The following is a 72,089-nucleotide window of genomic DNA, read 5'->3' as shown; positions in this document are numbered from 1 at the left end:
TGAGAGCGGGAAATTGTCTAATGTAAATAAGAAAAAGGGAGGGGTGAGTGAGGGATATAGTGGAGCTTGATGAGTTCTCAGTTAGTTGCAGCCCAGGAGAGGATGAGATAGCAGTGTGAGCTGAAGGCAGGGGCTGTCTACCTCAGAGATGGTACCTGACCTAGGGACAGTAATAGAGGACAAGTGCTGGAGTCCCATCTAACTAAGGAGGATCTGGAGACACCCCAAAGGATGAAAGGTACAGTGGAGAGACCCCATAGTGAGGTAGCCTGTCCCATCCAGCCCAGAGGGGAGAAGCAGCGATGCATTGGTTCTGTGTGTGTCTGTCCCTGTTAATAAACGCGCCGCTGTGGCTTGTCCCCTGTTAATCTGTGTCGCCTGAATCTATCGCCCACATTCTCTTGGCGTAAACCGACCCCCACTGACCCATTTTCGCCACAGTACTTTTCATTAAAAAGTATATTGGAGAGGGAAAAACAGAGAAGTGCAGTAAATTATAGTCTGCTCATCTAAAATGCCTTGAAGTGGCAACCAAAACATGAAAGACACGGAAGAAAGCAGGGAACTACTGTTCAAATAGATCGAAGAATAGCCAAAATGGCAAAGACTCAGCCAACGATCACCTCCAGAAACAAAGAAAATCTGGAGTTAACAGTGAGTACTGCTACAATCAGAAGACAATTAAGCAAAGCCAAGTTACCAGCAAGAACTCCCCACAAAGCCCAGTTGTTGAAAAAACAAAACAAAAAAAAAAAAAACAAAAAAAAAACGACATGTCCAGAATAGGTTAAAATTTGCCAAGGAACACATGGACTGGCCCAAAGAGAAATGGCACAACATTTTGTGGACTAATGAAAGCAAAACATTTTTATTTTAGGGTCTAGTGGACGGAGACAGTATGTCAGAGGACCACCAAGCTCTGAATTCAAGACACAGTACACTGTGAAGACAGTAAAGCATGGTGGAGCAAAAATCATAATATGGGAATGTTTCTCAGACCATGGTGTTGGGCCTATTTATTGCATACAAGCGATCATGGATCAGTTTGAATATCAAAATACTTGAGGAGATCATGTTTGCCTATGCCGAAGAAGACATGTCATTGAAATAGGTGTTTGAACATGACGATGACCCAGAACACACCAGTAACCGAACAATATCTTGGTCACAGACAAACAGGATTGAGGTAATGGAGTGGCCAGTCCAATCCCCTGACCACAATCCCATAGAGAACTTGTGGGGTGACATAAAAAAAATTTGGTTTATGAGGCAAAATCCAAAAACGCAGTCCAATATTCCTAGACTGGAATACCGGTTCAGACGTGCCAGACTGCATGCAAAACAGATGTCAAGCAGTTCTAAGGAACAATGGTTATGCCACTAAATATTAGTTCAGTAAAGTGAAATCTGAAGAAAAAAATTTCAGTTTATACATTAAATTTTTGAGTTTTTAAAGAAAAATGCTGGCACTGCTATATTTTTTTCCATCAGCCTAATATTCCCTTTTCTTTACTTTTCTGTAAAGGATTAACCCCTAGGCGCACCACGACGCAACTGTACGTCCGGGTGGCCAGTGTCTTAGCACACCAGGACGTAGTTACTGCGCGGTTCCCGATGCACACTCCTCGGCGAAAGTGCGCATCGGGAACTCAGAGGCCAGCTGTCCCCGACAGTTGACACCCCACTGTTGCCGATCAGCGGCTAATTTCCGCTGATTTCTGCAATTAAACCCTTAAATGCGGCGATCGATTGCAATCGCCGCATTTTAGGGGTTTCTAGCACATCGGCAGACCTCACAATCGTGAGGTATGCAGATGGCTAGCATGGCGACCGTAGGCCAAGTAACCAGCCTCTTGATAGACTTCCTGTCAGAGTGACAGGATATTACTGCGTCGTTCGCAATGCACATGGTCAATGATAGTGTGCATCGGGAACCGGGAGGTCAGCTGTCCCCAACAGCGGACACTCCACTGTTGCCTATCAGCGGCTCATCGCCGCTGATTTCGGCAATTAACGCGTTAAATGCAGCTCTCGATTGCGATCGCCACATTTAGGGGGTTTGTAGCACATCTTCAGCCCCCATGCAAACTTGGGGGATGCCGATACTTGTGATGGCACCCGGTGGCTGGTCCTCGTAGACTTACTGTCAGAGTGACTGTGACATCACACTATAAGGAAAGATAACCCCAGCACACACAAAAGTACAACGGAGGTCAAGATGCAGAATAAATGTAAGTTTTAGTGCAACTGCAACAATGATGGTATTGTGGTAGTAAGCGACTTGAAGTCGCTTACTACCACAATACCATCATTGTTGTTGCAGTTGCAATAAAACTTAAATTTATTCTGCATCTTGACCTCCGTTGTACTTTTGTGTGTACTGGGGTTATCTTTCCTTATATTGTGGGATTTTCATCTCCCTACCCTACTAGCACCACACCAACAAATTGAGGAGTGCATCCCAATATTTATTCTTGATTATTCTGTGACATCACACTGACAGCTAGAATACATTACACTACCTATGTAGTGTAATATATTCTAGCAAGCGATCAGAGCTGCAGGTAAAAAAATAAAGTGTAAAAAGTTAATGAAAATGTTTTACAAAAGTGTAAAAATAAAAGATTTTTTTTTTTTCCTACAATAAGTCTCTTATTATAGGAAAAAAAAGAAAACATTAAAAAACAGTACACATATTTGGTATCACCCCGTTCGTAACGACCCAATCTATAAAAATATGTTATTATTCCCGCACGGTGAACGCCGCAAAAAAAAAACCAACTAAAAACAATGCCAGAATCACTATTTTTTGGTCACCACCCCTCCCAAAATAGAGAATAAAAAGTGATCAAAAAGTCGCATGTACCCCAAAATAGTACCAATAAAAACTACAACCCGTCCCGCAAAAAACAAGCCCTTACACCGCTTTTTTGACTGAAAAATAAAAAAAAAAGTTATGGCTCTCAGAATTTGGTGACACAGAAAATTAATTATTTTATAAACAAGTGATTTTATTGTGTAAACGCTGCAAAACATAAAAATAACTATAGAAATATGGTATCGCCGTAATTGTACCGACCCGGAGAATAAAGTAAAACTGTCATTTTTAGCACATAATGAACGCCGTAAGAAATAAAGAATTTAAAATGCCAAAATCCCTGTTTTCTGGTCACCTTAGCGCTAAATAAAATGTAATAAAAAGTGATCAAAAAGCTGTATGCAAAACGGTACCAATAAAAACTACAGCTCGTCCCGTCAAAAATAAGCCCTCACACCGCTCAATCGACCAAAAAATGTAAAAGTTATGGCTCTCAGAATGTGTTGATACAAAACAATTTTTTTTTAACAAATAATCTTTTCTTTGTAAAAGTAGTAAAATATATAAAAAAAAAAACTATATACATTTGGTATCACCGTAATCGTATTGACCTGCAAAATAAAGTTAAGTTGTAGTTTTTACCGCATGCTGAAAGTGATAAAAAAAACGAAACCCAAAAAACAATGGAGGAATCACAGTTTTTTTCCAATTTCACCCCGCAAATAATTTTTTGTTTGGTTTCCCAGTACATTATATGGTACTTTAAATGGTGTCAATAGAAACTACGATTCTTCCCACAGAAAATAAACCCTCAGGGTATGTTCACACGCTGAGCCAAAAACGTCTGAAAATACGGAGCTGTTTTCAAGGGAAAACAGCACCTGATTTTCAGACGTTTTTTGAGCAACTCACGTTTTTCGCTGCGTTTTCGTGCCGTTTTTTGAGCTGTTTTCAATAGAGTCTGAGAAAACGGCTCCAAAAACGTCCCAAGAAGTGTCCTGCACTTCTTTTGACGAGGCTGTATTTTTACGCGTCGTCGTTTGACAGCTGTCAAACGACGACGCGTAAATGACAGGTTGTCTGCACAGTACGTCGGCAAACCCATTCAAATGAATGGGCAGATGTTTGCCGACGTATTGTAGCCTTATTTTCAGACGTAAAACAAGGCATAATACGCCTCGTTTACGTCTGAAAATAGGTCGTGTGAACCCAGCCTGACACAGCTCTATTGATGGAAAAATATAACAAGTTATGGCGTTTGAAAAACTAAAATGGAATAGCAAAAAAGGATCAGTCCTGCAAAGGTTAATTAATTTCTATTAAAAAAAAATCAATTACCACCACATGTGGGGTATTGTCATACTCGGGAGAGATTGCATTACAAATTTAGGGCGACTTTTTCTCCTTTATCCCTTGGAAAAATTAAAAAATTCAACATTTTAGGGGACAAAAATGTTGATATTAATTTTTACGGCCTAATTCCACTAAATTCTGCAAAAAACCTGTGTGGTATAAATGCTCACTATACCCCTAGAAAAATTCCTTGAGGGGTGTAGTTTCCCAAATGGGGTCACTTTTGCGGGGTTTCCACTGTTTTGGTCCCTCCAGGGCGTTGAAAACACGACATGGCACTGAAAACCAATCCAGCAAAATCTGCGCTCCAAAATCCAAATGGCGCTCCTTCCCTTCTGAGCTCTGCTGTGGGTCCAAACAGCAGTTTATTACCACATATGCGGTATTTCTGTTAGTGGGAGAAGATGCTTTACAAATGTTGGTATGCATTTTCTTCTTTATTGCTTGTAAAGATTACAAATTTATGTTTTTTCAGAAAAAAAAAGTAGTAGATTTTCATTTTCACAGACTAACTCCAATAAATATAGCAAAATACCTGTGGGGTAAAAATGCTAACTACACCCTTAGATAAATTCCTTGAGAGGTGTAGTTTCCAAAACGGCGTCACTTTTGGGGAGTTTCCACTGTTTTGGCACCACAAGACCTCTTCAAACCTGACATGGTGCCTAAAATATAATCTAAAAAAAAGGAGATGCCAAAATCCTGTAGGTGCTCTTTTGCTTCTGATCCATTAGGGCCACATGTGGGATATTTCTAAAAACTGCAGAACCTGGGCAATAAATACTTGAGTTGCGTTTTTCTGGTAAAACCTTGTGTGTTACAGAAATTTTTTTATTACTAATGAATTTCGGCAAAAAAAAATAAAATGAAATTTGTACATTTCCCCTCTAATTTGCTTTATTTCCTGTGAAACGCCTAATGGTTAAGAAACTTTCTGAATGCGGTTTTGAATACTTTGAGGGGTGCCATTTTTTAAATGTGGTAATTTATTGGGGGATTCTAATATATAAGGCCCTCAAAATCACTTCAGAACTGAACTGGCCCCTTTTAAAATAGCCTTTTGAAATTTTCTTGAAAATGTGAGAAATTGCTGCTAAAGTTCTAAGCCTTGTAACGTCCTAGAAAAATAAAAAGGACGTTAAAAAAAACTATGCAAACATAAAGACATATGGAAAATGGTAACTAGTGACTATTTTGTGTGGTATTACAATCTGTTTTACAAGCGGATACATTTAAATTTAGAAAAATGCAAATTCTCTAAATTTTGGTGTTTTTCACTAATAAATATTGAATTTATCGACCACATTTTTTCACTATCACAAAGTACAATATGTCACGAGAAAACAACCTCTGAATCGCTTGGATAGGTAAAAGCATTCCCAAGTTATTACCACATAAAGTGACGTGTCAGATTTGAAAAAAACCGGCTGTGCCACAAGGCCAAAACAGGCTCAGTCCTAAAGGGGTTAATACAAAGTGGATAAATGTTATAGTTTTGATTTTGAGTTGAATGTATCATATTTCCAGTGCATTTGCATTTAGGCAAATAAAAGTTATTATAATGATTTTGCGCCTTATTTGCTTTTTTTATACTCTGCTATTATTTTGAACACTACTGTATATGGCATTGATGTCAGTCCTGGAATAACTCAAATGTACAATGCATACAAACATGGTGAAGTGTGGGGAGTCTAGCATTGTGAATGATACAAACAAAAACAAATCCAGATCCCCAATTGGACTGTAGTGTCTTTGTACTTCTGTAACTTCTCTTTACCAGTACTGGCATGCAAACACTGCGCACCCCAATCCCCCTGCCCTTTTTGTATGACCACTCAAGTGAACGCTCATGCTCCATAGAGGAGTAATCCAATGCTTCCCCCCACATATCTCTAACACGAGGGAAGAATGCAGCAAACTGCAACATACACGATCATATAACCTAAACTTACGATTCCTTCTGATGGGATGCAAAGCATTGCAAATAAAAAAGTGTTACTGTTTTAACCTCATATAGTGTTGGTCAGGATATTAAAACCCCTTGGCGACATACGACGTACTATTACTGAAATGTTGCCAAGTGGAAGTATGGAGCGCGCTCGAGCACTGAGCGCGCTCCATACTCGGTGCGTGACGGCTGTGTTACACATCAGACACCTCACTCCAGCGGGCGGAATCAAAGTTCACTTTGATTCCGCCCATTTAACAGATTAAATGCTGCGGTCAATCGTGACCGCAGCATTTAAATTGTTAGAATCAGGGGGGTGCCCCCTCAAACACACCATCGCGGCGCAATCGGCCATTTACAATGGTTATGACAGCCTGCAGGCCTAATAAAGGCCCCCAGTGCTGCCATCTTTGTCCTCCTTTGAAGCTCTGCATCTGGCAGAGCTTCAAAGGAGACTGTACATATCATGATATATTCCAATACATTAGTATTGCAGTATGTCATGCAAGCGATCCAAGGATTGCTGGTTCAAGTCTCCTAGGGGGACTAACAAAAATTCAAAAAAGTTAATTTTTTTTTTTGTTTAAAAAAAATAAATAAAAAAAAAAAAGAAGTATTATGAGTTCGAAACCCCCCTTTTCCCATTTTTCCCCTAAGGTAGTGTTAAAAAATATATATATATAAAAAATAAAAAAAAGTTAACTGTCGATGTCGATAAAAGTCCGAACTATCACAATATAGCATTGTTAAAAGTCGTCCCAAAAAATTATAAAAACACGCAAATTGCTGTTTTTTGGTCACCTCAGCTCTCCAAAAAAATTAAATAAAGAGTGATCAAAAAGTTGCATATACCCCAAAATGGTATAGGTGAAAACTACAGCTCGCCTCGCTAAAATTAAGCCCTCACACCGCTAAGTTGACGGAAAAATAAAAAAGTTATGGCTCTCAGAACATGGCAACACCACATTTTTTTTAGCAAATAGTTTTTTTTTTAAAGTGGTAAAACCCAAAATAAAACATAAATTTGGTATCGCCGTAACGGTATCAACCTGTTGAATAAGGTGCACATGTAGTTTCTACCGCCTGATGGACAACGTAAAAACAGAACCCCCTAAAAATGGCATAATCGCTTTTTTCAGCTTCCCAGTACCTTATGCGGTACAATAAATGGCGCCATTACAAACTATAACTTGTCCTACAAAAAACAAGCCCTCATATGGCTATGTCGACAAAAAAAAAAAAAAAGAAGAAGTTATGGCTTTTGGAAGGCGTGCATTAAAAAACGAACATGAAAAAACTGAAATTGGCCGTGTCTCTAAGGAGTTAAATAGGTTTTCCAGCCATGTAATGGCATAGTGCTGAAATATGCCATCAGTTGCATATTATGGATTTGTACTGCAGGGATTCCCATTAATCACAAGAACAAAGGGGCAATGGTTTGGCCTTTTCCCTGCTCATTGCCACTCCTGTCCGCAGTTCAGGTACTGCAACACAGCCATGCGAATGTGAAAAACCCAGTGCCGCAGTTCCTTCATTCTAGCTCAGTGGGTGTCCTGGCATTTGGATTCTCATCAAACCCCAGCTGAGGGCGTATCCTAGCGATATGACTTGCTATGCCAGGAATACGCCCTTAAAAAAATTATTAAATAAAAACACTCCACAAACAATTTCTTGGCAAATGTGTATTTTATACTACTTAAAATAGAAACAATTTTTTTTTTATCCACACATTCCAAATAATGTACACGTTTATGTGTATATTAACCATACCATAGTATTGCTATTTTATTATACAATTCATAGATATATACAAACAAAGTAAAACAAATGAACGAAAATAATGTCCATAACGTTACATTAGAGGTAAAAGACAAAAGGAAAAATGGTGTATAAACAAGTGAAAGCAATGCTGCACCTTTGGAGTTGCTTTAGAGGATATATTAGGAACTGTAAAAACAGCAATGCCCTAATAAATTATTGAATATACTCCCATAGGCATGTGTAGTCTGTAGTCTAATCTGTCAATGGGCTACATACAACAGGCTGACATAAAACAGCCTGTGTGCTGCTGCTGATGGTTCTGCAAGGTAGCTCTAAAGGGTATGTTCACATGCACTAATTACGGACGTAATTCGGGCGTTTTTGCCCCGAATTACGTCCGAAAAATGCGTCTCGATAGCGTTACAAACATCTGCCCATTGAAAGCAATGGGCTGACGTTTGTCTGTTCACACGAGGCGTATCATTTGACAGCGGCGCGTAAATAGACGCCCGCGTCAAAGAAGTGACCTGTCACTTCTTTGGGCGTAATTGGAGCAGTTATTCATTGACTCCAATGGAAATCAGCGCCAATTACGTCCGTAATGGACGCGGCGTTCAAGCGCCTGCACATGCCGTTACGGCTGAAATTACGGGGATGTTTCCACCTGAAAACATCCCCGTAATTTCAGCCGTTACGGACGCTATCGTGTGAACATACCCCAAGTTATCCGAGACACTACTGCAGCGCTTGAGATATACTGGAGAACTGCTAAAGAGGCTCTGTCACTAGTTTAGTATGCCCTATCTCCTAGATAATCTAATAGGCGCTGCCACACTGATAATGGTAGTGAAAATTGTGTCCCAAAACTATTATTTTAAAAGTTATGAGCTTTTTTTCTAAATATGTAAATGAGCCTTTATTAGACAAGTGGGTGTGAAGAGCAGCGATTCTCCTGAGGTGGAGCTAAGTCACAGCCTCCGACCTGTCCTATCAGCATGAAGCTGCTTCACACAGTGTGAGAGACGGAGGCTGGAGGGAAGGGGGATCACTTCATATAGCCATATCTCGGGCTGTGGACCAACTAGAACAGTGCTCTGGTAGCATATGAAAGATGAGATCTTTCATAGGACACCAGGATCTCAGTTCTAGCTGTGAAACAACCGGAGAGATCATCAGTTGAAAACACAGTCAGGAATGGAAGCTATATACTATAAGATTACACTGTGTTTCTGGGCCGGGAAGGGGGAGAAGCTGCATGACAATTGGACAGCATCCTACAGAAAACATTACACCGCCCAGAGTGAAAGGAAAGAGTAACTTCCTATCTGGCTATTCGATCCACATTAGCAGATTTAGAAAAATGCTCATAACTTTGCAAATAAAACATTTTTTTAAAACAAATCACACTGTAGTTATCAGCATCATAGCGCCTATTAGATTAGTCAGGAGATTAATAAACTAGTGAAAAATCCTCTTTAAGCCTAAAATGTTTCATACAAAGAGGTTACACAGATAGAGCTTTGCTTTAATGCCAATTTCTATTTCTGTAAAAAGTCTGAAATACAACATATAAAAAGGTAGTAAAAGAGGAAAGTTTATAAAAGCAGCATTAATATCTGAAATATTTTACATAAAATTGTATGTTTTAAAAAGGAGAAAGGACTATAAATATGTTAAAGGGGGACTTTCAAAATAAACGTCTCATCTTTAAAATCTAAAATACTGATCTGCAGTGTATTGAAATATAAACCAAGAACACAAAGAAAGCAGGGAATGGTTGCAGAACCCAAGTAATATTTCCCTTCCCTTCCTCCATCTGCTTTAGATATCACACGGAGGCATATAGGTTTCTTTTATAAGGAACCGAACAGGAAAAATGTGACATGTTCCATGTTTTAAGTGAGGTATTATTTCTTACAAGCACGCCGTACGAAGTAATCAGGAGGTGCAGGGTCTGTGTGCCTCTGTACAGGTTCTGCCGTGTGCATGAGGCCTTATTCACACAAGCGGATTTCACGTCCGCGTTACGCGCGTTAAAACAATGGCGTCACACAAACCTATGCAATTCAATGGGGCCATTCAGACAGTGTTTTTCACGCGTGTGTCCGCTGCGTGAAACTCACTGCATGTCCTATTCGTGTGCGTTTTTTGCGCATAATGCACCCATTGAAGTCAATGGGTGCGTGAAAATCACGGACAGCACACCAGTGCGCTGTTTGTGATTCACGCAACAGTTGCTAAAGAAATGATGAAAGAAAAACACCTCCTTCAGTTTTTTTTTGTGGACGTAAAAAACACATGACATACGCGCATAAAAAAACGCAGACGCGCACCGTACATAGATGTCACACGGAACTGCAATGCAAGAAAAACTCTGCGTTTTTTTATGCACGCAAAACGGACACGTTCGTGTGAATAAGGGCTTAGACTAAGAAAACATCTTTTTCCTTGTTGGGCTACGTATGTAACAGATCCACAGTTGCATGATTCAAAGCATAGCTATACTTTCGAAGTACAAGAAGCAGATCTAGTCTATAAATGCCAAAGCAGTCATGACTCAAGATTACCAAATACTTCTATCATGAGAAGTCTCCAGAAAACACATACTGCTCACCCAAATATATATATAGTAGTACTCGTAAAAACATATCATTGTAATATCTGTGATTTATTCTCTGCTAGAAATTAGAAGCATGCCCACACCAGCATGGTCTTCTTTCCAAGAACTATGTAGTATATGCAGACATGGATAAGGGAGCTGGGAAGTTTACACAGCATATTTTTCTCACACTACTACTCACAATCTTACTGTATCAGTTTCATTGGACTCCGACCGTATCTTTAAATGCTGATGTCTCACCACAGAAACTCTTTAATATGGGAGTTTTTCCTGACACCCGCAGCCAGACAAACATTTGCCCTGCAGGGACAGCTACGGTAAAACGTAGTATTACATGGCAGCCATTAAAAGGGTATTCACAACTTACACATCTATGCATGTCTGATAGATGAAGGTCCCAATTTTGAAGGGACCTGCATCTATATAGAGGACGGAGGTCATCCGACCCCACTTCGCCCGATGCGGCACCTGAGAGCATTGGATTTCAGGTCAGGGACTAGTAGAGGGGCTACGCATGCGCGCGTCTCTCCATTCTGTTCTACAGGAGTTAAGGAAACAGCCAAGCAGAATGGAGGTTGAACAGAATGGAGAGACTAGTTCCTGCCTGGAATCAGCAGCTTGCGAGCGCCGCACACCAGATGAAACCGGGGTCGAGTGACCCCCAGTTCTTGACATAGGAGCTGGGACCCGCATCTATCAGACATTTATGGCATATCCTGTGGATATGCCATAAATATATAAGTTGGGAATAACCCTTTAGGCTGAATGTCAGTCCATGCAACATATGGACGTCTCTAGTCCACCAGAGTGGAGAGCCGCGGTTAGCTCTCCACTCTGGCTCATAAAAGGGAGGGTCTCAAACCGTAATAAGCCATATGAATGATATCCCTTATGGGACAATCCCTTTAAAATCTCACACGGTTGTGTAGATAAGGAAGCATATGACAAGGAGGATACCACAAACCAAGAGGGAAGAAGGCCCAACCTCAGGAAAAAAGAGCAAATGCATCTCCCAAAATCCGTTTTGATTATCTGAACTTATCGGAGGACTTTTAATCATTCAGTTTTAATACAGTGAAAGGCCTAGTCAAGACATATACGTACATTAAATATGTCTGATAAGATCAATGACGTTCCTAACTGAAGTAGGTGAACAGTAGTTGTGTGTTTAATACTTTTAAAACTATGACTGCATACTGTACAAATGAACGTGACCGTTCACAAGGAGGTACATAAGGAGAGCGTACAACTTCTCCTACCACTGAACATACAACTACACGAAAATAAATATGCAAAATATACACGCCTTGCCAGGTGCCTACACATCCAGTATAGAAATTACAAAAAATATACTTATTTACATGTAGAAGCCTAAGTGTTTCTATTTGTACAAACAAGGCCATTTTAAATTAAGCAAATGTCACGTTTATTTTACAGCTTTTTACTTCTTGTGAATATAAACAATGTAAATAATCCTAAAACACAAAAGGCCTATAAAAAGAATAAAACTGGAGATGCATGTATCGAACATACGCACATATAGATATTGGTCCTCTAGCTTTCATGGATGCAAACAGAAATCTTGCCAACTAGCATAACTAACAACAAATATGAAATAATCAGAAAAATTGCCATTTATAGAATGAGAAAACATAAGCTTCAGTATTTCTAAATGTCTAGCACGTAGAGCAGCAGTATCGCACTCATTTAAAGGAACACTAAACCTAGAAATGAATGTGAAAACTAAACAGGAGGTATATTTGATTCCACGGTTTCTAAACCTCAGGATCAAGTTCTTGGATATTTTTTTTTGCGCATTTTCTGTGTTTAGTGTTCCTTAAGGATAACTTGTATGGGTAGGTGCTGACCTAGATAGGAGGATAGACCTCCAGGGAAACCCGAGGTGGAGATATGAGAGAGAGAGAGAAGAGGCGCAATAGTGCAATATCCATGTATAATAGAAAAGGTGCAGAGACAGGCGAGTTCCTGCTCATCTTTTTGGGTTGTACTAGAAGTTCCTAACAACCTGTAATTATTTTTTCGCAGAGGGGTGCAAGCAGTCTGTAGCCAGGCAATCGGATCATCGGGCCCACGGTGCCAAGCGTCGTCTGCAGGGGTTTCTTTGAAGCATCAGTTGCCATCCTTGAAACAGGTTGCAGCACAGAAGGTATTATTCACGGAAGCATGCAAATAAGCTTCTGACGACAATGACCGACGGTGGTCCCCTGCCCTATCCCGAAGAGTTGTCCATCTGGATGACCGTGGATTCCCACTGAAGGTCTGGAAACCCTCCTGAGGGAGACTTCATTATGCTTACAACCAAGTGCTAACAAGATGAGCATATCACCAACACTAACGACTGAGTGACTGTCATTATGTTATCACACAAGGGAGTGCATCTGTGCCCTTCTTTCCCCCACCGTGCTTTCAGCACAGGAACCACTTAAGGATAATGTTACTGACATGCTGCAAACTTATGTAGAATTGAGGTTGAAGTAAAGAAAGTATTTATGTAAGCAAAGCAAGCTTGAAGTTTCCCTACCGTTAGATTTACTGTGCTATGGTTTCTTTAAATCTCATTCATTGCTATGGGAGTTACAGAAGCAGTGTATTCCTGTCCTGTTGTGAACTTATGCTCCACCTGGATGTGGCTGCCAGTGATCACCTCTTTAGGCGGGATCGGGGATCTCTTTACAGGAGATAGGTGCGGTTCCCAGGGGTGAGACCAGCATCTATCAGACATTTATGGCATATACTGTGAATATGCCATAAACATCTGTGGTGATATAACTCCTATAAGCCTCCAGGTATTGACTAGCATGCCATCAGACGCAAGGGAAAATAGGTGAACCTACATCTAATGGGTAACAGAAGAGAACTGCTGTCTCTAAAACCATCCATTAAGGGAAAAGTCTTTAAAAATTTCCAGTATGGTCACCAATTCAATGAATCTTTAACCAGAGGTATCACAGGAATATCACTGGGCTAGGTTACCTCAATAGAGAAAAAAATTAATATTTTTAACAGAAGGATGAATGATTATGAAAAGTAAAGTCCACCATCCAGACTTATTTTATAAGGTTCTCCGTAATATATATATAGAAAGAAAAGTAGATCCGGAGTTTTGTATATAAAATATAACTTTTACTTGTTTACTTGTTGATCAAGTCTACATTACGAGAGTTCAGAGGAGATCCTTTATATAAACCAAGTGAGGTTTCCTGATCCACTGGACACCAAGCTTAAAAGGTTGCCAAGGCATTGAGCCCGTACTCTTGCACCTATTGGTCACTTACAAGCACCTGTTGGTTACTTACAAGAAAGGATCTCTAGATATATAAAAATTGATGAACACTCTCTATTCATTACAAACACGCATGTACTGCTGTTCATATCGAATTACCTGACGATACTGGATACAGGCTATGAATGAGTACCAAAAATTCAGTACACCAGCTACCTTTTATATATATATATATTGTCTGTACATGTATGTTTTTTCTAGAGCAATTTTTTATGAAAAACAAGTAAAAGTTATATTTTATATACAAAACTCCGGATCTACTTTTCTAACAGAAGGATGAAAACAGAAAACGGAGGACAAGTCTGATTCACACAAATCCTTGCACATATCCCAGCTGAGCTGGGGTTGATGCAGAAATTTTGTTACGGATCAAATTTATTTTACTGCAGGATAGTTGTCCTGAGCAAGACCTGCTTCAGAGATACTGGATTTGAGGAACAGCGACTTATTCATACTTGCAATTGAACCATAAATCCATGACCGTAGCTGGTGAATTAGTATGATCCGTGCACTGGTCAAAAAAAAGCAATAAATGATGTACAGGTGAAAAGGACCTAAATAGAACCATAGTTAATTCTAAAATGATAAAAGTAAACATTTCATGACCAAATAATTTATCAATATATTATTTCAGGAAATGGTTTGCACTAATGACTACCCATAGAAAATTAACTAGTGTCCTGTTATGCTAGCTTTTAAATTGCATATACATTATTATAATAATCGGTCTATAATAGTCTATTCAATTGTAATGTTAACCTGGGTTGCCCTCAAACGTGCCACTGGATGTCAGTTAAAGAGATCTAAGGGCTGGTTCACATCAGCATTCGCTTTCCGTTCAGGGGTTCCGTCTGAGGTTTCCGTCGGGTGAACGCTGATGTGAACGGGCCGTAAGGGATATATTTTATCCATATGAAATGAATGCAAATCTCTGGAGAACACAAAAAAAAACCTGCACGAATAATTATGCAGCGGTCATTTTAGGCTTTTCTTCTGATAATAGTCCCTTCCTGTAGAATACTTATCACTGAGATTGTTCTTAGTTTTATTATTTTAAAAAAAAAAAAAAAAAAAAAAAAAACCTTCAAGGCTAGATTAAGCTCAGCAGGATGGCCAGTATTTATTCCTGTATGGTGTTCAGTTGTTGAGGCTGGACCAAAAGAAAATAGCTGGCCTCAAGAAGCTGCCATGGCAGTGCCCCCACTAAGCTTAACCATCATCTGCTGGCAATCTTGATATGAGCGTCTGTCGCCCACCTTCTCCAAAGTCCGTGCTGCTTCTGCCAACATAACTGCTCTCTGGCCAGGAGAAGATAAAAATGACAGGGGGAGGTGGCGGCATGCCAAAAGGATGGCTGTAGCTCTCTCCCTTTTTCCTGGTAATAATTCCAAGTCACCTAAGTGCAAAAGATTAAATCAATGCCGATTAGTGTATTACAAAATACAACATAAATGACAAGATGGAAATGATACATGAGTGGATTATTTTACCTTATTTATCAGGCCATAAAATAAAATAGGACAAATCCATTGGCCTACCGTACATTTAAAGCGAGAAAATCAAACCTGGCAGATTTACACCAAAGCCATTCTAAAACAAGACGTGATTTGATAAACTATATAGAATATTGCTAGTTAAGCAAACATAAGAGTGAACTACACTTACCTACAGAAATAGCAAAATGCGAACTCCCCGTTTCATTGTAATTTTTCCATCTGTTCACATAACTTACTAAATTGGCTCACATAAAGCCAACTGGAGAATGAAAGTTGGCCAATCCAGCATGGCTAGCTAAACCTTGTGTAAGTGTGTAGAGATGAATAAATACCTGGCTTACTGGTGTTTGGGGGGCGTTTCTGAAGACTGTGCTGCAACAACTGGTGTGTACGAGTAGGACTTGCTCCAGCCATAAGACGAACTGTGGCTTCATGCAGGAACAGCTAGGATTTAACGGATTTACAATAGTTACAAACTTTAGAATAGGTGCGTATTGGTTTTATTTTGATAAACACTATAACCATGCATACCTTGCATTGTGCAGGTTTAAAGGTGAGGGCCAACCTGCGAAGGCTGATCAGGTCCCTTTGAAATCCTGTCAGTACAGATGTGGAAGCATGAATTGCTTCTCCAGATGCTTGGGTGGAACAGGCCTGTTTCTGCCATAATGAAGTTCTCACAGATAGCAGGAGGTCACAGATCAGCAGCTGCTCTACCTGGTAATGTATGTATAGAAAAGAAACCCCATTAATCCTGTCATCACGATCTGTAGCATGGCATTTCGTCAATTTAACAGAAATGGCCTCTCTTGCTTACATTAGAGGGGTTGTTCTCATCTTGACAAGCCCTATTTATAAACCCACTTTGGACCCCCACTATGAGCCAGAGCGTAGAGATGCCAACAAGCAGCAGCTCTGGCGGACTTGGCTTGATCATGTATTACATGCAATACTACATTTCCGCTGTAGGGGAAATGAGCAGTTAACTGAAATTAACCCCCGTCCCCTGGAACACTGAAGTAATTTAAAAATTAATATTCCATCAATGTCAGATTGGTGGGAATCCATCTGCTGTAATCCCTGCTGGTTGTAGAACAAAGTGGCTTCGCCTTCCCCTAGCGGCCGCATGGTTGGCCATTGACTATACCAGGATTACCACGCAGTCTCTGAAGAATGCAGAGCCAACAGAACATGAAGTGGACCCGTTGATCCGACTACCTGGCCACAGGGGTCTGGTGATCGATTGGGTTCATGATAGTTTGACAAATGTCTATGCTGAAACAACCACTTTAAGTAACATCTAAAAAATCAAAATATATGTCTATATGTGTGTGTAAATGTAGTAGTTTATGCTCGGACTTTCATAGGAATATATCTTAGAGAGGAATTCCTTCCATTTTTTTTCTGAAATTCAAAACCAATTATTCAGGTTCAGGGTCTTCAGGTGCAGGAAAAACTAACTGTCCCTAACTTACAATATTTACAGTTTTACACTAAATGGCTTTTTAGAGATGGAGGTTTCTGAGCATTTACAGAGTGTCTGCAGGTAGCGTCAGAAGGACTACGATCCACAGGAAGGACAATGCTACTTTCCCTTTAGAAGATAGATTAGAAAGTGTCACATATTCACATAAGCTACAGACAAAATAAAAATCAGAACCATTAAGATCCCTATATAAATGTAGACATCCACACATACCGCATAGGCTGTAATACGGGGCTACATTTGAAGTTCCCATAATGTAGAAGGTTAATCCCCAGTTAGAACCGTCAAATAAAAACTAGAAAATGTTGAATTTTTTTTTTACTGTTCACACCGACTCTTGGTTCCCAGTCAGATTGTTATTTCGGTCTTTGATTCCAAGTTGTAATAATGTCCTGCATTTGCCACCTCCATACTACGTTGCAGGGGCAGATTTTGTCATTTTATTAAATAAAATAAACCTTTATAAACGTTATAGAAATCAGCCCAGTATAAAGCGACTATAACTTTGCAGTGCTGCAGACAGCTACCCTAAGAAATTGTAATAGCTCCCCCATCATACAGAAGCAATATGAGATACCCATCTTATTAACCCTGTACCGACAACCACCGTATATATACACGGCAGGTCAGGGAAAAGAAGTACGGGGTGGGTTCACAGACTGGGCACGTTCTATTAGAGAAGCGTGTCGACTGTATGATATATAGCCGACACTTCAGTGCAACGGGCGGGATCCCGTTCATTTAACCCCTAGGCGCACCACGACGTAACTGTACGTCCTGGTGGCCGGTGACTTAGCGCACGAGTAGGTACAGTTACCGTGCAGTTCCCGGTGGACACGGTCGGCGACTGTATGCATCGGGAGGCCAACTGTCCCTGACAGCTAACACTCCACTGTTGCTGATCAGTGGCTCATTGCTGCTGATTTCGGCATTAAACCCCTTAAACGCGGCGATCGATATGCGATCGCCGCATTTAGGGGGTTTGTAGCACATCGGCAGCCCCCATGCAATTGTGGGGGTTGCCGATGGCATCCGGAGGCCAGACAACAGCCTCCGGGTCTATTATGTATGTAAGCCTATGAGGACCAGCCTCTCAAAATATGGTGACACAGAAAATAAATTGTTTGTGATTTTATTGTGCAAACGATGCAAAATATAAAAAAAACGATATACATATGGTATTGCCATAATCGTACCGACCCGCAGAATAAAGTAAAACTATCATTTATAGCGCTTGATGAACGCCGTTTTTTGGTCACCTTAGCTCTAAATAAAACGTAACACAAAGTTGTATGTACCAAAAAATGTTACCTAAAAAAACTGCAGCTTGTCCCGCCAAAAAATAAGCCCTCACACCGCTCAATCGACCAAAAAATAAAAAAGTTGTGTTGTTACAAAAATTATTTTTTTAAACAAATAGTCTTTTCTTTGTAAAAGTAGTAAAATATATATATATATATATATATATATATATATATATATATAAATTTGGTATCACCGTAATCGTCTTGAGACGCAAAATAAGTTAAGTTGTCTTTTTACCGCACAGTGAAAGCGGTAAAAACAAAACCCCAAAAACAAATGGAGGAATCGCAGTTTTTTCCAATTTCACAACGCAAAGAATTGTATTTTCAGTTTCCCAATGCATTATATGGTACTTTAAATGGAGTCAATAGAAACTACAACTCCTCCCGCAAAAAATAAGCCCTCACACCGCTCTATTGATGGAAAAATATAAAAGTTATGGCGTTTGGAAGGTGGGGCGTGAAAAACTAAAATGGAAAATAAAAAAAGGATCAGTCCTGCAAAGGTTAATTAATTTCTATTAAAAAAAAAAATTATTACCACATGTGGGGTATTGTCATACTCGGGAGAGATTGCGTTACAAATTTAGGGCGACTTTCTCCTTTATCCCTTGTGAAAATGAAAAAATGCAACATTTAAGTGGACAAAAATGTTTATATTCATTTTTCACGGCCTAATTCCACTAAATTCTGCAAAAAACCTGTGGGGTTAAAATGCTAAAAAAAAATTCCTTGAGGGTTGTAGTTTACCAAATGGGGTCACTTTTGGGGAGTTTCCACTGTTTTGGTCCCTCCAGTGCATTGCAAACGAGACATGGCACCGAAAACCATTCAAGCAAAATCTGCGCTCCAAAATCCAAATGGTGCTCCTACTGTGGGTCCAAACAGCAGTTTATTACCACATATAGGGTATTTCCGTAATCGGGAGAAGATGCTTTATAGATGGTGAGGTACGTTTTCATCTTTATTCCTTGTAAATATTACATATTTTTCATTTTCACAGACTAACTCCAATAAATATAGCAAAATACCTGTGGGGTCAAAATGCTAACTACACCCCTAGATAAATTCCTTGGGGGGGGGGGTGTAGTTTCCAAAATTGGAACACTTTTGGGGGGTTTCCACTATTTAGGCACACACAAGAGCTCTTCATTCCTGATATAGTGCCTAAAATATAAAACCTAAAAAAAAAAAAAGAAGGCCCCAGAATCCTCTAGGTGCTCCATTGCTTCTGAGGCCGGTGTTTCAGTCCCTTAGGACACTAGGGCCACATGTGGGATATTTCTAAAAACTGCAGAATCTGGGTAATAATTATTGATTTGCATTTCCCTGGTAAAACCTTCAGTGTTACAGATTTTTTTTATTTTTTTTTATTACAAATGAATTTCAGCAAAAAAAAAAATTACAATTTGTAAATTTCTCCTATACTTTGCTTTATTTCCTGTGAAACGCCTAATGGCTGTTTTGAATACTTTGGAGGTGCAGTTTTTAAAATGGGGTGATTTATTGGGGGATTCTAATATATAAGGCCCTCAAAACCACTTCAGAACTAAACTGGTACCTGTAAAAATAGCCATTTGACATTTTCTTGAAAACGTGAGAAATTGCTGCTCAAGTTCTAAACCTTGTAACGTCCAAGAAAAATAAAAGGACGTTCAAAAACTAAAGCAAACATAAAAAATGTTAACTAGTGACTATTTTGTGTGGTATTACTATCTGTTCTACAAGCAGATCCATTTACAAAAATGCACATTTCTGCAAATTAATAATAAATATTGAATATATCGACCAAATTTTTCCACTAACCTAAAATACAATAGGTCATGAGAAAACAGTCTCAGAATAGTTTGGATAGGTAAAAGAATTCCCACGCTATTACCACATAAAATGACACATCAGATTTGAAAAAATTGGCTGTGCCACAAGGGGTTAACCCCTTAGAAGCCGCTGTCCATAATGACCGTGGCATCTAAGCCGTTAGAATGAGGGCGGGGCCCCCTCGGACGTCCCATCGCCACCTACATGACATGATTAGTATTGCGGTATATTGTGCAATCGATCCAACGATCGTGGGTTTAAATGAAAAACTTATAAAAAAAAAAAAGCCAAATAGTTAGTTTTTGGTTTATGTAAAAAAACAAAAACAAGAACCTTTTCAATTTCCCCCCAAAAGTAATGCAAAAAATAAATTCATGTAACTGGTATAGTCACGTTCGTAAAAGATCAAACTATTAAAATAAAAAACATTAATTTAACAGCATGGTGAAAGGCGTAGAAAAAAAAAATTAAAACACCAAAGTCGGTTTTTTGGTCACCTCATCTCCCATAAACATTTTTGTAAAAAAATAATCCAAAATTCATATGTTCCCCAAAACGGTACCAACCAAAACCACAGTTCACTCTAAAAAAAAAAATAAGCTATCACACCGCTCAAATCGATGATTAAAAAAAAAAAAAAAAAAAAGTTATGACTTTCGTAAAGCGGGGAGGAAAAAGCGAAAATAAAAATCCGAAAAATGGCTGCGGAGGGAAGGGATTAATGAATTCAGCCACATTCTCTGCTAAAAGGTGAAATAAATCAAGCATAGAGTCAAGAAATCCTTGGGTGTCATATGCACACGACCGTCATTTTGATCCACATTTATGGATCCGTAATTGCAGATCAAAATTCTGATCTATTCATTTCTTTGGCCCACGGACACCTTCCCGTATATATTAATGAGCAAGTGTCCGGGCTGTAGAAATTACCCGTAAAAAATAGGACACGTCCTATTTTTTGATTTTGCGGACCGTGCTACTATACTTTATAATGGGAGCACTGCCCGCAAATGCGGATGACAGTCCACGGCCGTCCATGCCTGTAATCACGGACCGTGCACACGGCTACGGCCGTGTGGAGGGGGCCTTAGACTGGGTTCACACGTTGCGGCAGTGTAATGCGTGGGAAAAACTGCACAATTTTACTATGGTTTTGCAATGCGGTTATTGGCCACACGTTTCTTACAGATCAAACAAGTTTCTCATGTAAAACCATGGCAATTTGAGGTAAAAGACGTGCGGTTTGTCGCACAGCACACTTCCGCAACATAAGACCCTAGCAGTGGAATAAATCATACATAGAATACAATTGAGTTGGTCAAATGTCTGCACAGCCAGAGTTGCCCCGGCTAACAATAGTCATCGTGAAGTGGAAAGCTTTAGGAACAACAACTACTCAGCTGAAATGTGGAAAGTGATCCCACAGAATATGACTGGCGAGTGCTGAAGTGCAGCATGTGTAAACATCTTATCTTAAGGAGCAGCACTCACTCCATGGATGTGAATCTATGAGGTTGTGTCTAGTGGAAACCTACCTATACAAAGGGGACAACCTTCCAGCAGCAAAGGGGACAAATATTCCATATCAATGCCCATGGTTCATAAATGAGGTGTTCAAGAAACGCATGTGGATGTGAGGTTTGGGGTCCTCGTGGTTTTGGCAATGTGATACATGTATGTAACTTCATAATGGATTCTATATTTGAGAACCTTTTGTATTCTATATTAACCAAATTCAAGAGGAAAAAAAGTAACAACAAAGCAAGCAATAGAGATGTTGATACACTGGTCAATAAGATGATACATCTGAAGCCTCCATACTGCACTGAAGAAACATTGCACAGACACCAGAGACACATGCAATGCAACAACAATGCACCATGGCGACGCCAATAAGATCTTACTCATCTTCCCTTACAGTTTAGAAGTAGAAGCGTTTCATGCTAAAAATTTATTTCTAAAACTGGGGACCTTATACATATAAAATGCAACTGAAATAAGCAAAACAAAATTTAAAAAACCTCTTAAAAAGGTAGCTGAATAACCAGTTTGTATCAGGTAATCACCTTAAGATTATTATTGCAGGTGCTGTTCATATTCAGACTATTCCACAAGAAGGCACTGGCTTTCTCACACTGACTGAATGAATGTTGTGCACTGTCATTTTTTCCAGACACAGACATATGCAACGCTCTGCACGTGTGAATGACAGCCTTCACTAAGGGGTTCCTGAATAAACAAAGAAGAGTCATACAATGGTTCAGGTGAGTAAAAAAACTAATATACCTTTACATATTGGAAATTTACAAGTTGCATTCTGGTTATGTGTAAACATGTTGTAACCAATAGCCATGCTTATCTGAAAATAGGCCAAATAGTTTACGGAATTTTGATATTGATGGCCTATCCTTAATCATCAATATCAGATCAGTGGAGGTCAAACTCCCGACACCCCCACCAATTAGCCTACTGAATGGGCCGCTGCACTCCGAGAAGCACCGCTGCCTCTTCTTAATTCACCAGGCACAGTACTACAGTACTTTGCAGCCTAGTCCCATTCAAGTGAATGGGACTGAGCTGCAGTACCAGGCACAGCCACTACCAAATGTACGGAGTTAGGAGTCGGAACCCCACCAGTCTACCATTGATGACCTATCCGAAGGATAGTTCATAAATATCAAAGTCCCAAATAATTTATTAAACACTATTAAATGGGATATTACTGAAGAGACTTACTCAGTGTCCAGCAGCTTGGGTATCCTCTCCACATCCAAATAATGAGATTTCACAACAGCATCATCACCCTGCAGCCAGCCAATAGCCATCGAGGCTACAAAGTACCACCAGCGACAGATGGGATCTGTACCTGAAAAATGAGAAATTATGCTATTAAAACATTAACCAATTAATTTTTCTTATGTAACTGCATACCAAAAATATTAGAAGACTGATGCATAAAACCCCTGTCATAAAGGTCTATAAAAACAAGATTTTGCACTCCCCATAAATATTTTTCTTGGGGGGGGGGGGGTGGGGGGGTGGGGGGAACACAGCACCAGGGGCATATACAACTGGCACTAGGAGGCGAAATTTGGTAGGAGAGAGTCCCGGATTTGTCCAGGCAGGCCATATCCATTCCACAGACACTGGCTAATTCAGAAGTGGCAGGAGAAAACAAACAAACCTCACAGTCCCGGTAGAAAACTAAACCAGTCAGAACAACAGGGCCCAGAAGAGGCACAAACAAAAATAAGTCGTCAGGATCTGGGAAGTCTTAACTTAGTTCCAGAGTGTAAGAGGAAAAAAGTAAAAGTACAACCAGGCAACACACAGCTGCCTGCAACACTCTGCGACCCAGACTGGCATCTGCACAGGCCAAAAAAAATGAATCTGGTAAAACGTAGTGAAGGTGTGCACCGAAGTCCAGGTAGCAGTCTTGCAGACTTGAGCAACTTAATCTTGATGCCTAACCGCCCAGGTGGCACCAACAAACCTTGTGAAATGGGCAGTAACCCAATGAAATACAAAACACCACCACACTTCAACCTCTGCTCACCCTTCCCCCTATCCCTCCCCTCCCTGAACCCTTAATATCCACCTATAGAATACAATTCCAATAAGTCCAGCATATCTGGACTACCTTGTTTGGTGAATCACAGAGAATAAAAGGAAGTACAAAAAAATACATGTACATCAAGGTTTTACAAAACCATTGCTAAAAAAAGCATACACTGGAATTCCACCAATGGCTAGTTAAACCCCACCACTACTATAATCTTGACCGCTTCCCGACCGCCCACAGTAAATTCACGTCGGCGCTTGCTGGGCTCTGTGCAGCGCCGACGTGAATTCACGGTGGGTGTTAAAAGCGTGATCCGGGTGTCTCAGAGTAGCGCTGGTAGTGCCTCTGGTCCCGGATACATGACCGGGACCTAATTGGTTCAGGTCCCGGTCATGTGATCGCAGGGAAAGTTTGTTGCAGCAACGAACTGGAAAGTTTGTTGCTACAACAAACTTTCCCGGGGACCGATTGTAGGTGCTGCAGTTGGTTATAAGGCAAAACCGGAGGCCAAACAACGGCCCCCGGGTCTGCCATGCACAGCAGCCTACGAGAACCAGCCGGAGGCCGGTCCTCATAAGCTTCCTGTCAGTGTGACTCTCAGCGTCACACTGACAGTTTATAATACGTTACACTACCTAGGTAGTGTAATGTGTTATAGCAGCGATCAGTGCTGCCAGGCTTCAAGTAAAACAAGTAAAAAATAAAGTAATAAAAATGTTTTATAAAAGTGTAAAAACCAAGTTATAAAAAAAGTTACAAAAACAAAAAATGCTTTCATTCCTATAAGTCTTTTATTATAGGAAAAAAATGAAAATGTTAAAAAAAAGTACACATATTTGGTATGACCGCGTTCACAACGACCCAAACTATAAAACTATAATATTATTTTTCCCGCACGGTGAACAGCGCAAAAAAGATAATTAAAAAACAATGTCAGAATCACTATTTTTTTGGTCATCAACCCTCCAAAAACATAGAATAAAAAGTGATCAAAAAGTCGCATGTACCCTAAAACAGTACCAATAAAAACGACAACCCGTCCCGCAAAAAACAAGCCCTTACACAGCTTTTTTGACTGAAAAATAAAAAAAAAAGTTATGGCTCTCAGAATATGGTGATACAAAAAATAAATAATTTTCTCGAAAAGTGATTTTATTGAGCAAATGCCACAAAACATAAAAAAAACTATATACATCTGGTATCGCCGTAATCGTATCGACCCGCAGAATAAAGTAAAATGTCATTTATAGCGCACGGTGAAAAGTGTAAAAAAAAAAAAGACAAAAACAGTGTCACAACTAGTTTTTTTGTCACTTTGCGTGCCAAAAAAATCTAATAAAAAGTGAAAAAAAATCACATGTACACTAAAATGGTACCAATGAAAACTACAGATTGTCTCGCAACAAACAAGTCCTCGCACGGCTCCAGTGAAGGAAAAAAAAAAAAAAGTTCTGGCTTTCAAAATATAGCGACAGAAATTGTGCAGTGTCCAAAAGCTGATAAGATCGGGCGCCATTTATCAGTGCGACATTGGCCACATATCTGCAGATTATTATTTATTTACCGAATTATTATACCCTCTTATTATGTCCTGAAGTACTCTGCCCAAATTACACATACCCCCACATCATAAACTGAAATACCAGCAAAACCCCAAACAGGACAGTTACCAAGCAAACTCTGCGCTCCAAAAGCCAAATGGCGCTCCCTCCCTTCTGAGCCCCACAGCATGCCCAAACACCAGCTTACGTCCACATATATGATATTTTATATCCGGGAGAACCCGCTCAACATTGTATGAGGTATTTGTCTTCAGTGGCACAAACTGGGCACAACATATTGTGCATTAAAATGGCATTTTAATTTTCACTTTGCACCATCCGCTGAGCATTAACGCCTTCGCGCACCACGACTTAATAGCATGACGTGGTGCGGGGGGTTATATATGGAGCGGGCTCATGCGCTGCGCCCGCGCCATATTCTGTGTATTACAGCTGACACCCGGGACTGTAAAAATGATATTATACTGCAATACATTAGTACTGCAGTGTATTGTACCAGCGACCTAATGGGACTTTTGGGAGGTTTTGGTACCTCAGGGGCATTGCAAATGCGACATGACACCCGAAAACCATTCAAGCTAAATTTGAGCTCCAAAAGCCAAATATTGTTCCTTCCCTTCTGAGTCTTGCCGTGGGTCCAAACAGCAGTTTATTACCACATATGGCGTATTGCTGTAATCAGGACAAATTGCTTTACAAATTTTGGGGTGATTTTTCTCCTTTATTCATTGTAAAAATTAAACATTTCTATATTTTTTCAGAAAAAAGTAGATCTTCATTTTCACGGCCTAATTCCACTAAATTCAGCAAACAAACTGTGGGGTCAAAATGCTAACTATACCCCTAGAAAAATTCCTTGAGGGGTGTAGTCTACAAAATGGGGTCACTTTTGGGATGTTTCCACCGTTTTGCTCCCTCCAGGGCGTTGCAAACGCGACATGGCACTGAAAACCAATCCAGCAAAATCTGCGCTTCAAAATCCAAATGGCGCTCCTTCCCTTCTGAGCTCTGCCGTGGGTCCAAACAGCAGTTTAGTACCACATATGGGGTATTGCTGTAATCGGGAGAAGTAGCTTTACAAGTTTTGGGGTGCTTTTTATTCTTTATTCCTTGCAAATATTTTTTTTCAGAAAAAAAGTAGATTTTCACTTTCACAGGCAAACTCCAATAAATATAGCAGAAGACATGTGGGGTCAAGATGCTAACTATATCCCTAGATAAATTACTTGAGGGGTGCAGTTTCCAAAACCGTGTCACTTTTGGGGGATTTCCACTGTTTTGGCACTACAAGACCTCTTCAAACCCGACATGGTGCCTAAAATATATTCTAAAAAAAGGAGGCCACAAAATCCACTAGGTGCTCCTTTGCTTCTGAGGCCAGTATTTCAGTCCATTATCACACTAGGGCCACATGTGGGATATTTCTAAAAACTGCAGAATCTGGGCAATAAATATTGGGTTGCGTTTCTCTGGTAAAACCTTCTGTGTTACAGAAAAAAAATGTATTACAAATGAATTGCAGCAAAAAAAATAAAATTTGACAATTTCCCCTCTACATTGCTTTAATTCCTGTGAAACGCCTAAAGGGTTAAGAAACTTTCTGAATGCGGTTTTGAATACTTTGAGGGATGCAGTTTTTAATATGGGGTGATTTATGGGGTCTATCTAGTACATAAGGCCTTCAAAGCCGCTTTAGAACTGAACTGGTCCCTGCAAAAAAAAAAAAAAAAAAAGCCTTTTGACATTTTCTTGAAAATGTGAGAAATTGCTGGTAAAGTACTAAGCCTTGTAACGTCCTAGAAAAATTAAAATAATGTTCAAAAAACGATGCAAATATAAAGTAGACATATGGAATATGTGAAATAGTGACTATTTTGTGTGGTATTACTATCTGTTTTACAAGTAGATACATTTAAAATGAGAAAAATCATAATTTTTGCAAATTTTCTCTAAATTTTGGTGTTTTTCACAAATAAGCAATGAATTTATTGACCAAATTTTTCCACTAATATAAAGTACAATATGTCACGAGAAAACAAGCTCAGAATCGCTTGGATAGGCAAAAGCATTCCAGAGTTATTACCGCATAAATTGACACGTCAGATTTGAAAAAATGGGGCTGGTGCTGAAGGCCAAAATGAGCTTGGTCTTGAAAGGGTTAATAAACTTAAGAGCGTATAGTTTTCAAGTATCTTAAATGTATCCTTCTTCTGAGTATCTTGAACAAAATCCAACAATCCATTCTCTGTAAATCTAATCTCTTAACCCTTTAGGACGTGGACTAGTTTGCAGCCCCATTTTTCAAATCTGTCACGTGTCACTTTACATGGTAATAACTTCGGAATGCTTTTACCTATCCAAGCGATTCTGAGACTGTTTTCTCGTGACACATTATACTTTAAGTTAGTGGTAAAATTTTGTTGATACATTCAGTATTTTATTGTGAAAAACACCAAAATGTAGCAAAAAATTTAAATGTATCTGCTTGTAAGACAGATAGTAATACCACACAAAATACTAATTAACATCCCCCACATGTCTACATTAGATTGACATAGTTTTTTGTGCATCCTTTTATTTTCTAGGATGTTACAAGGCTTAGAACTTTAGTAGAAATTTCTCAGTTTAAAGAAAATTTCGAAAGTCGATTTTTACAGGGACGAGTTCAGTTGTGAAGTGGTTTTGAGGACGTTATATATTAGAATCCCCCAATAAGTCACCCCATTTTAAAAACGTCACCCCTCAAAATATTCAAGACAGCATTCAGAAAGTTTAACCCTTTAGACATTTCACAGGAATTAAAGCAAAGTAGAGGTTAAATTCACAAATTTGTTTTTTTTGCAGAAAATCATTTTAATCCATTTTTTTGTAACACAGAAAGTTTAACCAGAGAAATACAACTTAATATTTATTGCCCAGGTTCTGCAGATTTAGGAAATATCCAACCTGTGTTAATATACTGAAGCACAGGTCTCAGAGGCAAAAGGAGTTACATAGAGGATTTTGGGACCTTATTTTTATTAGAATATATTTAAGGCACCATGTCAGGTTTGTAGGGCTCTTGTGGTGCCAAAACAGTGGAAATCCCCCAAAAGTGACCCCATTTGGGAAACTACACACCTCAAGGAGATTATCTAGAGGTATAGTGAGCATTTTGACCTCACTTGTTTTTTTGCAGAAATTATTGGAAGTAGGCCGTAAAAATTAAAATCTACATTTTTTTCAAAGAAAATGTAGGTTTAGCTAATTTTTTTTTTTTCCACTTACACAAGGACTAAAGGGGGAAAAGCACCACAAGATTTGTAAAGGAATTTCTCCCGAGTAAAACAATATCCCACATGTGGTCATAAACGGCTGTTTGAAAACACAGCAGGGTTTAGAAGGGAAATTGTGCAATTTGGCTTCTGGTGCTCAAATTTAGCAGGAATGGTTTGCGGACGCCATGTCGCATTTGCAAAGCCCCTGAGGGGACAAAACAATGAAAACTCCCAAAGAGTGACTCAATTTAGGAAACGACACCCCTTGAGGAGTGTAGTGAGCATTTTGACCCCACAGGTGTTTCATAAAGATTATTAGAATTGGGCAGTGAAAATAAAAAACAATCCCATTTCTTCAATAAGACGTAGCTTTAGCTAAAAAATTTTAGTATGGCAATAACCCAATAATATGTGGTCATAAACTGCTATTTGGGCACACAGAAGGGCTCAGAAGCTTCCGTAATGGCAAAGCAGGAGGCCATTGTTAGGCCTCCTGTTGCCATAGCAGCAGTTGGTAGCCCTGATTGCATGGCAGGGCTGCCGATCTGCTAGCAACCCGTAAGATGCAGCGATCGCTGCATCTAATGGGTTAATGGCAGGAATCGGAGCTATCTTGTTGCCGGCTAAGGAAGCTTCCGTGCTAGGCAGATCAGGAGGCCAGTATTAGGCCTCCGGTTGCCATTGCAGCCACCGGAACCCATGCAATTTCATTGCTGGGGTGCCGATGAGCTGCAAACTTCTTAAATGCAGAAATCGCTTTTCACCACAGCATTTAAGGGGTTAATGGCGGGGATCTAAGCTAATTTCGGTCCCCGCCATTACAGTCGGATGTCAGCTGTAATACACCGCTGACATCCAGCGATGATAGCACAGCCTTCGCTTCTGAGCCGGGCCATGCATTTGTCATATGGATACAGCAAAATGCGGGAAGCACTAGCTTTCCATGACATATCCATACGACTAATGTCGGGAAGAGGTTAAAGGTGTTTTCCGAGTGAACACTTTTATGTGTCAGTGCTTTTAACCACTGAATGTGATTACATTTGTAATGCACTTATCGTATCCAAATTAGCCCAGTTTCCCAATGATGCCATGGGGCACACGACTGGTGACGTCACTCTTTGCCCCCTCTGTTTACGAGCCGTATACCCAACACGGGGTCAAACTGTTAAAAAGTATATGCCCGATACATGACATTGATACAATAAGTGCATTACAAATGTAATCACATTCAAACACTGACACATAGAACGGTTAACTCTGAAAACCCCTTTAATGTATCGAGTACCTTCCCAACTGGAAGGTGGGACGCCAAGAATAGTAAAATATTGTCCGCATATATTTTCCTCCCGATCTAGAAATTTCAATCTCACAATCTCCGCATCTCCTCTAATTCAAACCGCCAAAGGTTCTACCCCTAGAGCGAATAATAATGGAAACAGGGAACACCTGGTTCCCCTGCCCATCGGGAACGCCTCTGACAATTTTTCATTCATTTCCAATCTGCGAGCGTAATCTCGCTGTAACGTGTCATTTACAGCGTGATCTTCATGATTACGCTTGCTGTGCTGTAACTACCACAGGAACAGTAACGAAGTGCAGAGATTGTGAATAGACATCCCGTGGAATGTCTATTCACTGTCTAAACACTTCAGTATCGTTAATGTGTTAGTATAAGACAGCACATAGTGATCTAAAAGGATCCCTTGGAGCTGACTAAATGAATGAAGAGAAGTCTATTTGACGCTGATTGGTCAGCGTCACACACTTCTCTGTACAACGCCCACTTGGTCAATAGTAAAACACGCCCAGTTGTCCATTGAGAAACTCATTAACATAAAGCTAAAATCACTAATAAAGTGGTGAAAATAGATCGTTCTTTGTTTTTTTAAATAAAAAGCATGGCTGTCAGCTACATTATAGCGCCCATCTCCTTATGTAGGAGATGGGCCACTTATAATGTGGTGACAGAGCCTCTTTAACCCCTTAAGGACGCAGCCTAGTTTGGGCCTTAAGGCTCAGAGCCCATTTTTCAAATCTGACATATTTCACTTTATATGGTAATAACGTCGGAATGCTTAAACCTATCCAAGCGATTCTGAGATTGTTTTCTCGTGACACTTTGGGCTTCATGTTTGTGGTAAAATTTGGTCGATATATTCAGTCTTTATTTGTGAAAAATTGCAAAATTTAGAGAAAATTTACAAAAAATAGCATTTTTCAGAATTTAAATGTATCTGCTTGAAAAACAGACGGTTATACCACCAAAAATAGTTACTAGTTCACATTTCCCATATGTCTACTTTAGATTGGCATCGTTTTTTGAACATTATTTTATTTTTCTTGGACGTTACAAGGCTTAGAACATAAACAGCAATTTCTCAAATTCTTAAGAAAATTTCAAAAGCCTTTTTTTGAAGGTGCCAGTTCAGTTCTGAAGTGGATTTGAGGGGCCTATGTATTAGAAACCCCCATAAAACACCCCATTTTAAAAACTAGACCCCTCAAAGTATTCAAAACAGCATATAGAAAGTTTTTTAACCCTTCAGGCATTTCACAGGAATTAAAGCAAAGTGGAAATGAAATTTGCAAATTTCATTTTTTCTGCTGAATTTCAATTTTATTCAATTTTTTTTTAGTAACAGAGAAGGTTTTACCAGAGAAATACTACTAAATATGTATTGTCCAGATTCTGCAGTTTTTAGAAATGTCCCACATGTGCCTCTAGTGCGCTCGTGGACTAAAACACAAGCCCTAGAAGCAAAGAAGCACCTAGTGCATTTTGAGGCCTCTTTTTTATTAGAATATATTTTAGGCAGCATGCCAGGTTTGAAGTGGTGTTGAGGTATCAAAACAATGGAAACCCACCAGAAGTGACCCCATTTTGGAAATTACACCCCTCAAGGAATTCATTTATGGTTTTTGTTATCATTTTGACCGCACAGTTTTTTCACAGCACCTATTTGAATTGGGCTGTGAAATGAAAAAAATGATATTTTTTCCAATAAGATGTCATTTTTGATCAAAATTTCTTATTTTCACAGGGAACAACATACCCCATTTTGTTGCCCAATTTGTCCTTAGTGCGGCAATACCCCATTTGTGGTGATAAACTGCCGTTTGGGCCCATGGGAGGGCTCAGACGGAAAGGAGCGCTATGTGTTTGTTGGAGTCCAGATTTTGCTGGATTGGTTTTCGGGTGCCATGTCGCATTTGCAGAGGCCCAGAGGTATCAAAGCAATGGAAACCAACCAGAAGTGACCCCATTTTGGAAACTACACCCCTCAAGGAATTCATTTATGGTTTTTGTTATCATTTTGACCGCACAGTTTTTTCACAGCATCTATTTGAATTGGGCTGTGAAATGAAAAAAATGATATTTTTTCCAATAAGATGTCATTTTTTATCAAAATTTCTTATTTTCACAGGGAACAACATACCCCATTTTGTTGCCCAATTTGTCCATAGTGCGGCAATACCCCATTTGTGGTGATAAACTGCCGTTTGGGCCCATGGGAGGGCTCAGACGGAAAGGAGCGCTATGTGTTTGTTGGAGTCCAGATTTTGCTGGATTGGTTTTCGGGTGCCATGTCGCATTTGCAGAGGCCCAGAGGTATCAAAGCAATGGAAACCAACCAGAAGTGACCCCATTTTGGAAACTACACCCCTCAAGGAATTCATTTATGGTTTTTGTTATCATTTTGACAGCACAGTTTTTTCAGAGCACCTATTTGAATTGGGCTGTGAAATTAAAAAAATGATATTTTTTCCAATAAGATGTCATTTTTGATCAAAATTTCTTATTTTCACAAGGAACAACATACCCCATTTTGTTGCCCAATTTGTCCTTAGTGCGGCAATACCCCATTTGTGGTGATAAACTGCCGTTTGGGCCCATGGGAGGGCTCAGAAGAAAAGGACCACCATTTGGCCTACTGGAGCTTTTCTGGTGCTAAGTCATGTATGCAGAAGCCCCTGAGGTACCAGTACAGTTGAAACCCCCGAGAAGTGACCCCATTTTAAAAACTACACCCCTTAAGACATTCATCTAGAGGTGTAGTAAGCATTTTGACCCCACAGGTACTGTGTAAAAGATAATGCGCAGCAGATGGTGCAGTGTGAGATTTGCAATTTTATATATATATATGCCATTTCAGTGTCCAATATAGTGTGCCCAGCATGCGCCACCGGAGATATACACCCCTTAAATTGTAATGTGGGTTCTCCTGGGTACGGCAATACCCTACATGTGGCTGTTATCAGCTGCCTGGGCATACGGCAGGGCTCAGAAGGGAAAGATGAGGGGGGTAAGCTGTGCGGAGTGCATCAGGGTAAATTAAAAATCAAGGGATGTATGATACATTTTAAAACAATCTTTTATACAGAGCCCTGGTTTTTCAGGACACGTGTCACATTGGTATATTGTGTTCTTCCTTATCCCCCTCTTATAGCAGACTCTGCACCTCTTTTGACTCTTTCCCTTTCCACCGGTTTGGGGAACTTCTCCTGGAAAGTGTTGCCCTGGTACGATGCGTGTGGCCTCGCTTCCAGAAGTACTGGGTGCCCCCCCTTCCTGGTCCCTAAAGATTAGATCTTGAAATTCCAGGAAAGTTCCCCTCTGGCCTGAACATCGACGTAGCACGTACACATTGTACAAAGCCATCTGTATGATGTGCCCGGCCAGCTTCTTATACCACACCGCATGGCGCTGTAGGGCTTCAGGACTTGATTTGACAAATCCATCCCTCCCATGTACCTATTGTAGTCCAGGATGCAGTCTGGTTTGCGGGTGGCCTTTCCTTCATATATCCTAAATCTGTAGGTATACCCTGATGCCCTCTCGCAGCTTATACATCTTCACGCCATACCTTGCCCTCTTACCTGGCAGGTACTGGCGGAATTGAACCCTCCCTTTAAAATGTACCAGGGACTCATCAATAGAAAAACACTTCTCGGGGGTGTATGCTTGGGAAAACCGGGCACTGAAACGGTCTAATAGGGGTCTCCGTTTATCCAAACGGTCAAAACTGGGGTCATCTCGGGGTGGGCACGGCTCATTATCAGTATAATGTAAGAAGCGAAGTATTGCCTCATTTATTTATTTTTTTAGGTTCCAGTTCATTTCTGAAGTTGCTTTGAGGGGCCCATATATTAGAAACCCCTATCAAACACCCCATTTTAGAAACTAGACCCCTCAAAGTTTTCACAACAGCATTTAGAAAGTTTATGAACCCTTTAGGTGTTTCACAGAAATTTAGAGCAAAGTAGAGGTGAAATTTACTCTTTTTATACCATTTTTTTTATAACACAAAAGGATTTATCAGAGAAACACAACTCAATACTTATTGCCCAGATTCTGCAGTTTTGAGAAATATCCCACATGTGGCCCTCGGGCGGTAATGGACTGAAGCACCGGCCTCCGAAGCAAAGGAGCACCTAGTGGATTTTGAGCCCTCTTTTTTATTAGGCACCATGTCCGGTTTGAAGAGGTCTTGTGGTGCCAAAACATTGGAAACCCCCCAAAAGTGACCCCAATTTGGAAACTAGACCCCTTGAGGAATCCATTGTAGTTTTCTTGGGGTGCATGCGGCTTTTTGATCAGTTTTTATTCTATTTTTAGGTGGCGTGGTGACTAATAAACAGCAATTCTACTATTGTTTTTGTATACTTTTTTTTTTACAGCGTTCACCGTGCACTATAAATGACATATTCACTTTATTCTGCGGGGCGATACGATCACGTCGATACCAGATGTTTATAGTTTTTTTTTATGTCTTATGGCGTTTGCACAATAAAATACGTTTTGTAAACAATCATTCACTTTTTGTGTTGCCTTATTCTAAGAGCCAGAACGTTTTTATTTTTCAATCAATAAAGCCGTGCGAGGACTTATTTTTTGCGTAACGAACTGTAGTTTCAATCAGGACCATTTTTCGGTACATGCGACTTTTTGATCTCTTTTTATTCCATTTTTTGGGAGGTGAAGTGACCAAACAATTGTGATTGTGGTACGGTTTATCAATATATTTTTTTACGGCGTTCACCGTGCGGGATAAATAACAAAATAATTTTGTAGTTCAGGCCGTTACGGACGCGGCGATACCAATTATGTATAGTTTATTTGTTTGTTTATATATTTAAATTAATTATAAATGACTGATAAGGGAAAAAGTGGGACTTTTACTTTTATTACTTTTAAAACTTTTATTTTCTTATTTTTACACATCTTTTTTTTACTTTTTTTTTACTTTATTACTTTGTCCCACTAGGGGACATGAGGGCAGGAGGCCCTGATCGCTATTCTAATACACTGCACTACATGCGTAGTGCAGTGTATTAGAACTGTCAGCTACTCACTGACAGCAAGCATAGTGGGTCCTGACGTTGTCAGGACCCACTAGGCTTCCGTCTATGGCATAGCCGGACGCCATTGTTTGGTGTCCGGTTGCCATAGTCACCATCGCCGGCCGCTATCGTGTAGCAGGCCGGCGATGGCGGATTAACCCCTAAGAAGCCGCGATCGCTATTGAACGCGGCTTCTGAGGGGTTAATCGGCGGGGGAGCTCCGCGATCGGTCCCGGCACATTGAGCAGTGATAGTCTGCTGTCGGAAACAGCAGCTATCACAGCTCATGAACGCGCCCCGCGCGAACGGCGCCGTGTTTACTCCATGACCTACTATTAGGTCACTGAGCGCGAACGCTACAGTTAGCATGACCTAATAGTAGGTCATGGAGCGTTAAGGGGTTAAAGAATACTGGCATATTTTGAGTAAAGCATACCCTCTAGTCGAGGCATTCCATCACTTACCACTTAGTCCTGAAGATTCCCTTTTTTTTTTTATTACAACTAATTAGAACAAGCGGATTTAGGTAGTGATTAAATATCTGTTCAAAATTTGAGTTCAACACTAATAGGTACCTTTCCATGTCTTAATAGTCATCAGTGTTCCAATGTAATTAAGGGATTTTGCATAGCTTTAATACGGTTTTAACATTGTTTTACAGTTCAATGGATTTTATTCTATTGATTACGATCGATTTGAACATTGACTAATTACCGGTAGTGGAACAGGAACTAACCACACCCATCACAAACTATCACCTGTACCTATGACCCAGAAGTGTTTTTTTTTCCCTCGGGTGAGTACTTAAAGAATGCTTTGATGTTTTTTCATAAGCCTGATGAAGACCTAAGTTCTAGGTTGAAACGCGTAGCTTCTAGATCTGCATGCTGTTTTCAAAGTACACGTCTTTTTAAGCAATAAAGCCATTTAACACTTAACGAGAGGCCTTTCCGTTATTTGGAAACGCAGAAGACTATCCACGCTTGTGCAGGAGTGCCTTCAGTAAGGAGTGAATCCCTTTTTTCGAGTATCTTTGGATGGTCTCTTACATCGGACAACGCTGACCCTTTGGCTACCGGTGCCCACTCCGAAGGCCAGCATACTGCCAATCTATGGAGCCTAAGGCTTCCACATTCCACATGCTAGAAGTTTTTGTGCCGACCATCTTGCACAACCGTAGAAGGGGAGTGTATCAAAACACCCCCTCTTTCACCTATGTTTGTGCCATTAGTTTTCGAACCTACGTTATCACCTTAGAGGAGCGCCCTGTGTCTCTCTTTTACCTGTATCGTTATCTATTTGATAAAACGTCTGTGTAGCCTTTTATACGTAGGTGAAACGACGCAAAGATTTAAAGATCGCATATGTAAAATACAAATCCACAATCAGACTAGAAAACCTTTTGCTTCCGATACTGCACCATTTTTTATTTTTAAAAGAAACATAAGATCTCCCAATTAAGAGTTCAAGTAATCGAAAATGTACAGCTACCAAGACGAGGGGGGGATATTAAAAAGTTATTACACCGAGAGGCGTATTGGATACACACAATACAAACATTGCACCCGAAGGGGTTAAATATGAGATCTCTGAGGCAATGTTTACACGCTTAACAAAAAATGGCTGTAAAATACGGAGCCATTTTTTATGCATCAGGCGTTTGAGCTGCTTTTCTATTGAGACAATGAAAAACGGCTACAAAAACGGCTCAAGAAGTGACATGCACTTTTTACACACCGTTTTTACAAACGGCGCATAAAAAAACGCCCTGTGGGAGGAACGAAACGCCGTTTTTACCATTGAAATCAATGGGCAGATCTTTGGAAGCATTTAGCCTCCGTATTTCGGGGCGCTTACAGGGCCGAAAATAGGCCGTGTGAACATACCCTAACATTCAATAATCTATTGCTGTATTTTTACAGGCTATTTAAATTCATGTTATCTATAGAATACACTTTGTGATAAATCGCTACTTCTATATATTTTCTTTCTACTACCATTTTAAATGGGAAGGCAATATTTAAAATGATAATGTAATGACGGGGTGGGGAGAAAGACAGGTGAGCCCTAATCTACCCGCCACTCAGTCCCTGCCTACTTGCGACGACCCGTCCTAGGCGACGGGGTACAACTGGGCGACGGTCCCTACGCTCAGTAAGTGCACGACAGACAAACAAGGGTACACAGAAGCTAGGGAAACGGGGCAGCTGCCCACGGAGACACCGTGAGCAACGAGAAGTAGTGAACGAGCCGAGTCTAACCAGGAGTGCACGAGGTACAAAACGCTGAGCAGGAGAATGGTCAGTAAGCCAAGGTCAATAACAAGCAGAGGATCAGTAGTTCAAGCAGCAGCAGAGCCAGGAAACAAGCAGAGCAGAATTACAGGCAAAAGGAGGAACAGGAAAGGCAGGTATAAATAGACAGTGGGCGGGAGCTAGCTCCGTCTGGCCAGGCTGTGATCGGCTCTCCCACTCCTAAGCCTGCCATCCTGAGTGGTGGAAGATGGAGTCAGTCTCATAGACATAGGAGCAGGTGCAGACGGATTACCCACGGGCGTCGACACAGAAGCTGTGTCTGGCAGATCCTTTACAGATAAATATATATTTTTTTCTTTTCCTTTTAGACCATGAGGACTGGCAAATAATAATGTTTCATAATACAGCTAAAAATTAGATTCAGTGTGAAAAAGACAAAATCGGGAGAACGACCATACCATAAAGTCTACAGTTTATTTAAAGACTATATGATTAAGATGTCCTACTTGGATAGAGAACATATCTAAAAAGTTAGCCCATGCTTCACGTTCTGTCCCACTCTCTATCTTCTAAATGAGTCTCATTATGTCAAGGAATTTTTATGAATGAACCCTCTGCTGGTTTTCTTTTTCCGAATGGATTCATTCATAAAAGTTTTCGCAGCAGTTGTGGATTTACTATGTGTTAATGATTTGACTTAATTGTGAATGTGATTCCAGTTTGTAGATATTTTAATTTAGTCATGTGATCGGAAACGACATGCTATAAAATGTTAATTTTTTTACCCATGTACACATAATTGAGAAAAGCTATTGAAAGCGTCTTTATTGAATAAAAAGAAAGATCAAGCATCAGATACAGAGATTTCCGGGATTTTGTTTGTTTGCCGTGCACAGAGGCGTGACGGCAGTGCTTCCAGTAGTGGATGTGGTAGCGTCTACTACGTCAGACGCTTCTCACGTGAAGGGGAGGAACCTTACCCTTGGACAAACAGGTTTTCAAAATCACAGACCGGATCTAACACGCAATGGTGGTCCTGGATGCTGCTAAACCCTTGCGTGGCCCTTCAGGAACAAAAAATAAATAAGAGCCTCAAACAACTTCGTTGCAGCCAGATAGACTTGGATTGCTTTAACCAAAGCAAGACAATGAGAAGCATGTTCCCTCAAATTAGATGGGGAGGGGCAAAAAGAAGGGAGACTTGCTCGACAAGGCAGCAAGTTCTGATACGTATCTGATGGAGGTGATATTCACCAGAAAAGGTACCTTCCACGAAAGAAGACGCAACAAAATATCTCTCAAAAAGGGTAGAAAGGAGTCACCTGAACAGCTCCTAAGGACCAAATTAAGATCCCAAAGCTCAATGGGATGTCTGAAATGGGGAACCACATAAGTCACCCCTTGCAAAAAAATCTTCACCTGAGAACGAAGACAGTTCTCTGAACAACAATGGACACGGTAGAGACCTGACCTCTAAGGGAAGATTAGACAAGATTCTGTTCAAGGCCTGATTGCAGGTAGGACAGGAACCAAGGTGTGGAGAATTTAATAGGGTGGAAATTACTCACACCATCGGAAGTAAAGCCTTCCACTTGCGATGGTACACCTTGGCTGACTGAGGTGTTCTGGCATTCAACATCATCTTGCGAACGTGTTCAGAGACTGCCTTTGCCCGCAAAACATCGGCTTCAACAGTCATGCCGTTAAACGTATCAGAGATAAAGTGCGGTGGAATAGCTGACCTTTGGAATGGAGGTTTGGAAAAAGCGGAAGACGCCAAGGCTCATCTGCAAGAAGGTTGATCAGGTCTGCGTAACAGGCCCAGCAGGCTAGTCCACTGCAACCAAAATTACTGGAACATCTCCACTTTTGAGTACTCTAGGCAAGAGTGAAAAGGGAAGATACAGGAGAGAGAGAACTCTTTCCACGGAGTGACCAGCGCATTGACTGCGCTGGCTCTGGGATCCCCTGCCCTGGCAATCTAGGTCCGAACCTTGTGCTTAAGACGGGGCACAAAGAAATCCACATCTGGGTAGACCCACTTCTGTCACAGTTGATGGAAAAAGTCTGGGTGAAGAGACCACTTTACAGAATCTAGTAGTTGGTCTCGGCTGGGAAAACCTGCGGCCCAATTGTTTGGTTTGTGGACCGCTGACAACGCTGGAATATGCTGCTTTACCCACAGTAGGATCTCCAATAGAGTCGTCCGACTCCTGGTACTGTGCTTGTAATTCAGATCAGCAACTGTTGTGGAGTTGTTGGTCTGGATCCTGACCCAGAAAAAGAAGAGAGTCGAATGGGAGAGGGGTATTAAGATTGCCCTCAATTTTAGAAGGTTGATTTGAAAGGACCAAGTGCCGTGAATCGTATCGGAGACCAAAAAATGCAGCCCACGCGGACCAGCCACTGGAGGAAGCTTCAAGAACTCCATCCAGTATGCGGTCGACGCCACCTCTCGAAACCTGGCATTGTCCATATGAGCAAGCCATGTCTCCTAAAAGGCAAGAAGTTGTCCCCGTTCAACACGAGTGGGGAGATACCTTTATGTTAAAGATGTCATAGCAGAGGAGTGCTTCTGGGCTTGAAAGACGGCACATCTGGAGCTGTTGGGATAGCTCTTCTGTCTGGTCTAAAAGAAAATGATCTCTAGAAGTAAACACTGAGGAGGGACATAAATGAAGAGACCTGATAAAAGGCAGCGGATACAGTGAGGGCAGTTCTGAGGCCAAAGAGAGCCCTTACTGACCGTAGCCTCAGAAATAACCTCATCCATACAAAAGGACAGCCACCAGGGCCCTCTTGGAAGCCCGATTAGACACAAGATTTCAGCTAAATAGACCCCCAAATGGAAGTTTATTTAACGGATGCCCAGGCATTAAAGGCAGACTCAAGAGAAGCCTCAAATTAAAATTTTGAAGTGTGGATCACCCGAGAAGCAAGTTTGGCTAAATTCTGCTACTGTGCTCCTGCCAGGATACTGCAGTGCAGCTGCTACACCACACCAAACAGGCCTACCTCACCTTAAGATCAACTCCACCTGAAAAGAAAACCGTATCTGAGCATTTTGAAACAGCAAGATGTCTGTCAGGATGTTTACACTCCTTGGAAAGAATCTCAAATTCGCTCGTTTTTTTTTACACCACTTACACCTATACCAAGAGGGGCTAGATTTTATTATTGACAATTTTTTTTCACTTGGCTGTACTACTGGGGCACATTTTTATGCTATAAAACGAGAAAGTTTTATTAACACCTTATCTAGGAATCCTGGATTTTAGCTGAAAATCTGTAGTCAGTCAAAATGTAAAAACATTTTGAAATGAGGCTTTCATCAATGGAATAAGTAGAGAATACACAAATTAGACGAAAGTTATTTCAGGTGTACACTTTTACTTACTAGTAGAGGTCAACATGCAGGATGAACCTCCAATAGGGAGAAAGCTGACACCGCTTACGGAATCCGCAAACACATTTAACAGTTTCAAATACTCTCGGGCTTTGGAAAACTCACTGCAAAACATAAAAGCATGTTAAATGTAGAAGGTCTTTAAACCGCCAAAAGTGAAAATGAAGTTTATTTCCATATTAATCTGGTTATACTTATAAAGGGTTAAAGGGGTATTCTGAAATGGGAAAAAATATGGCCAAGGATAGGATGCCATAAAACAATAAAACAGCCATTACTCACATTAAAAAAATGTCATGGTGTTCCAGCGCAGCCACTCTGGATTTTACAAGCAATTAATGGCTCTTTTGCTTTATGGCATTTTGGAGGCACTTTTAAACAAGCATCTATGTGTCATGAAAGAGGTGCTTTAAAGAGCAATTTAATTTAGCATAAATATAAGATAGTGATAATAACAATAATAATATTACAAATATTATGACCCCTTCCCGCAAATGGGCGTGACTGTACATCCAGATTGCAAGTGCTTTACCGCAATCAGGTGTACAGTCACGTCCTGGCTTTAAAGTGACACAGTGACAGTTTCCTGATTGCAACTATTACTGACAGTTGCCGGGCAGGACTCACTGGCACGGGACCAATTGGAATGGTCCCGTGTCGTCAAGCACGGTGATTGGCAGGTCAGTACGGACTGGCCAATCACAGCATAGGACGCAGGAGTACCAGGCATCGCTGGCTCTGACAAGCTCTGTTGTGAGTAAGAGCTTGTAGGAGTCGGTCGTAGGAAGTGAAGAGAAGTGGAGGAACTGATAAAACCAGCCCTAAGATCTTCCCAATTTCTGCCCACTGACAAGTGATCACCAACTTTGGTGCCCACTGGTCATCTGATTCATCCACCCAGCCATCAACTGTCACATCACCTGTCCCAGTACCCGGTCGCCATCGCCCCACTGTATCCCTAAGTGCCCATTGCCCGAGTTCCCTGTTAGGTAGCAATGACACCTCTTGTTCAGATTTTCCCCTGGTAGGCAAATAATGCAGGGTCGCTGGTCCATTCTCCTTACTCACTTGTGGCAAGGGACTCCTCTATTGCATTGTTCTTTTTGAAGGAGTATGATTATTCAAATGTGGTGCAAAAATTATCAATAACTGGCCTGATTTTGAATAGGCGGCCATATGTGGGGTCATCACGGGACTGGCAATGTGCATTATCATTATAATGCAAAAAGGTCAGAATTATTTCATAACGTGTCCGGGTCATTGCTATGCGGAAAAATGGGGTGCTGTATAAAAGATCTGTACTCCAGTATTGCCTAAAAGCTGGCTGTTTTACTAGGCCAATATGTAGCACAAGGCCCCAAAATATCATCATCTCCGCTCCATCTATGGGGGTCCACCTAGCAAATGACCTGGGAGTTTGGGCCAAAAATTGCTGAGTGTACAAATTTGTCTGGGCCACCATTAAATTTACAAAATCCTCAGAGAAAAAAAACCTTGCAAAAAAGTCAATTTCTGTGAGGCCTGCAGTCTTAAACCGAATTCCTGAGCTGCCTATGAAATCTGGAATGTGAGGCTCATAATTCTCAAGGGCGGGTTCCACATGGTATCACTCATTTGGCGGGGTTGGCTCAGATGTTCTGGGGCGCCTTTGCAGGAGTTCCTCATCACTGGATGAGGAGGAAGAGAAATGGTGCATATTCCTCTTCTTCCTCGCTGGCCATATCGGAAGCCAGGACGGCGTATGCCTCCTTGGCTGAATAGACCATTTTAGATGATTGGGACATTTTTATTTGGGGGGGGGTGTGAGGTGATTGAATACATGTAAAAACTGGATTATTTTTTTTACAGAGGGGGTTGTGTGTGTTGTGCTTTTACACGTGCATATCAAAATTTCAAAAGGAAAAAAAAAAAAAAAAAGAGAGAGAGAAAGACACAGAGAAAGAGAGAAAGACACAGAGAAAGAGAGAAAGACACAGAGAAAGAGAGAAAGACACAGAGAAAGAGAGAAAGACACAGAGAAAGAGAGAAAGACACAGAGAAAGAGAGAAAGACACAGAGAAAGAGAAAGAGAGAAAGACACAGAGAAAGAGAGAAAGAGAGAAAGAGAGAAAGAGAGAAAGAGAGAAAGAAAGAAAAATGCCCAAAAAAAGCCTGCGTCAACAAATTACCACTGAGCCAGATTATAGACTCAGTACTCAGTGGCCTCAGGGCGCACAAAAAAAAGATAGTGCAGTAAAAGTAGGCCAAAAAATAGAACTTGCACCAAAAAATTACCATAGCTGCTGATCAGTGATGGGGGTCACTGATCAGCACTCAGTGGCTGCAGGGCGCGCACAAGGAGACAGTGCAGAAAAAAACCCTAAAAAAAATAAATGTGCGAAAAATTGAGCACAGAGGCCGATCAGTAATGGTGGTCACTGTGCAGCACTCATCGGCCGCAGGACGTACACAGGGGGGTGGAGGTACTGTATCTGTAGCAGAACAGTAGATGATGAATAAATGATCACACAGCAGGATGCACAAGACTCTGTAGAATGTAGAAGAGGATCGCAAGGCCAGAAGGCTACAGAAAAGGTCAGTATGGAAAAGACAGGGTCACACACCAGCTCTGCTCACCATTCCTAACCGGAATGAGGCGGGCAGAGCTGGTGCAGGGTGCCATAGCTGCAATTGGTCAGTCTATGCAGACCGACCAATCGTAGCGATCAGGGAGAATGCGCTACCGCCAGCTCCCCATGAATATATGGTATGGATTTGGTGCTGTCCTAGCGATTCAGTAAAACCGCAAAAGTCCACAATTAGCCGTTCTGAATTGACCTGCCTGGCGCCGATATGGGGGGGGGGGGGTATTCAGGAAAACAGCAGCACAGCCACAAATAATTCTTCAGTGTGAAAGCACAACTCCCCAAACATGGGTTGAAACTTTGCAAGTGTTTTTATGCTTCGTGAATAAATCAAATACACTTTTGGATTATCTTGAGTGCTGCAGTTTCTTTCTTCAATTGGATATGGGGGAGGGGCACGACGGCCCCTGGGAATTGTGTAAAGATCCCATGGCATTGCTGAAGTCTCCTCAAAGATATTTTTCATGTTGTGTGTGAATAGAAGAACCCTAACCACAGATGTCCCTACAGCGTTTAGAAGTAGGTTAAGGAGAAGCGGAGAATACATGACTGCAGGATGAGGGTGGTTTATAACAACTGCATCAATCTGGTATACATATGTCTGCATGGGAGCTGTATATTTTTAGTTGCTTCATTTTTTAAATTTAGCTGAATTGAACCAAACAAAAAATGGTTGCAGAGGTTAAAGAGCCTCGGTCACCAGATTATAAGTGCCCTATCTCCTACATAATCTGATTAGCGCTGTAATGTTGAGAACAATACAGTTCTGTATTTTGAAAAACGATAATTTTTCAGCAATTTTAGATTTATGCTAATTAGTTTCTTAATAACCAAATGGGCGTGTTTTTACTTTTGACCAACTGGGTGTTGTGAAGAGAAGTGTATGATGCGGACCAATCAGTGTCATACACTTCTCATTGTTCCAGCCCAGCTTCTTTCACTGCACAATCACACTGTAACAATGGGCTGGAACAATGAGAAGTGTATGACGCTGATTGGTCACCGATTGATTGGTCAGCGTCATACACTCTTCTGTACAATGTCCAGTTGGTCAAAAGTAAAAACACGCCCAGTTGGTCATTAAGAAACTAATTAGCATAAATCTAAAATTGCTCATAACTTGCTCAAAAATGATCGTTTTTCAAAATACAGAACTGTATGGTTATCAACATTACAGCGCTAATCAGATTATGTAGGAGACAGGGCACTTATAATCTGGTGACAGAGTCTCTTTAACATAATTTGATATACCGGTTTTATGATCAATATACTACCTAGCATGTACAAAAATACTCTGAATGATTCATACCAGCTTTCTTCTTCCTGTGACAATTTGCTAACTTCCGGCTTTGCCAGGGCGTACAATGCTTTTTCCAGCAAAGATTCACAAAATGCTCGATGGATTTGAGCAATGGGGTCAGCTGCAAGAGGAAATTAAACATTTTTATTATGTGGCTTTATAATGGCTCACTGTTAAAACACAAACTCTAACTTGCATACCTGGGTTTCTTGAAGAGCTGTAAATAGACTCTTTTGATGCAATCTTCACAGTCCAATTAGAATTGATGAAGAAGTGTTTTCCCAAAGGGTGTGTGAGCCACCGTAATGATTCTGGTAGAGTATCCGTGTCATTAGAAGAGCTTCTACTTTGGGCACACCCCAAGAAATATGCCTTAAACGGGAAAATCACAGGAGCCATAATTTTCCATGAAACTATTTCAGTTACGGATTTGAATCTTTGATATTTGTGAAAATTAATGGGGTTCTACAATAATCAAAAACACATTGTATGTGAAAATGGGGTGCTCACACTAATATATATGGAACATATACCTTGTTCAATTTTTGCAGCTCAAAAACAAGAATTGATGTTTTGGTGGAACTTACAGGCAGGAGAGAGAACCTCCCTGAGAAGGTGATCTTCATCTGCACAGCTGTGGTTAGATGGATTTCTGTTAGTAAGCTTTGTGAGATCTTGTCACCAGCACACTCCGCTAGATTTACTGCACACAGTGAGAGATTTAAGCCTGAACAGTGCCAACTTGATGGCAGCTTTCCTAAAGGCAAGTAATGAAACGGTCAATATGGAGGCTGTTGTCTAACATATAAGCAAGTTAAGGAGAACCTTTCAGCTGCCCATTCATGTGCAGCGGAGTTCAGCATGTAATAGGCAGGGCTTCACACACACTGTCTCACTTTACACTTTTTTCCTATCTTCCTCCATGATTTACAGATCGGTGCCGTTATATTTGGCGCCCGATATGTAAATAAGCCAATGAACGGTCAATGGGGCGTTTCTATCTAACTAAATGACATGGGGACGTGATCTCTTCGCTCTGACACTGTCCAATCAGTTACGGACAGTGTCAGGGCGGCTTGCGCTGTGTTCCCTCCCGCGAGAACACACACAGACAGAGAGCGCTCTCTGCAGAACCACCAGTCTGTGTGTGTTCTCACAGGAGGGAACACAGCGCAAGCAGCCCTGACACTGTCCGTAGCTGATTGGACAGTGTCAGAGCGAAGAGATCACACCCCCTTGCCATTTAGATAGAAACGCCCCATTGATGTTTGAGGGGCTTATTTACATATCAGGCGCCAAATATAACGGCACCGATATGTAAATAATGGAGGAAGATAGGAAAAAAGTGTAACGTAAGAGTGTTTGTGAAGCCCTGCCTATTACATGCTGCACATGTATGGGCAGGTGAAAGGTTCTCTTTAACCTGAAATCTATCCATGAGAGTACCTGTCAAATGTAGCTGGTGTAACTTGTGATACACGAGAGCAGCATCCCGAGCACTGGTTGTGGCTTCATCCTGGAATTCTGCTTTCTTACAGTGGCCTGGGGTACGTTTGAGTAACCAACGTACCAGACTGATCTTCTGAAGACTACAACGAATAATGTTCCAGGATAGGCTACATGCAAGGTCAAACCGCGAAGAAGGGAGAGAGCGACCCAATAGACATAGGCATGTCTGTAAATTCACTGCTGCTGCTCCGAAATCTCCCTGTGTGTTGAAGAAAACACGATTTTTATTTGTGTTATCCACATTTGCAAAGACGATCATCATAGAAGGGTTTCTTTCTGTAAGAGCAGGGAACCTAGGGGACTCAGGAGGTTTTAATGGATTCATTTGTTAAAAGCTATATGCAGCTTACATGAGAGGAGAGAGGATGGAGAATGAGCTGACAGGGAAATTGTCTGTTGGATTTGATAGTGAATGGCATTGAGCAGCTTGAAATGTACTGGAATACATGCAAGTTATAGAAGCCAGGCCATGCTCAAAATTTGTAACTAAAAAAAAAAACCAAAAAAAACACAAAAACAACAACAACAACAACAACAACAACAACAACGATCGAACATATACTCTTTGGATGTATGCCACTGTCGCCATCGGCCAGATTGGGCTTGTGGTTGTGGGCATGCACCAAATAAACTGCAAATATTGTTGCTTAAAGAAAAAAAACAATAGGCAATATCTACATATTTAACTTGGGCCTTATTCACATGAGCGTGTCCAGTTTGCGTACACAAAAAAAGGAAACGTTTTAATGCATGTTTGTGTTGCATTCGTACAGTCGCCGTGTGTCCCGTTTTATTTGTCCGCTTTTCTCCTCTGCAAGCTCTTCCTGGTTTCACTTTTCTTTTCACTTCTTAGCAACCAATCAGTGCAAAACACACAGCTCAAAGATGTTGTGTGCGGTCCGTTTCTTTTCCCGCATACATAGATTTCAAAGGGAGAATCTGCTCAGCAAAAACGGATTAAAATAGGACATGCTGAGAGTTTCTCACAAAGGACACAGCAGATACCTTCGTGTGAATAAGGCCTTAACCATATTAAAACACCCAAAAAAAATTACAAATGTACCCGAGCAAGATCAATATCAGCCTGCTTGCGGTGCCTCCAGAACTTTACAGAAGAATGTGAGTGCAAGCGTGTCACCGGCTCTCCATGGATCAACAGTTTCATGAAGACGCTGAGAACAATCACCCCATTTACCAGCCAAAGAATTAACGTAGGGATAAGCCAGTCAAGCCAGCTCCCAGAAAGACCTGCATTAGAATTAGAAATGTGATTTTTATTATTGATATACAGTACAAAATTACAAGGCGGGTCCACAAAATAACTCTCAACATTACTCAAATGTCTTGCAATGTACATTTATAGCTTACCCCACTAGATCATACGAACCTAACCCTGTCCATCATTAGATGTAGAACGGAGCTGCATTGAATGTTGTTACATCCCTCTATTGTATAGGTATAGATTTTTATTCTCTTTTTTTTTTCCCCAAAACTAAGCATAAATATTGCAGTTTATAAGCCAGGTAAAAATACTGGCCAATGGTGAGGAACCAAACAAAAGCTTGTTGCTTGGTTAAGGACGGGTCTACTTACAGAATTACATCTATTATCCATAGAAATAAATTGCTGGCCGACAGTTGCTATTCCACGATAGGTGGAAGGCTAGTGATAGGTGGAAGGCTAGTGATCTAGTGTAGGCTCAGCGTTAGGCAGCGCACTTACCCATGGTAAACTATAGCAGACATTCTTTCATAAGAAGTTTACTTTGAAGAAGAGATTCAAAGTACCTGAAACTTCAATACCCAGCATAGTTCTACTCGTGCCATGCTGTATTGTTCTGTCTGAATGCTGGTCGCTTTCCGAGTGCAGCAATGATGTCAGAGGATTAAACGTCAAGCAAAGGAATGTCATAGCACAGAGAAGCATCCGTGATCGATCCATCATTCCAAGTCCTGTTGGAGAGTCAGGCTCATCCTTCACCTTCAAAACAGAGAAGACTTTTGTTGACATTGCCTAGTGCAGCTCTGTGCCATGTATAAGACTGCAGGGTAGGGCTGGGCAATTATGACCCAAATCAAAATCAGGATTAATTGAACATGTAACCTCGATTACGATTAACAAACTATTTGGGCCACACCCCCCTTTGCAAGCCACATCATTGAATTTATATTTATTCCAAGCCTGCTGTATACTACTGTATATAATATACCCCGACAATGCCCCCACACAGTATAATGCCCCCATAGCTGCCTCCACAGCTGCCCCCATACCTGCCCCCACAGTATAATGCCCCCAAATAGTATAATGCTCCCCATAGCTGCCACCACACCGTATAATTCCCCCATAGCTGACCTCCCAACAGTATAATGCACCCATAACTGCCCCTACATAGTATAAAGCCCACATAACTGACTTCCACGCAGTAGAATACCCCTATAGCTGCCCTCACACAGTATAATGCCCCCATAGTATAAAGTCCCCCTTAGCTGCCCCCAATAGTGCCTGATAAAAATAATAGTATACATAGCCACCTAACCCCGTTCCAATGACGAGTGGAGGAGATCCCTCTGCTCACTCTGGTCTGTGCAGCTCGGAGCAGACAGGCGCGATTACGTCACTGCCGCGCGTCCAGCGATACATAGTGAATGGTAGAGCAGGGAACCTGCTCTACCTTGTATTCAATTGTATCTGCATCCTGAAGATGCAGATACAGTTTAAACCAGGAGAAAATAATTGATAAAACCGAAATTCGCAAGACGTCGATTAATTGTGCTGAATTTCGATTAATTGCCCAGCCCCACTGTACGTACTTAGTTATCAGCTACTAGATGGTCATAGCATGGGTGCATTTAACCAACCTTATAAAAAGATATAGAATAAAACTAAACACCAAATTACAGATTATATACCTTCTACCTAAAGAGAGTTGGGTAGATAAGTAAATACATTGTATTACACATCGTGTACTGATCCTGAATTCCCGTTTGTAACAACACTAGAGACAACTTAAAAAAATTGGTCTTGGCAGAGCTGCAAGGCACGGCAAGCTTGGAGGGGTATGGGGATAAGATCCTAGATTGCCAGGGCCCAGCGTTATTACTAGAATTTTTTTGTACAGCAGGAAAGTGATGGTATGGTATGAAAAGAAACTGGTCCCAGGGAAAAGCAGAGAGGGATTTGGAGGTATGGGGTAAAGATACAGACTAAAGATATGTAAAAAAGCTCTGTACACATTTCGGCTGGTTGCAGGCCGATTACAACTTCGTCAAGCTCCCATTATGCAATCTGCTGAACTGGCTTGAATAATTTATTCTTTGAATACTAGTCACTGTATCTACACTGAAACTATATTTCCCATAATGCAAGACACTAGAGCAGGCCCTGTATGGACACATAGGAAAAGCGAGAAAATACCATGGTGCCACATAGTGCAGATCACAAGCGAAAATGAGGAAACAAACAATGGTGAAACTGTTGCTCACCTTTGGGAGTTGTGCAAGTAGTAGGCACAACTCTACTGTAAGCAGGTAGTAATGTAAACGGGTGATGTAGCTGCAGCTAGGTCCAAACCGGTGGTCCACAGACAACCGCACAAAGAGACATTTAAGGAGAAAAATTGAGGACCAAAGTACAGCGCTGCTAACATCAAACTGGAGTCCTGACAGAAAGGTGATAAATGGGATTTATTGGGTTTAAAAACAATAAATAGGCAATTATAGATAGGCTACGCGTTTCGACGCTGGACTAGCGTCTTCATCAGGCTAGTCCAGCGTCGAAACGCGTAGCCTAATTATTATTTTTAAACCCAATAAATCCCATTTATCACCTTTCTGTCTGGACTCCAATTTGATGTTAGCAGCGCTGTACGTTGGTCCTCAATTTGTCTCCTTAAATGTCTGTATGGACACATACTATAGCATACTATAGCAGAAAATGTTAAGAGGGATCTGCTTAGAGGCCAGAAGTATTGTCAATGCATCTTTTGGATGAGGATGGGCTATAAACACTAACTCAATACAGAAAACAATGCAAATGCAACATTGCTCATATCTGTATGTAGAATATATTCATATGTAAACTGTAAAACGTGGTGAAGCTTCGCTTTCATAACCGATTAAATTAAAACCAGAGACATGTCTTAACTTTGTCTTGTTGCAGAAAATCCCACACAGCTTCAGCTTAACTTCACGTAAAGCATATTATGCAAACACCACAAGGATTTCACCTTTTCGTCATCTAGGAGAGGACTGCCTGGTTCTGAATCCACAGAATATGGAGAGAAGACAGCAGGAGATCCGGAGTCTGATGCTGGTGGAGACATCATTAGAATGTTTTGGTTGAATTCATCCATCTTCATTTCTATGCTGGTGTCCACCAAACTGCTCAGATCAATACCTTTCAGATATTCTGTAAAATAACAATACAGAATCACAAAGAAATACAAACATGTTAAACTTTAACCCCTTCCCGCCACAGCCATTTTTCGGATTTTCAATTTAATTTTTTCCTCCCCATCTTCCAAAAGCCATAAACTTTTTTTCTCTTTTTTTCCGCCGATATAGCCCTATGTGGGCTTCATTTTTGCAGGATGAGTTTCAGTTTTTCATGGCATCATTTATTGTACCATATAACTGTGAAAAATAAGATTTATTTTGTGTCGCCAAATTCTGAGAGAAATAACTTTTTAATTTTTCAGTCGACTAAGTGGCATGAGGGCATATTTTTTGCAGGATAAGTTGTAGTTTCAATTTTGGAGTACATGCAAGGTTTTCATCACTTTTATTCTATGTTTTGTGGGAGATGTGGTGACCATATATTGTAATAGTTCATATATCAATTAAGTTTATTTACTTACAATGCTTTAGGGGGGGAAATGGGAAGAGGGGGGTTTTATCTTTATTTTTTGTACATAAAAAAAAAAAAACAAGAAAAAATAAATAAATGTAACAGATTTTTTTTGTTTTTTTAGACTTAAACCAGCAATCGTTGGACCGCTTGTACTTTATACTACAATACTAATGTAGATAGTCTTTCTGACCGGCCTCTATTAAGCCTTGCCAGAGGCAGGGCTTAGCAGGAGCACAAAGATGGCAGACCTGGGAACCTTCACTCCCCTCTAACGATTTAAATACCATGGTCGCTATTGATCGTGGCATTTAATGGGTTAAACTGTGAAGTGTCGGCTGTAACAAAGCCGACAGCCGCATTGTATGGAGTGGGCTCAGCCAGTGAGCCCGCTCCATACTTCCCCCTACCTGGCTATGACGTAGGCATACGTCACTTGTCGGGAAGAGGTTAAATCCTGTACTTCTTGGCAAGCCTGTTTAGTGACCGAGAATCTAGGATAAAATATGTGAAAACTGAAGAGTAAGGGAAAAAAACCCGGCTCCATGGCATGTGTTTCACATGGCTGGAGATTTATTATCAGTGTTCGCTCTTCTGTATAGAAATTTTAGCTTGTGAGTATTCAGATTACTTATGATGTAAACTATATAACTTACTATGGCAGAGAACAATAAGCAAACCATGACCATTTTCACTTTTAAGAATAAATATTACTACAAAGCTAGAAAACCATTCGAAATTAATGACCGTAAAAAACAAAAAGCTTTTTTTGCAATTTGCTAATACAATTCACTTATTTTGCAGATTTGCTGAGCGGCCTAGTGTTCCCAGATATATTGCGGTCAGGAGAAATGACGATTTGGCATGTTCAACTCCAACATAGGTAGCTCCTTCGTTCCCTGCAAGATCCTGTAAGTAACATGCAAAAACTGCAACAAAAATGTTGCGTGTGTACACGTAGCTTCAGCACGACTGCGGTATATACAAGCATTAGAAGGGTTTTAAACAGAGCTTACTGTTTTTTTGATTGGCCAGTTTGAGCGCCATATTTTCTTGACGAAGTTTTTGATTGGTTTGTTGCAAGTACTTTATGTAGTCAATGGCTTTTTTCAGGACCCCTGACTTGTGCATCTGAAAAAAAAAAAAAAATACATATACATCTCTCTCTCTCTCTCTCTCTCACTACCACACTCGTTGAAGGTTATATTTTTCAGGAATAGCACCATGTATGTAGATTGTCAGTCATATGTGCATATAGATATAACCTATCACATAGCAGCAAGAATAACACAATGACATAATTCACACATCACTAAACTATGCACATCTATGGACGCCGCAAATATGCATAGAAATACCATTCCACGTCAACCATTTATAAATGGTCTTTTAAGAAGTCTATGCAAAGTGCAATTGTGTAGTTGTCACACGATACCAGATGCTAAAGCGTACCGGTCATTTCATAAAAAACCATAGCAAGAGCATATAAAGACAGAAAATGCGCTGATTTTCTTGCTCTCCTATCCTGTGCAGAGCGGATAAATGTTTTTAGTGGGACAATCTCTTTAAAAGAAATAGTAGATATTGACCATTTAGAAAATATAATTTGAAGGCACTAAAAAGTTGAAATTTGGGCAATGAAATTCTTAAAAGCCCCAAGGATATATGACGCTCACCTTGGCATCCGTTCCCATAACCAAGTCCTTTAGTTCGAGGATTTTATCATTGATTGATGAGCGATACCTTTTCTCAATGATGTTATGTGTTGTTCTCCTCTCACCCTCCTTGGGCACCTCTAGCTGTTTCAGGGTGCCAGGCACCTGCTTAATTGCCATCTTTTCTTGCCCCATCATGACTGGCATAGTTGTTAAAATAGTTCCATTGCTACCAACCAACGTCTAAGACAATTAAAAGGAAAAAAAAGGCATGTATGGGTAAACTCACACGGAGGAATTTTGCAGTGGATTCTGCCACAAAATTCTGCCTCCCATTCATTTCAATGGGAGTCAGACGCTTCCTTTTTCCGCTAGCTGATTATATCAGCTAGCTGGAAAAAGAAGTGTACTGCTCCATCTTCGGGCGGATTCTGCCTGAACCTCCCATTGATGTCAATGGGAGGGAGAAATCTTCCTGCCATCAGCAGGAATAGTTCCACGGTAGATTTTGCTGCGGGACCCGCCACGCAAAATCCAACGTATGAACTAGCCCTTCGATTACTAGTTCAAGTCAGCAAGAAAATAATAATCTTAGAAACTAGACAATAGGTTGCAGCAGAGTTCTCCTCCCCAATACAGTCCAGACTACACAAACTACACAGAATAATAACCATTGGTTTCTAATGGTGTGCTGTGTCTAGTGTAGAATCAGCCTCACCAGAACCAGTGCCAGATGAGATTATACACAATGGGATTATGCTGATCCTGAATGCAGGGGTCCATGGTTATGTTGCTTGGTGCAAGTCATGTTGATACAAATGTACAAATATGGAGTTAAGATTTTTAACGGGGTTGTTCCAAGATTAACATTTATTACCCATCTCCAGGATAGGTGAAAAATGTCTGATCGCTGGAGGCCCCACTGCTGAGATCCCCACCGATCACTAGACCAGGGGTCCAATATTATCCATTACTTGTCACTGAACGATCAGAGTGAGGAGCAGCTTGAATGGAGCGGAGGCGAGCATGAACCCTGCCGCTTCAATCAAAGCCTATGGGACTGACAGACAGACGAATATAGCACCCGCAGATAGGTTATAAATGTTAATCTTGGGACAACGCCATTAAAGATAACTGCTGATCTCACAAACCGCTTCTAGATGAAGGTAGAACCTCTCCATTATCGTGTGCTGTGGTCTTTTCCACAATCACATATGTTAGTGTAGACTATCTCACATGGGGGGGGCTGTGACAACACTTAGTGAAGTCAGTTACCAGAGATATGCAAGGCAACAATAGAAGAGTATATTATAAAAAAAACATTCTGTACACTGGTCTGCATAATAAACTAATGTTATGTCAAAGTTAAACTTACGTTTAAAGAGGCTCTGTCACCAGATTCTCAAATCCCTATCTCCTATTGCATGTGATCGGCGCTGCAATGTAGAGAACAGTAACGTTTTGTTTTTTTTACAAAATGTTCATTTTTGGCCAAGTTATGAGCTATTATATATATATATATATATATATGCAAATGAGGTTTTAAATGGACAACTGGGCGTGTTTTTTTTCGTATGTCCAACTGGGCGTGTATTGTGTTTTTAACTGGGCGTGTTTACTTGTTTTACTAACTGGGCGTTGTGAATAGAAGTGTATGATGACGACGAATCAGTGACCAGTCAGCATCATGCACTCCTCTCCATTCATTTACACAGCACATAGTGTTCTTACTAGAACGATGTGCAGCCACATACACAGACATTAACGTTAATCAAGTGTCCTGATAATGAATATATATGACATCCAGCCTGGACGTCATGTGTATTCAGAATCCTGACACTCCTGAATCTTTTCTGTGAGATTCCAGCAAGCAACGCATAATCACGCGAGATTACGAGGTAAACAAGATTTTGTTTCCCTTGCTGGAAATCTCACAGAAAAGATTCAGAAGTGTCAGGATTCTGACTACACGACGACCAGGCTGGAGGTCATGTGTATTCATTATCAGGACACTTGATTAACGTTAATGTCTGTGTATGTGGCTGCACATCGTGTTCTAGTAAGAACGCGATGCTGCTGTGTAAATGAATGGAGGAGTGCATGATGCTGACTGGTCACTGATTGGTCAGCATCATACACTTCTATTCACAACGCCCAGTTAATAAAACAAGTAAACACGACCAAGTTAAAAACACAATACACGCCCAGTTGTCCATTTAAAACCTCATTTGCATATATATAAAATAGCTCATAACTTGGCCAAAAATGAACGTTTTGCAAAAAAAACAAAACATTACTGTTATCTACATTGCAGCGCCGATCACATGCAATAGGAGATAGGGATTTGAGAATCTGGTGACAGAGCCTCTTTAAAGAGTTAGTTATGGTGCCAACTACTTTGGTTGGCACTTGGAGTATTTTCTTTACAATCTGTAGCCTAGAAGTGGACTGTGGGGAATCGTTGAAATAGGGTAAAACTTTGCAGGGATTCAGAGCTCCATAACTCTGGTCAGAATCTGGTAATGCAGAGTTTGGCCAGAGTTGGAATGTTGCATAAAATGATGAAATCTCTTATCTGGATCTGTATATCTACACTTCATGTACGTTATCGCTGCAGCGAATGGTAACCTTTGCAGCACCTTGACCCATTTCATCAGGACTAGGCCTCAAGGCATTTCCATCAATCATTCATTTCATTCTATACACTAGCTGGTAACTGATAACCAGAGCATTTCCGCTCAATGTGTGCAGACTGAAGAGAAGCAATGGAAAAAAACAGGTTCCACAAGAAAGAACTGGGAATCACAAGCGGATATAATATCGCACAACATTATAGTAATAACTTCAAAATGAATAGTATTACCAATGAGCATCATAAAAAAAAAGTTCTACAACTTTCTAATATGTACGTATTTGCGGTCACTGAATGAGAACATTGGTATCTACATTTAGAGACTGAAAACCCACACATATGCCTAGTCCTTCTGTCGGCTGAGAAGGGGATACCAGTGTAGGCAATGATCTGTCAGCTAAACAGCTTGGATTCCAAGCTGATACATTGTAGCAAACTAGACAAGAGGTTGGTGCAGCTGTTTTTCCTAGAATATCACTATAAAAGATAATGGCTATTTATGCTATTCTCGAATATATTCTGCTGAGATGTTCCAAAGGAGTAGAAATTAACACTTTAACAAAAAAAGACTTCCAGGTACCTGCAGAGCAGTGGTCTGTAGAGGAGCAGCGAGTGTTGCGATTGAGGGATTCTGTACAGCCGTCATGACTGGGCTGCCATCAGCTTTCAGTGCCGTGAGGACCAGGGATTCTGTCTTAATGATCTGAGGTTGTACCAGTAACTAAATGGAAAATCCAAGCAAAGATCATTTCAAGCAGATTTAGGTAATGCCAATCCTATTGTTGCATATTATACGAAGGGCATTTTATATGTCTTCTTGCATACTAACAAATAGCCTGCCAGACTTACACAAAAGCACAGCTCCATATAATGCACCAAACACATCCCATGTATCTATGTTCCCGTACTGCACTCTGGTAAAATGTCCATCCCTGAACATCCCATTTCAAAATGCCCTATATCGCCAGAGTTAAAGGGAACCAGTCACTAGATTTTGGGGCATTAAACCACCAGTGTATGTTGTCATACTACTGGGGTTTAGCCTCCTAAACATGCCACCCTCAAACTGCCCGTTGTAGCAATTTGTCTATAAAGTAGTAATAATACAGAATGCTCTGTATGTATATGACCAGAGAAGGGTCTTGCGGAGCCTAGGTGTACTGGCCTCTGCTTCATCTGAGCATGTGCAGGATGCGGCTGGACTTATCGCACGCCTCTTCCTTCTCTGGTAAATGACATACAGCGCACACAAAATGTTAAAATGGACATGTTAAGGATGCTAAACCTTAGTATAACATGGGGTCGGTTTAGTGCCCTAATTCACATTGATTTAATTGCCGAGGTATATGCCCGGGGGACATCACTGGAGCTTTCCAATGTATACATTTAACATATACCTGTGACAGATGCCATACAGTGGCATTGGTCACCCATTGCCGTCGATGTTAAAAAAAAACGTATATCACAACGTTTTTTGCGGGATCCCTCAGGATAGAATAGCGTAGTCTACAGCTTTGACAACCACAAAGGTAAATTAGGAAATAAGTGTGTTCTCAGCAAAGCCACACTCATGAAAGCCAGTTTTCCAGTAGAAACAGGAACTCATTGTTCTCAAGACAGGGAAGGGGCTTCTAGCTGCCACACCCCAACTGATTGGACACTTATGACAGGTCAGCGTGTCAAATTAGAGGGAACTTCTTTTATCACTCCTGCTGCATACTTTACTTAAAAGGGGTTGTCCCAACTGGACAACCCAGTCCTTTTTCAATACTAAAGGTTTATGGACATCATTGAGGGGGCTTCCCAACTGGGAACACCTATTAGGCCGAGTGGAAATACATTACAAACAGCGGGTACTGCTCTGGCAGACCCGATGCCACCATTTATTATTGCATGTAACGCTTCATTTGCTTTACAAGGTTTTAGCATCCTGTCCCACGACAATCAGCCGATAGTCAGGGCAACTTGGTTTAGGGAAGCGTTGTCTAGTTAGAACAACCCCTTTAAAATATACATCAAGTTTTGAAAATTTCTGACAGGTCATGCATTAGTTGGATGGTGCCAGAGCTCCAACATCAGTTCAGGAATCTTCAGCAACGTGGAGATGTCCAAACTAAAGATGATGGGGAAGTGACCGTGTGACATATCCGAGGTAAACTTTAATGTAACGTGACAGGTTTCCACTCTCCATTGTTTCTTGTTCCCTTAGAATAGTCTTCAGCTTTTAAAAGGCATATATTGTAAAGTATGCTGCACATAAATGCTATGCATTAACTATTCCTAACAAATATACTAGAGAGCGGAGAGGCTTACTGGAACTTGCTGCACTTGTGGTGTAACAGCTTGAACAGTAGCTGGAGTCAGCGTTTGGATTGTGCCCTGTGTGGCAGGACTAAGGGTTTGGATGGTTCCATTGGCGGTTTGTGTGAGTACCCTTTGGGCTTGGACAGTTTGTACCTGCTGCTGGATGGTCACCGGTTGCATCTGCTGTGTTGCCATCAAACCTGAAAATTGGGGCTGCAGCACTGAGATCAACAACAAAAACACGGAGATGGTTATCAACGTTTACGTAGTTCTCATACAGCACAACACACCTGACGCATTAATATAGTTTAACAGCTAGTGAAAAAAAAACATTTTTTTTTTATTTTATCATCTTTTTGGGACTGCCCACTTTGTGTATAGTGCCGACTCTGAGTTAATGTGTTTTCCCATCTAGTATATGCCATAAATATCTGATACACGTAGGTTCCAGAGCTGGGACCCACATCTATCTCGAGGTCGAGGGTCCCTCAGTCCTGTCTGGTGAGATAGCCACCGCATCCAGAGAGGGAGTTGGTGCAGAGGTGGTAGTGGTTCTGGAGACCGCCTAACTCACTTAGGTACACTCTTTCTGCAAATCCTATAGAAGATAATGGGGGTTACGGAAACAGCGTAGCGCAGTCTGCTACAAGATTTTCGTAACCCCCGAGTTCTGGAGAAAGTGTAGCTAGTTGTGCTATGCTGTATCCGTAACCCCCATTCACACCTAAGGCAGTTACAGAAACTGTGTAGCTCAGATGTTTCCAGAACCCCAACCACCTCTACACAGATTGACCGCCTGGATGTGGCGATCAGCGGCCATCACATAAGGAAGGGACGGGCACCTGCATCTAGCAGATATTTATGGCATATCCTATGGATATGTCATAAATGCCTGAGATAGCAATACCCCTTTAATATAATGCAGCTTTTACCTGTGTACTACGTAATTCGTGCCAAATAACAATATATATCACACATCTCACCTTGAAAACTAGTAGTGGCGGCGTTCTGGTAGATGAGTGGTTGCTGTATAAATCGAGTCTGGGGGGCCGTGCTAAAAGTTGGGGTCAGCATCACGGTCTGCTGCTGCAGTTGATGCTGTGGATGGGACTGTATCAAAGGGCGAGGTTGAAGAGCAGGTGTGGTCCTCTGAGGGGTGTTCTGGACTGCACTTTTGGCAGACACGACTACCGGTGGCATCTGAGGTTGTGGTGTTGGGGACTGGTAACTCTGAGGCAGGGCCTGGCTATAAGCCTTGGGTAAAACCGTGTCAATGCTGGCAATTCCTTGGTAGCTGGAACATAACGGCTCTTCAAACAGGTCTGGAAATTCTCCCACCTGATTACTAACAAACTGAAGCATTTCTACAAGGAAAAAGAGAAGGGTTTTGTGTTATTGTACACAAGGAGATGAACAGAAAACAACCACATACCGCAGAATTAACCCCTTCCCCCTGCCTGCATTCTCAGCCCTAATGACCAAGCAATTTGCTCAGTTTATAAACTATTAAAAGTAGTAACTCACACACATCACTTAGGCCTCATGCACACAACCGTGCAGTATTTTGTCATATTCTAAGAGCCATAACCTTTTTATTTTTCCATCTAGAAAGCGGTGTGAGGCCTTGTTTTTTGCGTAACGAACGCTCTGATCAATACCATTTTTGGGTACTTTTTGATCTCTTTTTTGGGAGGTGAAGCGACCAAAAAAACAAAAACTAGTGATGTTGGTATGGTTTATTTTTTTTACGGCATTCACCGTGTTGTTAGTCAGGCCATTACAGACGCAGCAATACCAAATTATGTATAGTTTATTTATTTATTTTTTTAATAATAAAAGGACTTGATAAAAGTAAAAATCGCCCTTTTTCCCTTATTACTTTAAAACTTAGTTATTTTATTTTTATAGAACTGTTTTTTTTTTTTGTCCCATTAGAGGACTTGAAGGCATGAAGCCCTGATCTTTCCATTGCATACGTAGTGCAGTGTATTAGAGATGTCAGCTACTCACTGACAACAAGCATAGTGGGTCCTGCCTTTGTCAGGACCTACTGGGCTTCCGTAGATGGCATAGCCAGAGGCCAATGTTAGGCCTCCGGTTGCCATAGCAACCATCGCGGGGCGTCCAAGGTTTTGTAACACCTTAGAAGCCGCAATCGCTATTGAACGTAGTTTCTAAGGGACTAATCACCGGAAACCATTCAAATAGGGAAGGAGCTGTGGCAGCTCCCGTATGTGCCGGGAGGGGGGCCGGAACGGCGGTTACTCCCACAATGTACAGTTCCATCACTGAGCGCAAACAATGCGCTCAGCATGACGGAATAGTACATTGTGGAGCGGGAAGGGGTAAAAGAAGGGCAAACCCCTTTAACTGTCCACTGAGCTCCACTCCAAACATTTTCTACAGACAGAGCAGCAATCACTACCGCCTAGTTCTTTTTATTTTCAGTTAGACCACATTCTGAGAGCCAGAACTTATATTTTTCCATTGTTTGAGCTGTGTGAGGGCTTATTTTATGTGGGACGAGATTTAGTTTTTATCACTTTTATTTCATTCTTTTTTGCGCTATGGTGACTGAAAGACAACGATTCTGGGGTTTTACATTTATTTATTTTTTACACCATTCACTGTGTGAGTCAAATAATGTTATATTGTAATAGTTTTGGAATTTTACGGATGCAGCGATACCAATTTTTTTATTGTGCTTGAGGAAAAATGGGAAAACTTTTTTTTTTTTTTTTACTTTTAACATTTTACACACTCCTGAAAATGTATCTAACATTAGATCGCTGGTACAATACACTGCAATACATGGATGAGTTACAGAAACAACATAACTCGCTGAGCTACGCGGTTTCCGTAACTGCCATTCAGTTCTATGGGAGTTACGGAAACTGCGTAGCTCAGCGAGTTACGCTGTTTCCGTAACTCGACCATGTAACCAGGAAGTGGCCGGAAGACAGCGGAGCCGGGTAAGATAGAACGGGGTTTAGGGGGCTCTGTTCTAGAGATAGATGCGGGTCCCAGCGGTGAGACCTGCATCTATCGGACATATCCTGTGGATGTCTCATAAATGTCCTTCATGGGAAAACCACTATAAATGACGCGGTCGCTATTGACCGTGGCATTTAACTAGTTAAACGCCCAGGAACAGCGCCATCGCTGTTCCTGGCCGTTAGAGCAGCGTGTCAGAAGCTGACACCTGCAGTGTATGGAGCGGGCTCAGCGCGTGAGCCCGCTCCATACAACATCCCTTCCTCATGATGTGCCGGCACATCACGGGACGGGAAGTGGTTAAGTAAGGAGCGGTCAGGGGGCACGGCGCCGCAAGGTTCCTTGACTGCCGACTAGAAGACGCAGGGACTTTTTTAGCAAGATTTTTTCTTGCTAAAAACTGCGTCTTAGGGTCTGAAAAATACGGTATGTGAAGGAAGGGAGCCTGATCTGGGAGTTGTCGAACCCTCCGTCTGCCAAACGGCCGTGCCAATCTATGCGCCAACCTATGCGCACAGTGTTATGGGCAGCTGAGCGGGCCCCCACCCCCTCCAGGCCCCTGTGCAGTTGAACCGGCGATATGACCGCCCCTGGTGCTTATAGTAATAACTATAGGAGCATGGTATGTAAATGCGAAAAATAAGACACGTGCTATTTTTTACAAGTCATTTCTACGGCCCAGACACACATCCGTAAATATACGAGAAAGTATCCGTGGCTGATAGAAATTAACGGGTCAGTATTTTATCCACAATAACGGATCCGTAATTTCGTGTGAATGAGGCCTTCCTCCTAAACTTTATTAAGAAGGAAGACTGCTGGATTATAATAGTTCGATACGACATTGAACCAGCAGCAAGATATAAGATGTCAAGCAGGATTATATATTATAAAATACTGTATCTAATAAAGATATTCCAATTGTAGACTCTTGTGCTGTAAACAAATAACAGAAGAATGAATTATGCATTAAAAATTATATGTACGGTATCTTTCTGATGTAACCGAGAGAGAACAATACTTCCCAGAGTAACCCAGGGGTTACGTAACAGCTTAAAATAGCACGCAACTTCTATTATTCTGTGTGAGGGGGAGGGGTCTCATGCCACTTGTCACCATCTCAGAAATGTATATCCTTAATAGAAATAATAGCAATGACATCTCGTAAGTGACTTTGTTCAGACAGGGAACGGTCGCAGACAATTGTATAAGTGTGAATTCACACGCGGCAGATTTGTTTCAGAAATGTTTTCAACTGTCTCATTCGTCTGAATGGGGTCTCCAGAAATCCATATGCTTGCTGAAGAAACAACCCCATTCCCATGTCTGTGTGAACCAAGCCTTAGGGCTTATTCAGATGAAAGAGTCTGTTTTGCATCCGCAAACAACAGACCTTCCGTTTTTCTCATCTATAAAAAAAAAAACAGAAGAAGGGTAACTCCTTTTTTCAGCAGATACGTGTTTTCACGGCGGCCATTAAGGGTACTTATGCGAGAGCGCCGCCTTTTCACACCGGCGCTTTGGCATAAGATAGCACCCCTGAGAGGCGCTTAAACTCTGTGTACTCCGCTATGGAGGTAGCCGAGGCCTCGGAGCACAGGCCGAGGACCGTTTCGATCCGGTCTGTGGAGGCATATGGCAAAGAGTAACAGGCAGGGACCAATCTGAGTGGTCCCTGCTGACATAGTCACTGTGATAGACCCATCACCGTGATCTAGGTTATTAGATTTATAAAATACAGCCAGGAATTGGGCTGTGTCTTCCTCTCCCCTCACTGTAGTTGATCTGTGAGAGGAAAGAGACACTATAACCAAATCTTGAGCTGTAGAAGTGAAGTGAAATTGAAAAAAAAACACACAAACTTCAAGTCTGTGCCCCCTGATCACCCAGTTTGTGCCCCCTGATCCCCAGTGTGAGCACAAGTGATCTGTACGTTTTCTGGCAGCGCCAGGTTATTTACCTGTAAGTTATTTTCTTAGTTTGAAAAAAATATATAAAAATACAAAAAAAAAAAAAGTTAGTAGCCTAAGGGTATGTGCACACGACAACGCCAAATACGTCAAATTACGGAGCTGTTTTCAGAAGAAAACAGCTCCAGAATATCAGACGTTTTTACAAGTGCACGCGTTTTTCGCTGCGTCTTTTACGGACGTAAGTGGAGCTGGTTTTCATTGGAGTCAATGAAATACGGCTCCAATTACGTCCCAAGAAGTGTCCTGCACTTCTTTGACGCGGTCGTAATTTTACACGCCGTCTTTTGACAGCGACGCGTAAAATGACAGCTCGTCTGCACAGAACATCGTAAGACCCATTGCAAGTGTGAAGGATGGTTTATTTGCTTATATTCCCTGTATGAAATTACATTGTGAATTATCAAGCAGGATGCCGAATTACTAAAATATGTATTATGTGAAAGTGATTATAATAATGTTTAAATTATTTAGTTTCGTGCAGCGGCCATCTTGTCTGGAGTTCCCATCTTGGTTCTTTTGTAGTGAATAGGAAAGTCATTGTTCCTTTAATATAAGTAATGTTGATTTCGTATGTTTTATCTTTGACCTTGGTTCCCATGCGAAGCTTGCAAAGAAAGAACAGAGGGAGATGGGAGGGTGGCAAGTATGCGTGAGGGAAGGTCTCCCCCCATCTCCACGAGAATATTCTGTCCAAAAGAGATAAGGCCACCTGCAAACCTAACGTGTGAAGAATTATAATGATGTATCTGGGATGTATTTTATTGTATGCTTTTTACTGAACAACAAATATTGTCACATTGTCTCTGATTGGTTTACCTCAAGCCGACACCCCTTCTGAATTTCAGTATTACAGTTTGAACTTGGAAATAAATCCTTCAGAGGAGCATTTTGAGCATATCAGCAGCGTCTGTGTGTTTTCTTCTCCTCTCTCGAAATATATCGGTGAAATATCCTAACTAGGATACTGAATATTGGGGTCTGGCCTAAGAGTCTGTTTGGACTCGTATAAATTTCAGTCTAATATATTTTGAGCCATTGATTTCCACGACACAAGCAATGGGCAGATGTTTGCCGACATATTGGAGCCGTCTTTTCAAGCGTAATTCGAGGTGTAAACCGCCTCCATTACGTCTGAAAAGAGGTCGTGTGCACATACCCTAACAGTTACAGTTCAACCTAAAGAATTGCTCGGAGAATGTCTACTGCGGAGCAAGCGTACACCTTGCTATGCTCCTGCAGTTCAGGTAGTGACACCGACTCTGCTTCAGAGGTAGTTTATTTTTTCCTCTCTGACTGATTTTATATTAGAACAGAATTCTGTCCACAATGACATCATAATGGCACAGATGCAGGACAACTGCTTCTTCAGCAAGACATAGTCATAAGTACAGGCAAATACGTCTATAGCAACATGTATCCGTTATGACTACACGGCTTCACTTCTCTTCTGTATGCCGCACAGATTTATTAATGTGGCATATTTCTAACAAAATAACCTTCTACCACATGTCTCCCCTATTTCATGTGGAAATGTAAGAAGAAAAAGAAATACCATAGTGTCTGAAATAATACCCATTGTTTCCTCCTTTAAAAAAATGTTTGGTCAGCATGCTCACTACACCACTAGATGAATACCTTTAGGGGTCTGGTTTTTAAAATGGGGTCATTTATGGGTATTTATTTTTTTTCGTTCATGCAGCTCAATGCCTCTAAATGCATGATATGGGGCCTAGAATTTATTCAATTGCGCCCTGAAAGCCAAAGGGTGCTCCCTCTCTTTTTGGCCCAGCCACACGTCTAATAAGATCAAGGCCACAATGGGAGTATTTTTTAACACAGGCGAAAACGGGTGATAGATTTTGGGGTGTGTTTCTTCATTCTTATGTTCGCTTTACAAAGAAATCGGTCTTTACAATGATACATTTGTGAAAAAAGTGGAATTTTATTTTTTTCCACCTGCTTTGCATTAAATTTAGCAAAAAACTGTGGGGTCAAAATACTCACTACATCCCTAGATAAATACCTTAAGGGGTCTAGTTTTCAAAACAGGGTCACTTGTGGGGAGTTTCTATCGTTCTGGCAGATCAAAGCCTCTCAAGATGTACAGTGGGGCCTAAAACATTTTCAAGCAAAATATGTGTCCTGAAAGCCACCGGGTGCTCCCTCCCTTTTGGGCCCTGCCGTGTGTCCAGGCAACGCATTAGGGCCACAATGGGGGTATTTTTGAAAACAGGGTGATAGATTTTGGGGTGTGTTTCTTCATTCTCATGTTTGCTTTACAAAGAAATCTGCCTTTACAACGACACATTTGTGAAAAAAGTGAAATTTTATTTTTTTCCACCTGCTTTGCATGAATCCTTACAAAAAAACTGTGGGGTGAAAATACTCAATACACTCCTAGATAAATACCTTAAAGAGAACCTTTCACCTCCCCATTCATGTGCAGCCGAGTGCAGAATTTAATGGGGAGGGTTGCACAAACCCTGGGGCACATTACATTTTTTTTCTACCTCCCACCGTTATTTAGATATCGGTGCCGTTATATTTGGCGCCCGATATTTAAATAACCCCCTGAACAGTCAATGAGGGGCGTGTACTGTCAAGGGGGCGTGTAACTATGGCTGTGACACTGTCCAATCAAATATGGACAGTGCCGCAGCATGAGAGAGTGTGCAATTGCAGTCTCTTCATCCGGACAGGCAAGGGGGCGTGTCAGTGATACGGACAGTGTGAGCTGGAGAGGGGAGCGCTCTCACCTCTTGTATTGTCTGGCGTGTCACTGCTACAGACAGTGGAAGCGCTCCCTGGCTCATACACTAAAGTTCCAGTTCACTACCAGTTAGTCTGACAAAGTACAAGACTGATCTCTCACAAGAGCTGAAGAGATGAGAGAGCGCTCTGGTCTCTCCAGCTCACACTGTCCGCAGTGACAGTAGCAGTCAGACGTACCAGATTTGACAAATCTGGCTTAGTCAAGAAGGTCCAAACAAGCTTGGTTATTAAGGGGTTAAAACCAGATTGCACATGGATGGTGTTAAAGTGGCGTTTTTTGTTTTTTTAGCGTCCCCATTGTGCATGCTGCAATTTGTTTTCACAAGGTCCACCACATGTCCTATTCTGGTCTGGTATTCAATAGACTCGTCCATTGAAGTCTACAGAGGTGTGGGAAAAAAAAAAAACGGACAACACATGGATGACATCCGTGCATTGTCCGTCTTTCATGGATCTCTTACGCAGAAAAAAAAATAAAAAGTTAAGGCGGGATTCACACGACCGGGTCGTTCCCGAGCGTCGGCCGGTAAAATCGGCCATTTTGCCCGGCCGGTTTGCATTCACTTTTGCGTCCGTGCCGGGCCGGGCAGATCCGGACAGTGACATCAGCGGAAACTCCTGAAGGGGAATCCCCATGTGTTCGGGGATTCCGCTTCAGGAGTTTCCCCTGATGTCACTGCCCAGATATGGACAGAGACATCAAGCGCTCTGTCCGGGAGCGGAATCCCCGAAAACATGGGTATTCCGCTCCTTCAAGGAGCTAACGTGCGGCTAGCACATAGCAGAGCGGGGAGATACCTCCCTGCTCTGCTATAGTGGCGTCGCTGCACTAGTAGCAGCCGCAGCAGCTGCTAGCGGCGCCATCGAAGGTGTCGCCGGGCCAGGGTGCTTTTCAAGCAGGGGAAGGGAGCCAGCGCAGCGCTCCCTTCCACCTGCTGTACACCCCGGCCCTGCCACACCGTGTACAGCGATGCCATTCGTCAGAATGGCATCAACTCCTCCTCCTCACATGCACTCTGCGCTGTGAGGAGGAGGAGATAGAGCGCAGGCTCCGGAAAACCCGGTCATCACTCGGGACACATCCCGGTGATGGCCGTGTATTACCCGGCCCCATAGACTTCTATGGGGGCCGGGTACCCGGGCGAAGATAGAGCATGTCCTATTTTTTGACGGCCGGTTTTTCCGGCCGTCAAAAAAAAATCGGTCGTGTCAATAGCCCTATTAGGGGTCTATTATTCCTAATGCAGCCGGGTGCCGGCCGATTTATGAACGGCCGGCACCCGGCCGGGAAAACCTGCCGTGTGAATGAGACCTAAGCCAGGAGGTGCTTTCAGAGGACAAAAACGGACGACACTCAGAAGCCACAGGGACGCAACATGAACATTCATATTGTGGATGCAAATCGGACATGTGTGAATAAAGCTTTAGAGCCAGACAAACCAGGGGTGCAGTCTTGTGGCAGAATTTCCATTCATCTGAATGGAACTTGCAGAAATCCTTGCGCTCACTGCAGAAACACCACCATTCAGGTGACATTTCCGGGATCTTCTCCGTGTGACTGCCCAGCCCAATGACTCTACCTCATACGTAGAAATCAGATCACTGTGTAGCTTCTATTTCTTGTCATACATCACAATAAAACTTCTATGTCAATTCTTATAGACATTGCTGCTTCACTAGCCAAGTTTTTAGAACAAAACCGAGATCAGATCCCAAATGGGCGCAGTCACACGTGGCAGATTTTTTTGCATTTAGAAGAATGGAACTGATTTTTAGTCACAGAAATTTCTGCAACAAAACCTGCCGCGTGTGAACTTACCCTAAGGGAGCAGAGGGCTTCTATCCTTTGAATGCCGCACACGCTCCACAACTGCACTGTGTGACAATATTACAGCTAGAAAGACACAGGAGCCCCAAGGCAATGGCAGAAGGGGACGATTTCTCCGCTGCCATACAATATTCCAGGTTGTATCATTATTTAACAGGATAAAAAACTAAAAATAATAATTCTACAGAACAGTGAATATAACAAACCAGCAGCTCATGTACCTCCAGCACTACAGCGACCGTTCTCAGGATGTGGTTACATGGCAGCCCCACAATAAACTAAACCGGAGGACCACATTAAGAAATTCTCATTATATTGCTATAGGAATCTTGAAGCCACAAAACATCTAAAAGTCACTACTTTTCTACTTCACAGGATTGTGATGGAGGAAGCAAACTATACAGTATGGGGGAGATCTATCAAAACTGGTGCCAAGGGAAAGGGGAGTCTTTGTATATTACAACCAATCAGGTTGCTGCTTTCATTTTCTAAAAGGTGTCTAAAAGTGAAGTGGAATCGGATTGGTTGCCATGGGCAACCAATCCATGACTGTGTTATGATGCGATAGATCAGACGACTCTCCAGCACACGTCACGATCAGTGACCAATAAATACAGGAAAAGACGTTCTTAGATTACGGTGTTTCTGCCCCAGCTCTCAGTAATCCAAACAGAAACTCCTGGTAACAGAAACCGCTGATGAGTAAAGCAATACAAAGCGGGTCAGCTCGTAGACCGTTCATCTGACAAATCTCTAACTTTCCACAACATTTTATAAAGTGTAATTCCCCTTTAAAAAAAACAAACAACCCAGTAAAAAGCACACACTAATAATGTAATAGCAGCACACTACTACGGATGAAACAGCTACATGCCGCTCCCATCCTACACACGTCAGTCAGCCCGTGTCTCTCACCATCAATGTCTCCCAGGGTGAGCTCATCCCCAAGTTCCGTCAACGTATCCATGTTTTCAGTGCTCATTTCGGCTTTTTCCATATGGCAAGTAATAAACCGCTTTATTTGCGCCCCCCACTCGGGAGCTTTTGCCTTCTCGGTCTCCTGTCACTTTTCTTGCTAACTCAACGACCTGTCACAGCCGACACCGACGCCATGTTCTCCCAGAGCCTCCTTCCACTTGAGCTGACGTCAGCCACTTGCGTGTCTAACCTCGCTGTGGGCAGTCAGAGAGCTGGGCGATCTACAGAAATGAGAACGAGGCTTGGCTTCCCTCCCCCCTCCATTCTGAGAAAGGCCTCCACTAGACGCCCCAGCGTGAGGAGGCCCCGCCCACTCCTCTTGTTAACGCGTGCAAGTTGTTTTGTTGTCAATGAGACCAGAGTTTGCTAACCAATGAGAACGCTTGGCATGCTGTGGGGTGATTCTACGTCACCGATCAGGGGATCTATATTTGCATATGAAGCTGACTCCTTTTCAGAACTGTATCTTCCTCACGCAACAGACTGACAGCTGTGATCTCATTGTTAACCCATTATGTGCGGCTCCAGTAAAAGGGATTCTAGAACAAAAATAACGCAAAGCTACTCCTGTAGTTACTACAGATGTGGACTGCGCCAGAATGACATATAACTTGTTACTGACACTCCTAGCTTATTTTATTTTTATTCTTTATTTCTTACCAGCTGATCCTGATTGTAGTACTGTGCACAGAGCCGAGGCTTAATACTATTATGTGGTGGCTATGTACTGTACGCCGTTATATTACAGACATATTCTATGTATAACACCTACAATACCTACAGATTCCTATGGAACTGGGCACCGTTTTTTTGGGAATCTGACAGAAACAAAATTCTGAAATTCGAGGTATAGGGAAGTACAGTATGGCTCCACAGACTTTGTCTCAAGGTTGTGCAGAGCAGTCATATGGTGGCACATATATTATATCAGTCTTATCCATGTGAGTCATTAGTTTGATTCCCATAAGGGTATGTTCACACGACAACGCCAAATACGTCTGAAATTACGGAGCTGTTTTCAGGAGAAAATTTCAGACGTTTTTACAAGTACACACGTTTTTCGCTGCGTCTTTTACGGACCTAATTGGAGCTGGTTTTCATTGGAGTCAATGAAAAACGGCTCCAATTACGTCCCAAGAAGTGTCCTGCACTTCTTTGACGCGGGCGTAATTTTACGCGCCGTCTTTTGACAGCGACGCGTAAAATGACAGCTCGTCTGCATAGAACATCGTAAGACCCATTACAAGCAATGGGCAGATGTTTGCCGACATATTGGAGCCGTCTTTTCAGGCGTAATTCGAGGCGTAAAACGCCTCCATTACGTCTGATAAGAGGTCGTGTGCACATACCCTAAGGCCTCATGCACACAAACTTATTTTTGTCCTCCCGTAAATACTGGCATAAATACGGCTCCTTGGTCACACGTATTCGACCCGTATTGCACCAGTATTTACGGAACTGTGCCTGTAAATACGGGTTCGGTGTCACCCGTATTCCACCCGTATTTACGGGCAAGTTTTCGCTGCAAAATTGCACTGCAGTAATCGGCAGCCCCTTCTCTCTATCAGTGCAGGATAGATAGAAGGGGCAGCCCTTTCCGCAGAAAAAGTAAAAGAAATTCATACTTACCCGGCCGTTCACTTGGTGACGCGTCCCTCTCTTGACATCCAGTCCGACCTCCCTGCAGCGGTCACATGGGCTGTAACGTCATCCCAGGAGGCCAGACTGGAGGAAGAAGCAGGGAGTTCTGGGTAAGTATGAACGTCTTTTTTTTTTTTTACAGCTTTTTCTATATTGTGATCGGGAGTCACTGTCCAGGGTGCTGAAAGAGTTACTGCCGATCGTTTAACTCTTTCAGCACCCTGGACAATGACTATTTACTGACGTCGCCTAGCAACGCTCCCGTAATTACGGGTGCACACACGTAGTCACCCGTAATGACGGGAGCCCCATAGACTTCTATGGGCCTGCCCGTGCTGTAATTATGGCCTAAAATAGGACATGTTCTATATTTTTTAACGGCCCGGGCGCCTTGTGGCCAATAGAAGTCTATGGACCCGTATTTACGGGCGTTTTTACCTTCGTGTGCATGGGGCCTAAGACCAAGCTCTGGAACTTAAAGGGGTTGTCTTACAAAGATGCAGGTCCAGCATGTGAACAGGGGTTGTCTTGATGAAACAACCCCTTTAAGGTAGCCATACACTAGTGATTTTGATCAGCCAAAACGACAGATTTAAAAAATGATCGTCTATTTCTTGTCATGTTCGACATAGACCATCCACTGAAATCTGTTTGGGACTCAATCTGAGGTCTAGGATATTTTCAGTCTTTTGACGTGAACAGACTGTACCGAAATCTTCATTTCATACGACTAATCACTGGCGTAGCTATAGGGGTCGCAGCTGTGACCGGGCCCCGAAGCCTTCCTGGTTCCGGATCGCAGCGGAGGTCCTGACGTCAAGCGCTGTGCGCAGCGCATGACGTCACAGCGCTATGCGCCGCGCACAGCATGGAGACGACAGAAATACCGCCGCGGCTGAAGAGGAAGGTAAGAGTAGCCCTGACTGGCAGGGTCCGACTCCCGGGACCCGCCAATCAGCTGTTTTGAAGGGGCCGCAGCACTCGTACGAGAGCTGCTCCCCTTCATTCCGGTCACACTGTGAATCGGTGTCGGCGATTCACAGTGTGAGCGAGTAGTGAAATGAAGGGGAAGCAGCTCTCGTACGAGTGCTGTGGCCCCTTCAAAACAGCTGATTTGCGGGTCCCGGGAGACACATCAGCTATTAATGGCCTATCCTGTGGTTAGGCCATCAATGTTTAGGGACTGCACAACCCCTAAGCCTATGCTGTAGCAGGCTTAGGGGGCCCATGAGACAGGATCACAGATTGTGTGATGCTGTCTGCTGGGCCCTGTATCTAAGCCAATCACATGGTAGGCTTAGATACATGCAGGGGCGTAGCTAAAGGCTCATGGGCCCCGATGCAAAAGTTCTTATTGGGCCCCCCCTCTCCCCCGGCATCTCCTCATGGCCGACGGTCCGCAGCTTTCAGCTGCATCGCTGGGTCTCCTAAGTGACCCAACAATGCAGCACTAGCAGCCGGGGCGTCACTAAGGCTGGGTTCACACACCCTATTTACGGACGTAATTCGGGTGTTTTAGCATTGAATTACGTCCGAAACTGCGGCTCAAAAGCGTTGGATAACATCTGCCCATTCATTTGAATGGGTTTTACGATGTTCTGTGCCGACGGTCATTTTTTTTACGCGCCGCTGTCAAAAGGCAGCGCTTAAAAAAGACGCCCGCGTCAAAGAAGTGCCTGACACTTCTTCAGATGTAAATGGAGCCGTTTTCCATGGAAAAACAGCTCCAATTACGTCCGTAATGGACGCAGCGAAAAACGCCTGCACATGCCATTACGGCTGAAATTACGGTGCTGTTTTCTACTGAAAACAGCACCGTCATTTCAGCCGTAATGGACGCTGCCGTGTGAACATACCCTCAGGGCTTAAAATGTCAGGGGAAATAGCCCCAATACATATGTGTCCGCCCCCAAAAAAATGTGTGTATAGGAGACAGCATAGCATATCTATAGCACTACGACCCTTTAAACTATGGATAGGATTAGATACATTGGCTCAGCAGACAGTATCACACATGATAGGATTAGATACAGTGGCTGAGCAGACAGTATCACACATGATAGGATTAGATACAGTGGCTGAGCAGACAGTATCACACATGATAGGATTAGATGTAGTGACCCAGCAGACAGTATCACACATGATAGGATTAGATACAATGACTCAGCAGACAGTATCACACATGATAGGATTAGATACAGTGGCTCAGCAGACAGTATCACACATGATAGGATTAGATACAGTGGCTCAGAAGGCAGTATCACACATGATAGGATTAGATACAGTGGCTCAGCAGACAGTATCACACATGATAAATCCTCAGTCACAGTGGCTGAGCAGACAGTATCACACATGATCGGATTAGATACAGTGGCTCGGAAGGCAGTATCACACATGATAGGATTAGAGATAGGGCCCAGCAGACAGTATCACACATGATAGGATTAGATACAGTGGCTCAGCAGACAGTATCACACATGATAAATCCTCAGTCACAGTGGCTGAGCAGACAGTATCACACATGATCGGATTAGATACAGTGGCTCGGAAGGCAGTATCACACATGATAGGATTAGAGATAGGGCCCAGCAGACAGTATCACACATGATAGGATTAGATACAGTGGCTGAGCAGACAGTATCACACATGATAGGATTAGATACAGTGGCTCAGCAGACCGTATCACACATGATAGGTGTAATGATGGGGGTAGGGAAACGGACAAGTGAGCCCTAATCT

At 41.7% G+C, this 72,089-nt stretch overlaps 1 protein-coding gene across 3 annotated transcripts; it reads right to left on the bottom strand.

Moving 5' to 3' along the window:
• Nucleotides 1-11,925: 11,925 nt before the first annotated feature.
• SREBF2 (sterol regulatory element binding transcription factor 2) lies at nt 11,926-68,012 on the bottom strand. 3 transcript variants are annotated; one of them, XM_075833608.1, is made up of 19 exons: nt 67,647-68,012; nt 58,148-58,528; nt 57,174-57,385; nt 55,441-55,581; nt 52,250-52,471; nt 51,590-51,704; nt 49,954-50,135; nt 47,516-47,708; nt 46,792-46,976; nt 45,666-45,927; nt 44,807-44,976; nt 44,420-44,591; nt 44,229-44,340; nt 40,287-40,399; nt 22,645-22,774; nt 21,975-22,137; nt 15,832-16,017; nt 15,642-15,744; nt 11,926-15,200 (listed from the first exon to the last, which is right to left on the bottom strand). In XM_075833608.1, the coding sequence occupies exons 1-19, from the start codon at nt 67,726-67,728 to the stop codon at nt 14,980-14,982; spliced, it is 3,345 nt and encodes a 1,114-aa protein (XP_075689723.1). In that variant the 5' UTR covers nt 67,729-68,012; the 3' UTR covers nt 11,926-14,979. The 3 variants fall into 3 exon arrangements, with proteins under 3 accessions (XP_075689723.1, XP_075689722.1, XP_075689724.1); XM_075833607.1 differs by having other exon boundaries at nt 15,633-15,744; nt 67,647-68,011; XM_075833609.1 differs by having other exon boundaries at nt 15,633-15,744; nt 57,318-57,385; nt 67,647-68,011.
• Nucleotides 68,013-72,089: the final 4,077 nt, after the last annotated feature.

Source organism: Rhinoderma darwinii, chromosome 7 (assembly GCF_050947455.1).
Source record: "Rhinoderma darwinii isolate aRhiDar2 chromosome 7, aRhiDar2.hap1, whole genome shotgun sequence".
Lineage (NCBI taxonomy): Eukaryota > Metazoa > Chordata > Amphibia > Anura > Rhinodermatidae > Rhinoderma > Rhinoderma darwinii.
Note: the sequence above shows the minus strand (reverse complement) of the source record. Positions and strands in the feature narration are given on the sequence as shown.

Excerpts from the sequence above, each read along its gene's own strand:
- SREBF2 (XM_075833607.1), bottom strand. The coding sequence starts at position 67,728 with ATGGAAAAAGCCGAAATGAGCACTGAAAACATGGATACGTTGACGGAA. Across the intron at positions 45,928-46,791 it reads CTGATATTGATCTTGCTCGG|GGAGATTTCGGAGCAGCAGC; the intron begins GTACATTTGTAA and ends TTCAACACACAG. Across the intron at positions 40,400-44,228 it reads TCACAGGAAGAAGAAAGCTG|TGAGTTTTCCAAAGCCCGAG; the intron begins GTATGAATCATT and ends TATGTTTTGCAG.